Source organism: Varanus komodoensis, unplaced genomic scaffold (genome assembly GCF_004798865.1).
Source record: "Varanus komodoensis strain SLA01 unplaced genomic scaffold, ASM479886v1 scaffold5, whole genome shotgun sequence".
Classification (NCBI taxonomy): domain Eukaryota; kingdom Metazoa; phylum Chordata; class Lepidosauria; order Squamata; family Varanidae; genus Varanus; species Varanus komodoensis.
This window is the reverse complement of record NW_025336087.1, coordinates 29,418,568-29,490,656: the sequence shown is the minus strand read 5'-3', so window position 1 is coordinate 29,490,656 and position 72,089 is coordinate 29,418,568. Positions and strand designations below refer to the sequence as shown.

At 41.6% G+C, this 72,089-nt stretch overlaps 1 long non-coding RNA gene across 1 annotated transcript; it reads left to right on the top strand.

The window, feature by feature from the left end:
• The first annotated feature begins 30,727 nt into the window (after positions 1–30,727).
• On the top strand, positions 30,728–56,364 carry LOC123031611. Its single transcript, XR_006416335.1, has 4 exons — positions 30,728–31,055; positions 32,272–32,335; positions 43,151–43,222; positions 54,667–56,364. It is a non-coding gene; the product is annotated as an uncharacterized LOC123031611 (long non-coding RNA).
• The last annotated feature ends 15,725 nt before the right edge of the window (positions 56,365–72,089 follow it).

Sequence of the window (72,089 nt, the reverse complement as noted above, 5' to 3'; positions counted from 1 at the left end):
ATTTCATTCTGTTGTTCACTGCCCAGTGTTCTACTGAGATCACCCTGTATCTTATCTCTGTCTTCCAGGGTATTTGCTATTCCACCAGGCTGTGTGCCATCTGCAAATGTAATTATCTTTCCTTGCACTTCCTCATCTAAATCATTAATTTAAAAAAGCTGAAGAGTACTGGTCCCAGGACCAAACTCTGCATCACCCCACCTGTCTGAGAATGCACCATTGATGAGCATTCCTTAAGTCCAATTTTGCAACCAATAGTGGATCCACCTAATGGCTGAGCTATCTAGCCCACTTTTTGCTAGTCTGGTAATCAGGTTGTCATGGTACTTTGTCAAAGGCTTTGCTAAGTCTAGATAGATTATGTCCACAGCATTCCCACAATCCATTTGGGAGGTTACCCAGTCATAAAATGAAATGAAAGATAGAAGTGGTGGGGAAAAACCCATGAGGTTTACAAGTGGAAGATGTCAGGTAACAGTGATTGCACGTATGCTGGTGGTATACAATCAAAAGGACACTTACTATTTATTCAGGCATATGGGAACTACATGCTTCATGCAGGTGGCCCCAGAAGAGACTACAAAGATGGAGTTTGTACAGGATGCTTCTATGGCCTATCCATTACATACAGGGTTTGAGGGATCTGCAGTTTGCTAGAGGTATGTAAGAATAAAACAATAGGGTTGGATGGACTAAGATGACACACACAAAAAGAACAGGACAGGCAAACATGAGCAACATGGTTTCCTTATTAGATCAGGATCCCACCTTAAGTCTAAAGCTGTTCTTATACTGTCAGGCTTTTGGCAGTCATACCGTAGCAAAGCTTTCACAGACAAAAATGTTTAGGTCCTGGTGAAACTCTGTGCAATGTGGTCTGGCAATGACACAAGAAAAGTTTCATCTGGAGCGGCTTTAATGAGTAACAGACTTTACAGATGGTTCATAAGATTGAAATATAGATCCGTATCTACAACTATGTTTTTGAAGGAACAGAAAACAATAACAATAACCCAACAACAAATGCATCTACTTAAATTAGCTATAACGAAGAAGATAGCTGCAACCTCTCATAACTGATTTGAAAGCTTATATTCAATGTGTTCTTCTGTGCCACTATTTAGCAATTTGGCTCCTTTTGGCCATGAATGCCTTTTCTTTGTGGCTTATCTCTGTGTGTCAGGCAGGGATAAAAGACTCAGTGGCTGCTTTGCAAGATGATCTACAATGGTATTAAATTAGAGTTATTGGGTCCAGGTCCATTGGTCTACAATAGGTTTAAATAAGATATTAAAGGAGACCATAAGAAGGAAAACAATCTGCCTTGGTCATACGTTACTTTCAATGTGAAACATCTAATGGGAGCATGAACTGATTTTTACTGGTCTTCTCCAACCGGGTGCTCCCTGGATGCGTAGGACTACAGTTTCCATGATCCCAGCCGGCACAATCAGTATTAAAGCTTTCATTGGCTTTAAAGAAAACATAGTCTTTCTGAAAACATCCTTGCTCTGAAGAATGAAGGGAAATAGTTTACAGTTACTGCATATATGTGTGTTCATGCTCTGCATGCCCTTGCAGCCAAGCAGGAAAAAGGCAGGGAGAGTATTACATCCCGCACATCTGGTTTATTCTTTCTTTCCAGCTGTACTAACTTGGATGTCAGTGCATTCTTGTGTTATTTCTTTTGATGTTCAACTTAGAAAATATGCCAGAGAGCACTTTCTGTATCCTTGTCCCTGAACTGAGTAGAACAAGGATAATGGCATTGGTGCCTACACATGTATGGATTGTAATGGTTTCTCAAACATGCAATTATTCAGTTATATCAAAGTGTGTCTTCTGCTGATGGAAACACTTCTGTTAGTAGAACTGGGAGGGGAACAATTCCTCCTTGTAGTTCAGTGGCTCCCACATGCCCTCAAAATATGCTCTAGGGCAGGGGTCTCAAACTCAACTTACCTGGGGGCTGCTGGAAGTAGAGTCTGGGGGAGGCTGGGCCGCATCAAGTATTCCACCACCGCGGTGGTGGTGGGCCGCTCATCCCGCCGCTGGCCCGGGTGCCGCCGGCGCTTTGAAGGCCGCAGGGCCCCTCCCCCGTGCCCTGCCCGTCCCGGCAATTGGCCCGCGGGCCGCGAGTTTGAGACCCCTGCTCTAGAGCCTCATGAAACCTGCTGGAGCAGATTTTGGGGTGGTGTGGATGCTTGTAAGAGGATGAGAATGGGACAATTCCATTATACACCCAGATGTCCACTACTGCTAATTGGGGTTAACCCTCTGGATTAAGATCCAGCATGACATGTATTGGTTGTGAATATTCTGATAATGGTGGGACCTAATTTTTTTTATGAGGAAAACAAAAGGACAGTTCTGTGGAATGTCAAGAGAGTATGTCATATACACATACCCTCAAATATCTGTTTGTCCTTCCTTACCTCTTCAGGCTTTGTCCTTCTTTTTCGAAAGCATATGTATCCGTTTTGGAATTAGTTGTGATTACATGTCAGTGACAATTACTAGCAGGCAAAAAAATTGTCCCCTTTATGTCCCCTTCAGATCATTGTCCCAAGACGTTTTACTGCCTGAGGTGGAGCAACAAACGGTGCCCAATCAAGTTCAGATGCCTAGTAGACAAGGACAAATTACTTGCATACCCGAGGCAGAACATCCTACCACAGAAAGATACCAATAATAAAACAATTAAAAATGAACAATTTGCGGGCCTTTCCTTCTGTTCCCAACTACTGCCTTCCCTGCCACCTCCTTCTTTTCTGGTGAAAAACTAGCCCTACCATTAGGCAGAGTGAGGCTGCCATATCATTCATTGGATGGCATGAAAGTGCAGGACATTTTTGGCTCTTTAATTTATTACTATATTTTTACTGCCAGGAAGGAGAAGGAGAAGCTTGTTGGATTTTCTGTCTCAGGTGCCAAAATAATTTTGGTAATATGTATTTTGACCTGGGGAAATGGTGCCACTTGCTCTTCTTCCTCCTCCTCCTTAGCTGGCTGTGCCTAATACACAACAGCTGTGCAGGGCTTCATTCTCTAAGATTCACATATACTGTCTACTCCATGCCCTGCCACTTTTAGCTGTCACCCACTCCTCTGCAATCCATCCGACAGCAACTTATTCCACAGAAACTGTTTCTTACAATCAAACTGCATCAATTGAGCATAAATTGAGATAATAGCGTAAATTGGCAGCACCCTTTAGTAAGCAGTCTTCATTTTCTGAAGTATTTTTACAATAAGAGCAATAACCCTTGGAAACATTACAAATCATCAGAGACACATCATTTAGGCCAGCCAATGCACATGAAGCAGCAAAAATAACCCTTCAGACTGAAATGCCCAGTTCTGGTTTTTGCAACTTTACCAGCAGCACAGCAGTTATTCTTAGATTTTTCTCTCCATTTTTATTGTGCTTTTAGAAAAGTAGGGGTTTTTTTGGCAAAACAAATTGGGGTTGGGGACAGTATTGTAGGTTTGTTGGTAAAGTCTAAATTGACACAGTCCTCAGTTTTGCCCTGCTTCAATAAAATAAGGAAAATGTGGCATCGGCCCCTGTTGATGCTTTCCTTATTTAAACAGAACATGTTCCATTGGTAGAAGTAGAATTGTAAGGTTCTGATATGGCACCATGATAGTTGAACAAGCGGTTAATTATTTCCCAGGAGACTTTTGGCCAGCCAGGATCCAAAGACCCACAGTTTACCACAGGTCTTTTTTCTCCAAAGGTCTACTACAGCCTCTTGCAAACTCTGAAAAGGTCTTTTGAAGACTGAAGAACCCTCTAGAGGGGCATTTGCTGCAGCCCAAGGAAAGCCCCCCCACCCCCCATTGGCAACCATGCTTATGAGTGATGGTACTGACTCAAAGTCTTGTGGCAAAAGTTTTTATGGGCCAAGCCCACACTGTTAGTACAGTGCATCTGTTGGGTTTTTTTAAGGTTCCACAGAATTGTCTCTGATGGTTTTGCGGCAAAAGACTAATATGGCTACTTCTCTAGAACTTGCCAAATCACCCTCTTTAATGCTAAACTGAAGGAACACCTTTCCCTGTATGTCTCTACCCAGTCCTTAAGAACTTCCATGGAGGTCCTTCTCCCAGAACCATCCCCTAAAGAAGTAAGGGGGTCACAGTCAGGAGAAGAGCCTTCTCCATGGTCTGGAATGTGCTCTCCAAGGAGGTGCACCTGGCACAGTCATTGTTCTCTCTCCAGCACCAAAAAAAGACCTATTTATTTGCCAGATATTTTAATAGATAGATGTATTTTAATGTGAACAGTTTTATGCCATGTTAATCAACAGGAGTTGTCAATGCTGTTGTATCTGGGTTTTAACTAGTTTTATTATTTGTTGTGCTTTTATTCATTTGTACATTTTTATTCTGTAAACTGCCCAGAGAAACCTGTGCTCTGTGGGACAGTATACGAATGTAACAAAAATCAGGTGTTCTGGGGTTGTGACTTTGCAACCAAAATAGATCCAGAGCAAAGGAAGAAGGGGGTTGCATGCTCTGAAGACCCCCGAGATTTGCAAAAATATATAACTGTAAACATTAACAAAATAGGGAGCAGTGTGAGGTCCTAGTCTTAGTGGGTGGTCTTTCATTCAGTATATTGTTCTTGCAGTAGGTATCCCAGTGCTTCCGGCCTAGTGCACTGGAACTCCTAGTAGCCAGCTGATGTACTGCAAAGCTTGACTGGCCAGAAGCCTGATGTTGATTCCTTTCCAGAATTCCCATGTCTGCTGAAAAGTGGGTGGGAACCACCCTATAGTGCCAGTTAAAGAAAGCTTGTCTGCAGCTGTATTTTACTGCAGGAGGGGAAGGATAAAATGGCACCTCTTACTCTGTTGCAGAACTCAGCCACAGTGACAGCTGAATGCTGTCACTTAACACTGGAAATGGGAGGGCATCTTCCACCACACCTGAGAACAGTAGAGTAACCAAGGGAGTCCAGGGAAGGCTGCTAAACATGCATAGCTCTGTCTTCCAGCACCTTGCTGCTGTTCTCCTGGCATTAGTAACCTGAGGCTGCACCTACACTCTAATGGTAGGGTCAAACCTACTTCAGAAGGTGAGGCTACCGTGAGTGACTGAGGGTAGGAAAATAAGTTTTTTGAAGCTGAAATAGATGGAGACAAATGAGCAGAGAGACAGAGTAGAGAAACAGAAATTGGAGACAACCATGGAAGAATGCACAAATAGTTCTCTGAGTGTCTGCCCCCTGTTTGGGTCCACTGGTATCTGCTTGTAAATTTGTAAACAAAGAAAACAGAAGATAGGCAATGTAAGCCTCCAGGGCTGTCTCATCCAAAGGAAATGAAAAGCTCTAGTTCATCAGAAGGTCCAGATTCTTTGCCAGACTTAAATTTTATTTCTACTTGTTTTAATTTTTATATACAACCCTATTTCCATTGGTTCTGGACTGTTCACAAGAAATTAAAAACAAATATTTTAATTTGGATTAAAAACAAGCACATTAAATAAAATGTGGAAGGCTTGTTGGAAGAAATATGTCTTTAACTCTCTCTCAAAGATAACATCCTGGGATATCCAATGCATCTCTCCTGGCAGGTCATTCCTCAGTGCAGGGGCAACCACTGAGAAGGTCCTCTGGGTAGTTGACAATAATCTTGCAGAAGCAAACTTCAGAATATTCTCTGAAGACCTTAGCTGGCAAGGCAGAGTATATGGGCAAAGTGCTCCTAAAGTATTTTGGACCCAGGCCATGAATGGCTTTAAAGGTAATTATCAACACCTTGTACTGCGACCAGAAACATATTGAAGCCAGCGCAAAGCATTCATCATGCTATGTGGTCTCTCCTTCATGTCCCAGACACCAGCCTGGCTGCCAAATTCTATACTAGTTGCAGTTTCTGGCCTAGGCACAAGGATAACCCTATTGCAGAAATTAAGCCTAGAAGTTACCAGCACATGTCCTACTGTTTTCAGGTCATTCTCCTCCAGGAAGGGATGCAAATGGTGAATCAGCCAAAGCTGATAGCAGACCCTATTGATCATGGCTGATATCTGAAGGGCCAAAGAGATGAAACTGGATTCACATCCCATAGCTTCTATATTGAAGAACATAAAATTTTTTGGCTTTAGTTGGCATATTTGATCACAGTATTCAACTTAAACTTGGAAGTGCAGTGACAAGATTAAGAAACAAGCTGATGGCATCTGCTCTGGAAGAAAGATGCCAGGGGAATTCCCTGTGAGAGGAAATAGCAAAGCATCTTCTGGCAGCTTAAAGAATAATAACTTTATGCTGGCATAAGCTTTCGTGGACACTGTCTGTCTCATCAGATGCATGAAGGGTTATCCTTGAATTGGGAGGTTTATTTACACGTGTTTGTGTGTGTGTGTGTGTTGCGGGGGATAGTGTTCCTATGATGGAATGATGGTTGTGTCATTGCTATTTATAGAGTTCTCTTTATAGACAACTCTCAGTCCCAAGCAGCTAAGTCCATTCTTGAAAAAAAGAGTCTCCTTTGTAGAAGGTTAAAGTCTTTGCTGGAAAAGGTTGAGTTTTATCTGGTTATCTTTTCATGTTATCAGCACGAATGAGCTAGAATATATTCAAGACAAGCTTTTTTTGCACAGTTCCCAGCTCTTAGCTTTGATGCCCTTTTAAAGTGCTATCCTGGTGCAAACTGATCCATGGTGCAATGTTCCAGTTTTTCTTAATAATGTTTAATGCTGTGAAATGAACAAACCAGTCCATGAAATGAACAAACCAGAACAAACCATAAGGGGACTGGTATCTGCTGTCCTTATGAGCTATAGCAGTTGCAAACAAGAAGTGGAAGAAGAAACCCCTGTTAAAGAGGAGATTCTACTGCTGTGGTTTTTAGTATGGTAGCAACACATCCTGATTTTGCTAGTCCATCTGTACTAAGCTTGATCAGAATCAATCCCCTCAACTGGTTCACATGATCACTGCAGCCCACCATGACTTTTTTTAAGCCAGGGAGGGTTGAAGCACACGCCAGTAGCCATTTTGAATGGTCAACCACCAGCAGAGTGTTGCCATAGTAGTTACCCTCTATGTAGTAGTTACCCTCTACATAGTAGTTAAGTAGATATAACTACTTATCTTTAAGTAGTTATAGTAAATCTATAACTACTTAAAGATAAATAGTTATATCTTCCAAACCTGAGCTACAGGAGTTGCCTGAGAGTTAAACAACCCTCAAATAACCCCTGCTGTCTGGGTTCAGATGCTTCAGCAAACCATGGCTACATTCTGCTGGAGAATGACTGTTCAGAATGGCCCGACATGCACTGTGACCCACTGTGGCTTAAATAAGCCATGGTGTGATGCAGCAATTGCACAAACACAGTTATTGCAAGTAGAAGATTGCTTACAAACTTATTTGTGTGGAAACACCCTAAGGCAATGGGTTTCATCCAGTGGGGTCATTTTGCTAGCACAAATGACAATGTCAGTGGACACCAAATTCCAAATTATGCTCAGTATGCACTTCTAGCTAAAGTTCCACTAATGAAGTAGTTTACTAGCACTTGGGAACCCCTTTGCCCAAAGGGAAAAAGCAGCAGAGTTCTGCTGGCCCAGTAACTTCTTCGTCCAACAGTATGTAGGATTTAGGCCAAAAGACATGTTCTTGCAAGTGAGGTTAATATCCAATGAGTATTTATTTATTTATTTATTTATTTATTTATTTATTTATTTATTTATTAAAACATTTCTATGCCGCCCCTTGCCGTAGCCTCGGGGCGGCTCACAACATAATAAAATACACAATAAATTAAAACAATAACAATTAAAATATATACATTGGAATAAAATAAGCCGCCCTGGCCAAATAAAATTCAATGATATTAACATTTAAAATGCTGCTTAAATAAAAAGGTCTTCCCTCTATTTGTTTCTAAAATTGTAACTATGTTGGTTTGCTGCTAGAAGGTCCCTTCCCTTTTGTACTTTCAGTACTCTGGATATACCTGGATTTCATATGTAGACATAACCTTTCAATAGTGTGTACATGGATAACATCTGGTAAGTCTAGTCCTTATACCATTCTTCTGTCACCTGCATGATCATGCTGGTTGTAGTAGTCCAACACAACTCAAGGGTAGCAGGTTGGGGAAGTCTAATCAAAACATTGTGGTTGACATCCAAGTATTATCTAGGATCCTTACTGCACTACTTGAACCAATATATGTTGAATTTCTCAGACACATGCCATTATACCCACATCTGGATGTCTGAAGTGTTGGATGTGGGACAGCTGGCTCTTAGTGTTTTTTTAAAGGAGGAATGTATTGTGTGCTTGTGGTTTCTTACTTGTTTATGAGCTCTTTGGAGGACTTCATACGCTTCTGATTTTTCTCCTAGGTTATTTTAGAACAGGGAAAACGGTGCTGTTTCACCTCATGTATTTGAGCTATTCCACCACAGCATGGCTCCACCTAGAGGTTATGTAGTGGAAAGCAGTATGAGCTCTGTGTAGAGCTTGGGTCTCAGTGTTGTGATGAAACTAAAATTGGATACAGAGATTAACAGCCTCATGGAGAAAAGCCCTTCATTCCGCAGCATACAGTATTGTTTGATCTGACTCTTTGATCATAATCATATGAGTCTTTCACTACCTACTGTTGGCTATATAAATTCAAGCCCTGACTGGAAGACTTAAATCTAGTGCATTCAATCTACTCTTAATCAAGTTTCCATTACTGTATATTTGGATGTTACTGAGATAATAAAAGTCTCTCAGCACTAACGTAGTATTTTCTGAGCTGGCTACGCAAGGCTGGTTGAATGCCATAAGCATATTCAGCACACAGGAGTCTTTTCTCCCATTAAACAAAGAGAGCTGAGAATAAGAAAAAGGTGTGAATAGATGAAACCTTGAACTTTGTAGTTCATGTATTACACTTCTCCAGTTGCAGTGTGTATGAACAGATTCTCACCACCGTCTTTTTCAAAGTTCAGTGGCTTTGTGGCAAATTTTAAATGAGACTGCTGTGAGGACATGAGGCCAGGTAAAAAGCACTGTGTAACGAATACCAAAGACTCCAGCTTGCTAAGATCCCATTCTACAGAGTGTGTTTCTCCTAGTAGGTAATTGGCTTGGCTTCTTCTGGAAGTGCAGCACGAGATTTGCAATATTTACATTGTTAACTTAATTTCTAGTATGTAAGCTCTAGCTGGTTTCACCAATTTCTAGTATGTAAGCTCTAGCTGGTTTCACCAATATTAGGTTAGGTACACTACACTAGGAATTTTATTCCTATTCCTACACTAGGAATTTTAATAGGCCTTGTAATGCCTGAATCACAGGCATGTCACACAGTGCTCACCCCAAGCCAGTCCATTTCTGCAAGTATAACCCAGATTTCTTTAGGCTAGTTATATCATGCCTTTTTGATATGTTGCATTGTTCCATGTGTGTGTCAATGTTACTGTCTGGGGCCAGAAGGAGCAGCTTCCGTGGACTGGGGAGGGGGAGACAAAGTCTCCTATTAGGGCTTTGAAAAAAACAGCAACAGGTCCCACAGCATGTATATATAATATCAATATTGTATGCCAAGCACAGAAGAACATACTCCCAGGCCATGAGGCACATAGGGTAAACTTGAGTTCAGGAAGACTAAACTAATGACCTGGGCTAGACAGTGAGATAAGGAATGAATGATGAATGCTGGAATTCTGGTGGAGGAAAGGCCATGCAAAGCCTGAAGAGATTTCCCTTAAAGAGAAATCTAGTCCCTAGTGAGCACAATAAGTCACCAGGAGATGAGAACACTTGGAAATTACCTCATCAACAACCTCCAGTAAACACAAAGAACACACCTGTTTACTCAAAGAAAGCAAACATAGTTGTAGCAAACAGCAATAAAGGAACAAGGTCATCGAGTGCAATTGAGCACCCATCCAGTAATCTGCGTTAGTCTAGAGAACAATAGAGACCTTCCTGCTCTCCTAGAAGCAAGTACAAGGAAAATAGTGTAAGAGCCAGGGACTTCGTGAGTAGAAGCAGGCAAGCTCTGAGCACAGCCCTGGCAAGCAGCCTGGAACCTGGCCTGCTGGTGCCTCTCCTGCCTCCAAAAGGGACCACTGCAGTCCACTGCACAGGACACCTGACAGACAGCTGGTAGCCTTGGACGCCCTCTTTTCCTGTGAGTCTCTTTCCATCTGTAAGGCTATTAGGCAGAAGGTTCTTTATATCCTTAGAAATATAGAATAAAACTGGGATGCAATAGGAGTATTTGCTGCCTATTGGGTTAAGCATTTGTACCTGCTCTTAGTTTCTTCTGCATAACCTTTCTTTTTGCTTTCTAAACCTAGTGTATGTACAGAGGGACAGAGGCTGCATCTGCTTTAGAGAATTGCTTTTGCCTGGATGAAAATGGGCGTACTCATACTCATTCTGCAAGCTTCATTGCATGGGAGATGGGAGGACTGCCCTCTCCCTCTCCCCACAGCTTCCCCTCAACTCTTTCTATCACCTTCTCAATGATTTTTGTGGATGGCATGCAGAGCTGTTGTTTTTTCCACTTCTAATAATATCATGTGTTTGTGCATTTGCAGCTCTCCATACATGACCACCCCAAAAGATAATTTCTTCTGCATACATCACCTTTCCAACTCTTACTTTTCTCACAGTTGCATTCATGTGCAACATAAGATCATACATTCAGCACAGCGGAAACTGCACTGCAGTCTTTTGCATGTGTCCATCTCCAGTGTTATCTGCCCTGGATGCTAATGTTTTGAGACCTGTGATGAAATACCTAGCCATTCTGGCCTATTGTGATTCTAGAATTCTTACAGTGATCCTCAGAACTTCAAGGTTCTAACTATTTTCAGCTGCTTCCGTTACCTAGTTAGATTTGAAAGTGTAACCTTGATAGTAATTTACCTCTCTGAATTAAAACAGAATTCTAGCTTGGAGTTACACTCTGTGTGCACTTATGTAGGAGCTTGTCACATTGAACTTAATGAGTAAGGCTGCAATCCTAGATGCATACAAAGAATACAGAGTGTGGTTTGCATAGATCAGAATGCACAGTTGAAAGCTCAACTGATACACAAATGTCTTGTGAAGTAGGTTAATGATGTGCTTCATGCTTTACAAATAGAACACAGGGTCCTCTAAACACAGAGACTTCAGAGCATTTATAAATTACTGTCCGCAAATATGTGCATTTTTTGTCCTGTGAGCCTGAGATCCAGTTCTTTCTAGTATGGAGCACTCCCTCTGCTTCCCAAGAATCAATGAAAACACTTGTTTGTGTTACTCTATTTTTAGCCTTAATACAACTCAAACAAGAGATGACTATCACAGCACTATTTTTCTTTCAGAAATTATTACAATTTGATATCTCTGAGGGAATCTTTCTAACCTGTTTTTTAGCTCCAAGATTCATGGTGAACCTAGCAAGAATTAAAAGCCTTATGCTTACCTTGTATCTTATTAGGTTGCTCTCTCTCTCTCTCTCTCTCTCTCTCTCTCTCTCTCTCTCTCTCTGTGTGTGTGTGTGTGTGTGTGTGTGTGTGTGTGTGTGGTTTTTTCCCCACTAGCATGTAGCAGAATAAGTACAAAAGGTTATTTTGTATTAAATTCCTTTACACTAGTCCTGCCTCCCATACTGGGGACCTACTTCAATCAGTATGGTTTTTGTGCTGGCCTTTGGATCATGAAGATCCTGCTTTTTCTGCACATAAAGTTGGAGTGGCTCTTCATAGGGAGGTTGGTGCTAGAAGTAACCTTCCCTTTCCCAGCTCTTATGCCGTGTCCTCCGTTGCTGCACACCGTTGTTCACAGCAGAGCAGTCCTGGGGCCTCATCTTGCTACACCCAAAAGCCCACGGCTACCCACTCTCCTCTTGTCGTAGGTAGTCTGCGTGCTGCAGGTTTAGGAAAGCGCACGTGAGCTGCTGGCATTTTAAGCCAGCTGTGGGCTCTGGCAGCAGGACCCACCCACGTGCCTTACCCTCTGCACCACTGGACCAAGAGCTACTAGCCTGATCTTTTTTCTGCTGCAGCCCCACCTCAGAAAAGGCCAGAGAGCGGTAATGCAACTCATCAGCCTAGCCAAGCCAAGTATTCTGGGGAGTAAGAAGAGGCACAGGTGGCTTTCAGCTTGGTTCCTCAGGCTGAGCAACTCCTGTGGTGGCCACTGATGAACCTCTCTAAAGTGCATCACCAAAGCAGAGGACAAAAATTGGCAGTGATCTGCATAATGCTTGTGTATTCTAATTTTAGGTACAGATGCAATTTGGAAAGTATTTTAATTTAAATAAAAGTACAGTACATCAAGGAGCCCTATAATGGTATTTAGGGCAGTATACTGCACAATTTCCACTGTATTGAAAACATGATCTTGTGTCACACACAAATGCAATTGCAGGAGAAGTAAAAGGAGTTTGAAGGTGATGTGTACAGGAAATGGCTCTTTAACTTGCTCTCTCTCTCTCTCCTTCTTTCTGATCCATTAAACTGCCACATGCTTCAAGATGAATTTGTCAGGAGTAAGCACTGCTGAGCACAATGCTATTTACTTCTGACTACAAGAGCTGAGCATTTTCAGTTAATTGTTCCATACAGTTGCTGAAGTCATTCCTCCTTCCCCAGAACAATACCTTATGCTTAGCACACATTGAAACACTGTATATTCCATGAAAACACTCTTGTTACAAGATTTCAGCCAGGTCTGAAATCCTGGCTATATGACAGAAATCACTTGAAAAGGTTGATTTGGGGTATCTATCATGTGGCAGCCAATGAGTCAGGCATTGTGATGCCAGTAAAAAAATGTGCAGTATAAATCCACAGTAAGTGACCTGTGCACCTGCCAGTTGAGACCGCTGGCCAAGTGCTAACTCTTGTTGGGCAATAGATCTTATGGTTTATTATCTTTAAACTGTACATGCACTCGACAGTCCTTCCAAAGAACATCTTCAAATAGAGGATGGTACTCTGGCAACCCTTCAAATAGTTGTCCTGTGCAAAAAAGGCTCCTTGGCCATCCTTCAGGTTATACTTTTTCCCTTCAGTCATACCTAGATGGTGAGTTTGTTGAGATACTGTGGCTGGGCAGGGAAGGGATGAGTCTCTCCTTCAAGGAACCAAGATTCAAGGTGGATGCCAGGAAGTACTTCATGATGGTTAGGACCCCTAGAGTATCGAATGGGCTTCCACCGGAGGTTTGAAGCCCCATTGGTGACGGTGTTTTAAGAGTAGGCTGGACATGCACATGGTAGGCATGTCATGAGTGAAGCTGGCTGGAGTCAGGGGTCAGACTAGTTGGCCTGGGAGACCCCTTCTGACTTGCTCTGTTTCTGTTTCTATGTTTCCTTCCCATGCCCTGAGATCGAACTCCCAGACTATCCCCACTACACTTACAGAGAGCAAGCAAAGGTGACAAAGCTGCATGCTATGCAGTAATGTGTAGTTTGGTTCTAAGAGTAACTTATACAGACTCTGTATCTTGCCTTGCTTCCCCTGCCTTGCATTCTCTTCCCTTGCATTGCCACTTTTCAAAACCTAACAATCCGCCTGTTTATCTGCTTCTGGCTCCTCTGAAGTTTGTTTACTATTCTGCACATTGATGTTGGCCCGCACTGGACTATGCATTTTCTCTGGCACTTCCAAGTGACTGTTTGCAGGTCTGGCCTTGCAAGGACCTGGCAGAGTGGCCATGTGGATACTTCAAGGTGTGGATGAGGCAAGTTCTCATCTTGCTGTGCCTGGATGTTATAATGTACTGAGCATAGTGGTAGCACAGGAGGGAAAATTGTGTTGCTGAAGTTTGAGGAACCCTATTACTATTATTATTTATTACAGGCATTTATATCTTGTCCTATCACCAAGCGCTCAGGACGGCTTACAAAATATAAAAGTACAACATAAAAAATAAAAATACAATATAAAATATAAAAGTACAATATAAAACATCAGTTATTAAAACAATATAAAACACATCACAACTTAAGAAAAAGGAGGAAAAAATAGAAATGTAAGGACCACCTATGTGGTCCTATGTGGTCCTTACATTGTGTTCATATAATTCTTCAGATTTAATACCCACAGTGTTAGCTATATTACACAATTTTTATAATATAAAGTTTTCATGTAATTTGTGTCAAAATTATAACACAAAGGGTATGCTCCTATCACCCCTGTAGCAGATTCTCATAACCCCCCCCCCCCACCTGGAGGTTTATAATCAACCAATGAAAGTGTGAGGTGGAAGCAGTCTCTGCCATGCCTCAAACCCTTCCTTCTACCTAGATGACTGGTTTTGGCCAGCTGAATTAGCACTGGGGATGGAAGGAGGCTGGGTGCAAACAGAACTGGTGTGGCCCTTGCCTCCTTCCTACTGCTCCCAGGAGAGCCAAATGAGGCCTAACTTTGACCTTGGTGGGAGGCAGCTGGCACATTCTTTTCCACACTGGTTGCAAGGGGGACATGGAAGGTCTTTGGCTTCAGAGTTCCAGTTCTGAGGGCTTAGGAACTTGGAGCTGGGACTCTGAAGACTCCACTAGCCTCCCATATGATGCCCAGATGCCATAGGATTGCACCCAAAGAATGTAAAATAAAAACTACAAAACTGAACCATCATCTTCATATTTGCTCTGTATTGAGTGCTGGCTCATTCATGGAGCATAAGCTGTCATTTGTGCCAAAGCATTTCAGCAGACACTCATCTCCTCATGAAGGTCCTGTGTTTTCCTAGAGAGGATTCATTTTAGAATAAATTTAAAATGGTTCCAATTATTTTTTGAGATGACTGCAGTTGAGTGAATTTGATATGTTACTGTGGGAATGGGAGGGGAGGCAGGTAGCACCCACATCACCACTCTTATTAAATCTCTCACTAGCACCGTTGTACTGCCTGTGACCATTATTAGCTTATGTTAGAATCCTTAACAAGTCCTTTCTGGACAGCTGTATGCTGTTTACTTGGTGGAGCTGTGGTGATGCATATCAAGCTAAAATGTTTGTTTTTAAGGTTCAAGCGCCTTGCTCACTGGTGCTTGGTGAAATTTCATCCAGACAAAGCAGATTTATTGATGCTGCAGGATAAATGGGTGACAGCTTTGTGTTTAACACCTTGTCTAAATGAGTGCATGAGTGATCTGACAGTGACATGGGTGTCTTTACTACCATGTGGGAAAGGAAGTGAGGGATCTCACAAAGAACAGTTGAACTGCAGGGTGGGATTTGAAAATGCAGCTTAAGAATGGTCTCAAGAGAGAAATAGTTTCTCATTTGAAAGGTCAAAAAATGCAATATTACAAGAATCTGTTTGTTCTGAAGAATTTGTCAAGGCTGATTCCATGATCAGTCACATTTTTAGTCCTTTGCCGTAACCATTCAATCATATCTTTGGAATATTCCAAAGTCTTTCAAAATGTAAGCGTTTTGCATGTATGAAAAAAAAAATCCTGCTAAAGAAAAGTGACTGTGAGCTATTGAAAGGGTCATATCAGCAATGGGTGTAATCAGACACTGCCCTGCTGAAATGTCAGTTGAGTCTTTGGGTTTAAACGGTATTAAATGTATAATGCTGTTTGCCTTTCCAAGCCAGGCGATCTCCACGTTCCAGAGGCTGCATTCCCTTAAGGATAAATGCAACCGGGGTTGTGTGCAGTGGGTGGGGCTGGAGTCCAAAGTAGACTTGACCAGTGCATGCCTTTTCTTTCTTTCACACACATTGCCCCCATCTATCCAGTCTTAGTCATGCACAAACATCACACCCACTCAACTTTTTACCCATCCTCTCTCTCTCAGACACATATACAAGTCCATCTCCTCTGCAGATGGGTTAAAATGGGGAGGGATATCATTTATTCCAGTGCAGAGTTTTTTTACTCAAAGCCATTTGCAGGTACTGGATTGGAAATTTGACAAAGGGGGACAGGAGTTTTAACCTTTGTTCGCCCTGTACTTTGATCCTGATCCCCCATGCCTGTACCTTGCACTGGCAAAAACATTGTACATTTCATGTATGTTTTCCTTAATCCAAATTGCAAGTCCATGACCTCCAAGGAGGACTGTGGGACAATGCCCACATCGGCTTACCCCCATGCCAGGGCCTTGATCTGGACTGGGTATGCTGGTTGTGGAGGAAGAAAAGTCCTTCCTTCTGAAGCCAGTATGGAAATGGAAGAGGTGGGGTGGAGGACAGTCCTCTTGGACCAGAGGGGATTAATCCAATGGTCCAGAATTTACCCAGCCCTGTTCTAAGCTACATAACAATGGCAGATGTGTAGATTGCTTATGATACTGACACTGGACTAGTCCTAAAAAACTGAATGGAAATAGATATTGTTGCTCTTGCTGCTCCTTGCTTTCTCCTTTCTTCTTGTTAACATGCCCAAAACAATATGCCATTGTCAATCTGTAATCCTTCAGATGGATTAACTACTATTCTCATAATCCCTCACCATTGGCCAGGCCTGGTGGGGCTGATGGGAACTGGAGTGTAGTGACATGTGGAGGGGTACTGGTTCCTCAGCTCTGATATACTGCTCACCATGCTTAAACAAGTATATTGCAGCAATTTACAAAACCAGATATTAAAATGCATCTCAAGAAATCCAAACACTCACCAATTAAAACACTTAAACCCCCCAAACTCCAGTTTCAAATGGAAACTGTGCTTATCCTTTGAAAAATGGCTACATGTAAGCCAACCTCTGAGGCCATTCTGGAGGCTTCCTGGAAGAAAGGCAGTGAAAGCTACAAAGAATCAGAGACTCAGTGGTGTACCAGGGACCAAAGCCCAGAGCCCTGTAGCTGGTGTGTGGGTGTGTAAATGACCACATGATGTACGGCAGGTACAGAAGCAAGTTTTTTTGTTTTCTGTAGTCATGGTGATGTTCTGCTTTAAGAAACTTTCAAGGCACAGAGTACTTCTTAAAATCAGGTATGGCAAGCAGTTTTGCTGTTCTATATTAGGAATGTAAAAGCAGTTTTAAAGCATGGGATGGTAGCTGGGTGGGGGGGGGTGCTAGGAAAATTTTAATAGTATGTTTCATAATTGGAATAAAACACATGGCCATCTAAAGCCCTCACCTACAATAATAACATGAAGTCTAGGGTTTAAACTTCATTGCATTGTGGTAAAGAGGCACCACTGACCATCTTTCTCCCTGAGATCAGGAAGGAGAAGTAGAAAAAGCAGGCACCATGAGCTGCAAAAGGAACATGTAAGATAAGCATCGATATACAACCATGGAGAAAGATTTCTTTGGACTCTTCCTAGTTTATAGGAGACACTTGTGGAGTCAAACACACCTACAGGAGCAAACTTGCAGCAAGCTATCTCTGTGGTCAATCCCAGCAGAGCGCATTTTAATCAGGGTCCTCAGGACCCTGCGGAAAGGGGAGTTTTCAAACTCCTTTGTTACATCAGACAGTAGATTTTTTATCTGGAAAACTGCCCATGTTCTCTAATATTGGCTTTTCTCCAAGTTGGTGTCTTCCAGATGTGTTGGAATATAATTTTCAACATGTTGTTGAAGGGCTGTGGCCTTGAGGTGTGGGAAAGGTCCTGCCCTAGCTCAGAATGTCAGTCCTGGTACCCTCAATAATGTCTGGAGGACACCAGGCTGGAAAAAGCTGGGTCAAGATACTGTACCTGAAAAGATGTGCATCTTTTCAGGTGCAAATGAAGGCAACAGTAAGGAATTGTGTCAAAGGCAGGTGAAAGTACTTGCACAATAAGCTGCTTGGCTTTCCTGGGTACGTCCACGTCCATGTCCATTTTGACTATTAATTTCCATGTCTGTTATAGCAGCTGAAGCTTTTTGATCTGGGTCTCTCCAGATGTGTGCTTTCCATTTCCTTCTCTTGGACAATGCAACGGTTTATTAGCAACCATTTCTTGCTATTGTATTTTAACTGTGTGATGGTTACATTACGTTATTGTTTGGATGTTATGGGGCTGGCTGCATGGATCCCTCGGAGAGGCTGCAGCAAATATCAGCAGCTGTATCTGAGGTGAGGTTCAAATAGGCCATAAAATTAACACAATGAAACGCAACAGCTGCTGATTGTGTTGGAGGCTGTAACCATTTAAATATATGTGAAAGGGGGAAGGGGGTATTAATGTAATGGCTGCTGCTCTCATCCTCACCAAGGCACCTGCACAAACTGAGCATCCTTGTTCAGAGTTTCTGCTTTCTAGTTCCTCTAGAGAAAAGGAATTTGGAAAGGATTCTCATGGAGAGAGAAAATCAAGCCTGTGAAACTACCCTCCCCCTGAGCTTCTAATGCATAATTCTTTTGCCTGGGTTGATGAATCAGTTCAGAAGGAAAAAATGGTGCACAGAAGTTGCTTGTCTGGGAAATATCTTGTCCTCCCACACACTCATGGTGCTTGTGTGCAGTGCTCAAGCAGGAGAAGACTGTTCACATGGTTCTTCCAGAAGATGGAAGCTTGATCTGGGAATACTACATCACCCTATAGCAGAACCAAGAGCATGACCAATAAGCAGAACTCAGGATGAGACATTGCTGAGAGGAGTAAGCTTGATTCTCAGTGGTTGGAATTAGCAAAGGCAGGTGTACGATTTTAGCCTTCGCACCGGTGGTGGCCTCAAGTTCATCTCTTTAGCTTTCCCTGTGTTCATGAACAGTTGATATTCACCATTACTGTGAAAAACAGACTGCTGCACTTGGAGCTGGAACTGTAACATGGACAAAATGTGTCCTCAGTTGCAGAACTGGGACCCTTGACTTCATGGTCTAGGGGCTTTTCTACACAAGACTGTGCTAATATGCTGTATCTAAGCCTAAGCACTCCAGGAAGAATGTTTCCAATGTTGCGAATGACATAACCTCTAGGTGGCACTCTGGAATAGGGGAATCATGCAAATACTCATGTGAAAAAGCATTTTTTCCACTTTAACAAATACTGCCTTTTCCCTGCTTTAGAAACAAACAACAAAAACCTTGCTGAAAGTATGTAGTATGTAGTTTTATCTGCACAGCACATCTAGGGCTCATGACGGTGTACAAGCTGTCCTCCTGACCCAGAATCTTTTTATGAATTATAATGATATTCTGCACTACCTTTAAGGACAAGCCCCTGCAAGCTTTCAGACGTTCCAGTATACTTCCTCAGTCACCTCATCTCATAACCCTACCCTTAAAACGGGAGTCTAATGAGCCCATCTGATGGGAGAATGAAAAACACATGTTGTACAACATCAGTGTGATACTGTGATAGGGTTTCAGCTTCTTATTAAGTTACACTGAAATAATCCTGAGCTTCTGTAAAGTCTAGACTTGGAAAGGGACATAGACATTCTAGAGCTCTAAAGCTTTTGCTAGAAGTGGTATTGCAAGTTCTGGAGAAAAATCAAACCAACAAAGCAGCCCTCCCACTTTTCTGAAGCCATGGAAGCTGCTGTTTGTGTCTGGCCTTTTGCCGTCCCCTTGATAAAAGCATAATGGAAATAACACTTTCTGTTTTAGAATCTGTCTAACAAAGTTTAAAATTGCCATCTAATTAAGTTCTTCAGCAGCTGCTTGCTTTTATAGTTTCCATGGAAAACATTCATGAACCATTCAAGGGAAAATGAAATATTCCCTCCCTCACAAGAGCCCTGGTAAATATGCAGTCCCTTACTTTAATACATATTTATATTGGTTAATAAAGAGGAGAAGTTACAGATTTCATAGAAGCCTATGAAATTAGTGGAATATAAGCTGTATCCACCTGTCTTATACATCAATAAATGAACAAGAATGTATATAGGTTGGACTGTTTTGAAGAGGACGAAGATGAGCTAATCTATATAAGGACCTTCCCCGGAGTATCCTAAATAGTTTAGTTTGCCTATATTTCTTTCCTAAATTGGAGAGGAATTATTTTAGAGCAGAGAAAATATTTGTGAAAGCAGAATAAGGTGCTTTTCCAGGGTATGTATTCATGCCATTCTGCTATACCACAGTGCCACTGAGTGGCAATGTAGCAGTAAAGCAGAAGAGGAATTCTGTGTAATGCTCAGATCTTAATTCTGTGACAAAATTCTAAAAACCTTGCTGAAATTTTTGTCTCAAAATAGAAGTGAAACTGGAGGCATGATGTCATCTAAAAAAGTGTAAAAACTGTGAATAGGAATTTCAAGTGCACACTTAATGCCTCATGTAAAAAAACTCAAAAGTTGTGCCCTAGACTTTACAGTTTTCATGACTGAAAACTGGGTTTTAAAATGATGATGTGCTGTTTTAAAATGAGTTATTAAAATATGATCCTTGTAAATGTTTTGATTTTTAGAATAACAAAAAAAGAAAGTTTATTAAGCATTTCCCAAGAGCTCAAGCAATGTTTGAGTAGTCTGCAAGCAGGGATGACAGGGAACCGCTCGGCCAAATGGAATCCAGAGACATCACACCTGTTAGACAATACTAAGCTCCTTTACACTTTTTTTCTTCATACACCTTGCATTATAGCTTTGTAAATATCGTTATAGGCTTTACAGGTAAATACCCTGTTTCATACAGGGCTTCAGTAAGTATACTCAGTAACAAACTATGTGGTAGAACTCTGGCTTGTCAGGGAAGAGAAACAAATTACAGTTCACACACAACAATAAAGAGGGAAATGACAGAATAGCTGTGCAATGTCTTTGAGCTGTCCATGTGGAAATATCCCAGGTTTCTCGCCTGTACCTCCTCTGTCCTCTTTTTTATATGCCAAGATCCATGTCTAAGCCTTCCTTACCCAAACAAAGTTTACTCATAAGAATTGTGTTTTAGATGAGAAAAATGAGAATGATAGCTTTGGCAAAGATGGTTCATGCTAAGCTGTTGAACCGTTTAGTATCCCTGAGCATTTTTATTGATCAAATTGCAGTTATAAAAAGTCCTGTTTTGTCAGAGGTGTCAACTATTCCTGCTATAAGTTTTCAACAGAACTTTGGCATACCCAAGGAAGCTATTTTAGTAAATAAAAAGTGCAAATGTAACTCACATTTTCCCAGTAGATGATTCCTAAGTTGGATAGTCCTCTTTACCTCCTACACTGCTATGATTCAGATGCAGTTTTGAAATTGTTTACAGGTTTTTGAGCCTACCTTTTACAGATTACTTTGTCATTCTTTGAAAGATAGTGATGCTCAGCTTTACTGCTTTAGCACATATAAAATGTGTTAATTTTCCTCATTTTCTTGCTTACTCGTCTTCTTAACATAGGTTTTTTGTTTGTTTGATTGTTTAGGATTGGAGTAATAAACAATGAGATGTGTAGTGCTCCCCAAAGGTCAATTGTAATTGTCTCAAACTTTTCTTGAAAAGTTTATGCCGCTTTGCTGAGCCAACAACTGTAGCAATAACGATAAACATTCTGCTGGTTAAGGGTGCTTTCAAGAAAAGTAGAAGATGAGCCAGCCACATTACTATAGTGTTATATTTCTGATGACTCTTGCTCATATGCTGAGTAATTACAAATAAGTCTATATCAAGTTCTACAGTGGACCACAAAGGCAGGGGTCAGAAGGGAAGACATAGTGAATGGTTTGACTGTAGACCATGGCGGCCGGTGTTCCAATGCCTGCAACACTCCTTACCCACTTCAGAGTTTAGTCTGGACTTTAAAGGACCTCTCCATGGTGCTGAACCTATTCAGCATCGTGAAAAGGTCCTTTAGCGTAGTGAGAAAAATCTCTAGTAGATAAGGAGCCCTGCTGACATTGGCGCCACCAGTGTCCACTATAGGTATAGGTATGCGAATTGCCTTGAATGGTACAATTATATACTCATTTTCCTGAAGTGGACACCATTGAAATCCATAGACCTATATAAGGGTAAATCACTGTCAAAGATCAGGCTTCAATACCAATTGTGTCTCTTGGCCCCACTGCACAGGGACACACCACACAATGGGCTGGTTCTAATGTCACAACAAGCCATGCTAAAAATAAGTCATGGTAGGTTGATTGCTGTATCATCAACCCACTTACTCTCACCAAATGACCAGGTGTTCTGTAGCTTGTGAAGCCCTGTTTCCTGCTTAGTCCCCTGCTCACTCTTGGCACGTATCACATCAGACCTTGTGGAGCAGCCACTGCAGTTTATTCCAGTACTCCACTAATGAGTGCAAATGGAGTAAAGGGGATGTTTAAAAATATGTTTCCACCATCAGGAAAATTTCTGCATATTTAATAGATTCCCAGCAATCTACCTTCAGGGAGATTTGTGCAATTTTAACTCTTTTTTAACTTTCAGGAAGAATTGCACAAACTTGCAAAGCACAGTGGTTACTGTAAGGTGGTTTCTGAAAACCATGCTTCAACTGCTTTGTTAGGTTTGCACAACACAAGAAAACTTCCAATCTCTATTTTAGGAGAATTTGTTTGGTGGTGGTGAATAATGTCTAAATAGGCACAGTGCATTCATGGTGAGATGGACATTAACCCCAGTCCTTCTGAAACTCAAACTCAATATTAACTGAGACAACTCTAAAGAAGTCATTGGAGTTTTATTCACTATATCAGTCCTATTAAGATGAAACATTCATTCCAGTCAGACCAGTCAATATTGGTATTTGATTTATGGCCTAGTAGTCAAATGCTAGTCATGCTAATGAAAAGTGAGTCCTACTTAATTCAATGGGGCTTACTCCCAGGTATATATAGATTGCACCCCAGGAATCATTAGTTGATGTAACAAAATTCCAACATGAGGCTTTCCTTTTCTTCTCAGTGAAATCTTTTTTTTTTCATCGAAGATTAAATAAATCTAATTTGACAGCATGATCTTGAATGGATTTAAAAGTAGGTTCCCCTGATAATCTAGGGAGTCCACTTCCTTCCAAGTGCATGTAGATCCTGCCAACCTTTCAAATCAAGTTAATATCACCCTATGTTTTCCTTGTAGGACTAAATGAGAAATGCAGCAACTCAGGCTTGAGGGCTCCACATCCTTCCTTTGGTCTCACCCCCTTTCCAACAGCCATCAATCATTTGGTGGCTTCTAGTAGTTTCTCCTCCCATTATAAAAGGTTTGCATATTTCTCCTAAAGCTGCCAGTGAGAGATTTAAGTTAAAATATGCTGATATTTGTAGTATGCTTGCTCTGTTCTTTTTTGTCTTCACCCCGCCCCCCAACCCACTGGCCCCAAAATCTAATCTGACACAGATTTCAGCCTTTTGGTTAAATGAGGTTCTGCACCCTGCACTAAATAAATGATGGGGAATTATTTGTTCCATTATTATTCTATTATTCAATACACTGAATTAGAAAGTTCCTGTTTAAGAACTGGCATCTTTTAATATAAAGCTATACACTGTTTGTTTAATGCATGTAGAATTGTACCAGTTATGTTTTCATGGTCAAAGTACAAGAAATTGCTGGGGGTCTTATGTATCTTCAAGCATTTTTGCCAATAAGTGTCATGCAGAGAATATATAACAGTGTTGCTCTGTGTATTTGTGTGTGTGTGTGTGTGTGTGTGTGTGTGTGTGTGTGTGGAGGGGGTGTTTTACATAACACACTCATTTAAAGCTGAAGAAGCTATTCCCTTGCTTGGAATATAGTATCAATAAACATGGCACAACAGAGAAACAGATATATAGAACTGAACTTAAAACATCTACAAAAGCCGAGAGAGAGAGAACGCGAGCGAGCGAGCAATGCAAAAGGAGCACAGCAGACTAGACGAATTATGCACTTCACTGGCTTTCAGCTTGAAGGACCTCAGCTCTGGTTCATGCTATAAAGCAGTGCTTTTTTCCTCCAGTGAAATAAGTCCATATGAATCAGAATGAACACAATCACTTCTTGCTGAGCGGAGCAGATCCTAATTTGCTGGCACGCAGAAAATTCCTGGAATGTTTTTGGCAACTAAACTGTATAAGTAAAACACTTATCAACTTTGAGAGAGTAAGCCAAAGAAAGTGCTCATCACTTAGTTATGTGGCTCTTCGTGGGTTTTAAAGTGTTGATTTGCAATGCTAGCAACTTAAGGGATTACAATAATGAAATGTTGTTGCTGTTGAGCAATAGAAGAAAGAACTATAAAATCCAAAGGTGCATTCTTCAGGCCAGACTAAACAGTATGACCAAAACTTAAGGTTTCTAACTTCACATTTTTCTTGTAATGCTTTTGCTAGAGCCTGGTTTGTGAAGGAACTTGCCAGGGATAATTGAAAGAAGGAAGGAAGCTTGGTTCTTAATCCTTCCCCTGTTCATTATCCCCTGCAAATCATCCCCACCCCCCAACACACATGATACAAGAGAATTATTTCTTTTTCTCCACCTAGAAACTGAAATGAATCCACTAGAGGAAATCAAGGCAGAATTGGTGGGCATTTGTTTATTTAACAACCTGCCTTCCCATCAAAATTGGCATCATGTGCCTATTAGGGTAGATTTAATTTTAAATAAAAATCACTATTTAAATCACTAGCCATTAAGACTTGATGTAAATCATTGCTTTCTACATAATCTGCATGTGTGCCTGTCTTACCCTTAGAGGAACTTCATTAAAATATTCCTAAACTGGGTCTCTTTTAAGGTCTGCTGCCCTTATAGGTTTTCTCCTCCAGGGAAAGAATAATATGATAAACCTCAGGCTATACACAAAAAGATCCAAAGACTTGGGGAGTATTCTGCTCAAAAGATTTCACTTTCATTTTTACTAATTGTTCCTCTCTCCTCACATTTAGCTTCTTGTGCCTATCTATTCCACTCCCAAAATTATCTCCTATTCATTGAATTTTTTGAAACTTAGCACTTAAGAGGTAAGGAGTTGATTCTCCATACACAAATTTGCAAAGAAACAATGGGATTAAGGTTTTTTCCTCAACTCTATGTTTATAACATTTCTGCAGTGAAGAAGAGGCAAGTGATCTCTGCAAACACAAATTCAAAGAGTTGACAATTGAAAAACCAAGCATCTAGATAGAAAAATTGTCCAATAATCTTACAGAAACCTCTGGAAGAGCATGACATTGTGAATGGATTAATGGAATACATTTACCAAAATATTTGAACATTGCATGACTATACAGCATATATAATGCTACATAACTAAAAACTAATCCTTATTTCATGATGAATAACCTTTGGACTATAATGTATCTTAAACAGACTGTTTAGATAGATTTTTCCTCAAAAAGCATTTTATTAAAAAATCCAATTTAAATAAAAATTGATTTACATTTAAAATCATTTTTATTATTGTTAAAAAATCATTTATATTTATCCACTTTTGTGCCAATTATAACCTGCAAATATCCCCTGTCCCTATATTCTGGCTATCAATAGCAGACATGCATTTGAGAATATGTGCTTGTCAGCACAATACTTATTTTTGTTCTTTCTCCTTGTTTTTCTGCTACTTAATCTCTAGGTGGCAGTCTGGCATAATGGAATAGCCCAAATGCACAAGAGGAAATTGTGCTTTCTTTTGCTTTCATAATTTAATGCCACATTTTACTTGCTTTAAAAAATTGCCAAAAGTGTTGATTAGACACAGAACAAAAACAGAAGGTGATGACATTGTCTAAGGAATCCATACACAACTATGAGTAGGGAATGATGAGCACATGATAAATGCTTAATGTAGAAAATTCCATTGCCACATTCACTATAATCCCCCTTGCCAATCTTCTTTCTTCAACCCCCTTTCCTAATGACTATAGAGTAAGGAGAACTCTGGGAGAACAGGTCCCACTAGTTGTTCTATCTTTGCTAAAATCCTGAATAAAGAAGAAGAGTGCAATGAGGTGGCAATCTTGATCCACTCCAAAAAGAATCAGCACCATCACAGTTTAGCTATATGTACCACAACGAATTGTGGCAAGTTCTTAAAGAGATGGGAGTACCAGACCATCTTATTTGTCTCCTGAGAAACCTATATGCGGGTCAAGAAGCAACAGTGAGAACTGGACACGGAACCACTGATTCGTTCAAAATTCAGAAAGGAGTTTGGCAAGGCTGTAAGCCTTGCCTATTTAACTTATATGCAGAGCACATCATGAGAAAGGTGGGGCTGGATGAATCACAAGTTGGAGTTAAGATTGCAGGGAGAAATATCAACAACCTCAGATATGCAGATGATACCACTCTCATGGCAGAAAGTGAAGAGGAACTAAAGAGCCTCTTAATGCGGGTGGAGGAGGAGAGCACAAAAGTTGGCTTGAAACTCAACATTAAGAAAACTGAGATCATGGCATCCAATCCTATCACTCCCTGGAAAATAGTTGGGGAAGAAATGGAGGTAGTGACAGATTTTATTTTCCTGGGCTCCAAGATCACCGCAGATGGGGACTGCAACCAAGAAATTAAAAGACACTTGCTCCTTGGGAGGAAAGCTATGGCAAATCTAGACAGCATAGTAAAAAGCAGAGACATCACCCTGCCAACAAAAGTGCGTATAGTCAACGCTATGGTTTTCCCAGTTACAATGTATGGCTGTGAAAGCTGGACCATAAGGAAGGCTGAGTGCCGAAGAATTGAGACCTTTGAATTGTGGTGCCGGAGAAGACTCCCGCAAGTCCCTTGGACTGCAAGGAGATCAAACCAGTCGGTCCTAGAGGAGATCAATCCTGACTGCTCTTTAAAAGGCCAGATACTGAAGATGAAACTCAAATACAGTGGAACCTCGGCTCACGAATGCCTTGGTTCACAACCAAATTGGGTCAGGAACAAAAATTTAATGAAAATTTTGACATGGGTCATGAACTCTGCATTGGGTGGTGACAAAGACTGCAGCCATCTCTCCCCCTCTCCCCAAGTGGGGAGATGGCTGTGATCACAGTTGTGTTCGTGCAGGGAAGACATGCATGATCACGGGTGCACTTCTGCAGGAAAGATGGGCACAATCTCGGCCATCTCCCCCACCCCCCAACCAGCATGATAGCGGACATCTCCCCCCCCCCGAGTGGGGAGATGGCCGCAATCATGCTGGGGGTGGGGGGGGGGGAGATGGCCGAGATCGTGCCCATCTCTCCCTCCCCCAGCGTGCCCCGTTTGCGCCCGTCTCTCCCCTAGAGCGCCCTCGATCATGCCCCTCCCCCCCACGTGCCGGGATGACAGGCACATGCAGGGATGATGGGCATGTGCAGGGATGACAGGTGTGATCTTGTTCGTGCTGGGGGGTGGGGTGGGGAGATGGCCGCTTTTGTGCTCGGGGTGGGGAGGGGGAGATGCCGTGATCTTTGTTGTTCTGTCACTTTACTTCACATTTTTCTGATTAAAAAAAATGGTTACAGAACGGATTAACCTTATATACATTGAACTTTATGGGGAAATTTAACTTGGCTCACAACTAATTTGGGTCACAACCAGAGTCCTGGAACAGATAAAGTTTGTGAGCCAAGGTACCACTGTACTTTGGCCACCTAATGAGAAGGAAGGACTCCCTGGAGAAGAGCCTAATGCTGGGATCAATAGATGGCAAAAGAAGAAGGGGATGGCAGAGGATGAGGTGGCTGGATGGAGTCACTGAAGCAGTCGGTGTGAGCTTAAGTGGACTCCGGGGGATGGTGGAGGACAGGAAGGCCTGGAGGAATGTTGTCCATGGGGTTGTGATGGGTCGGACACGACTTTGCGACTAGCAACAACAATAACATGCACGTGTCTGTAGCTCAAGTCCTATTGCATGCCCCAATTGCATGCTTGGAACAATTGCATGAATGGGTATGACAGGATGTGGGATTGGGCCGGATGATAATTTGATAGCCTTTAGTCTAATAGCTTTCAATCAAATTCCATCATTTCCCAACATTAGATCAAATTCTATTATCTTACCTTTTGCAAGTGCCTTTCCCCACTCAGAACAACACCCTCTTCTCTGACAAGCACATTTAATTTGTGGTATCATTGGTTCCACAGGCACAGATGAATTAGAGATACTCAGGTGCACTCTAAAATTTGACACTCTGTCTTGACTTTTCTATTAGATTCTTAAGAAAAAATTGGTTACAAATTATGTTCTTAGTCTTATTTAAAAACAGAAAAAGTGGATTTCTCAAAATGTCAGAGACAGGCCCACAGTTCAGTGGTAGATCTGTATTGCATGTAGAAGAGCCCAGCTTCAGTTCCTGACATTTCCAGGTCAATGGATCAGATATCCAGTGATGGGGAAGACCTTCCTTCTGTGTGAGGCAGAGTTCACAATAATGGACTAGATGAACTAACAGTCTGTTGAATATAAGCCAATTTTCTCTTTTCCCAAAATTAAACTTACTCAGCTGACAGCCTTGCTTTATTTATTCAAGGTGTAATCCTAGGGGTGTTTGGGGGAAAAAAAGTCCTACAATTCTCAACATGGCTGGTGAGGGGATGTCGGAAGTTGTAGGATTTTCAAAAGCACCTAATGAAACAAATTTCTCTGGGAGTTTTACAATTTAAAACATGATAATAAGGATATACATACATTTTTGTTAGGTTATTATAACAGCCTTTTTATCCTGTTATGATTTTGAAGTGACATTAGTAGGTACATCCATTCCCATGTCTATCTGTACCATCTTTTCCTCCGTAATTATCCTGTTAACCAACAGATGTTTACTTTGCTTAGCCACAACATGCTTGAGGTATAAAATGGTATGTTAGGGTGCTTCCTTGTGAGCAAAGCTGAGAAAGAATTGCAAATTAAACAATTGCAAGCAATTGTCTAACTATCTCCCTGCCCATTCTCTGGTCTGCTGCTTCCCTTCTAGTTAATTAGTAACTCTGGTGTTTGCTAGTAAGACTTCTGGCCTCTTGTCAAGTGGCAGATGCAGGCCCTTTTAGCCAGCAGATCTGCTTGTGAGGAAGCACCAAAGCTTGCATATGATTAGGCAAGATGGAACACTTCCTGATGCCTAGGCTATGTTCTTGTCCAAGAAAACTTATGCCACAATGTATCTGTCTTGGAGATGCCGCAAGAAAAGACTTGAGTCTAGGATCTGAATGCCATATCTCCTGCAATATTTATAACCTCCGGCTTTCAAGTGTTTTTCAAGCAGTTATTATGAAGGTTAAAATAGGAAGCGCAGGCAGGAAAGCCCTCCTCCGTATGATGCTCACATTTGAAAAGATCTGAATAGCTTTCTGCAGTTCCCACAGCTTTCCTCACAATTCCTCTTCAACACACTTTACTTTTACTGACCCAGTAGTGTGTGTATGTATGGATGCAGATGCGTGCATTAGTCATGTGTTTATCACGCTGTTTCTGTGCACCTTACTGCTCACAGATGCACCGGTGCTGGTGTTTGTCTTTCAGAACTGAAGACAGTTTGAGAGAACCTCAATTCAATTTAGCCTGTGCTAAGCAGGATTTAGTATTAGATGCAGGAGGTATGTACAGACTAACACATTTACTCTTTGGAAAGGATTCAACCCATCTTTGACCAGAGGCTATAATGAGATCAAAAGTATGCATGTATTCATGGGCGTGCACATGTGTTGGAGGCACCTCTTTCCAGTCAAGCAGCAGTGAATTCACAGGGCCTGCCCTAAACTTTGGCAGAATGAGGAGACCTTGGGAGTACGAATGCGGGGTGCTGTGGGCCCCTATATTGCTCGTGTATCGTTACTCGCGGAATGAAGCTCGTGAGATAGCCCGCCTCACACAGGTGGTTAAAGAAGTTGGCCAGCTTCAGGTACTATGCATCTTCTGTTCCCCCGCAGGCAGCAAAATGTTTGGAGCAGGACTGTCCCCAGCTTTTGCTAGGTTTGCCTAGGTGTGAACAGCTCACCGCCCCCTTCGAAATGGGTGTTTTCCGTCTGGGTGTCTCCTGGCTACTGTACCTTCTGAACGCCGTGGTCATGTTTCGCAGCAGTGCTGCTTTTCTGAGTGTATTTAAGGGGTGTGTGCGCGTGTGTGTGTGTGTGCACGCGTGCACCCGAAGGGCTCTGTCTGTTTTTTTTAGGCTGTGCAAGCCTCACTCCGCTTGTCTCTCTTCTCCCGCGTTTGTGTGTCAGTGTGCGCGGTATCTCCTCTCTTCGCCTTGTGCACCATTTTCTTTCCTCTTCCTGACAAGCAGAGAAACAGGCAAAGCGGCGCGGCGGATACAGGCACTGCCTCCCGCCTCGTCTCCTCAGATGCCCTTTGCCGCCGCCGCCGCTGCAGGTTTATTATTACAGTATGTGGCTGCTCTCCACAACCTCCTTCCCCCACACCCCGCTCCACTCAAGGTTGGCGCCGCGCCGCGGCTGTGCAGATCCTTGGCTGTGCTTCATACCTGGCATCCCTCCCACCAGCTCTGCTCTTTATTATTTGTCTGGAAAGCAGCAGCAGCAGCAGCAGCAGCAGCAGCAGCAGCAGCAACGGGTAAGGGCGGCGGAGGCGGGGGGAAGAGGCACTTGACCGACGGCTGAGCTCACCAATGGGTGCCCTCCACTTGCCCAGACTTGGGCTCGGACAGAAAGGCGATGTAGCGCCTCGGGCGCAGAGCAATGATGAGGGAGGGAAGCGGGAGGGGGTGAGACCGAAGCAGTGCGAGCCCTCTGCTTCCCCTCCCCCTCCCCGTCCCCGCCATTCCTGCTGCTGGATTTCCAGCATTCCCCAGTCCGTGCCCAGTCATTGGCCGGGTAGTTCTCCGGCTGCTGGACAGGAGAGAGAGCGCGCGCCGGGGTGGGGTGGGGTGGGGGGACGGGGCGGTTACTTTGAGCTACAGATTGTTGCAGACTAAGCAGTCTGGCTCTGCAGCAGCAAAAGGGAAGGGGGAGGGCGTGTGTGTGCGCGCGCGAGGAGGGGAGAGGGGAGAGCTTGGCACCAAGCCAGGTACCATCAGAATTAGCTCATTGTTCAATATAACTAGCACAGGCAACCAAAGCCTGGAGAGAGAGGGGGAGAGAGAGAGATTCTCCACTTGCTGCCACCACCACCCCTTCTCTGTATCCCCCCACCCCTTTTTGAGGCTGCACTCTTGAAAGAGTTGCAGCTATTCCTCCCCACACCCCCTCAACCAGCCCACTCTCCCCCTTCTCTCTCTCTCTCTCCCCCTCTCTCTCCCCCACCTCTATAAATTCTCTTCTGTAGCATGCTGCCCTTTTAAAATCCACATTTGTGTTCCAGATCATGTAGCAAAGACAGAAAGTGAGAAGGGAGCAGGGGCTTTTGTCTGTAAGTATATACATTTTACCCCCAATGCACAGCCTTTTAAGAAGATTTCTTCCCTGCTCTTTGTTTCCTTTCCTTTTCAGGGTTTTCCCCTCCCTTTCTTTTTCTTCTCTTTACTTGGACTCTGCCGTAGCAGAGACGCTGGGATTTTTCCTCCCTTTCATTCTTCTCGCTTGCTTCATGTTTCCAAAGAAGGCTGTGTGAAGGAGAAAGTGCAGGAGAAATATGCAGACTTAACTCTTTGTCTTTCTGTGCAAAGGGAGGATTTTGAAGCTTGGAATATTAATGGTTGCCTTGCCTTGTGTGTATTTTTAGAAACATTCTTCCTGCAACAGTCTTGTACAAATTTACATGTGCAGTAATTAAGTCAAGAATGGATTTTATTTTTTAAATTATGCATTTTTGCACATTTCAAGATCTATATTTGGATGAAATGCGGTTTGCACTGTGAGATTAAAAATTATACATTTTTTTTAAAGTACAACCTTTCATGCGTTAGCTAAAATTAATTTTAGTTCTGCAATGTTTTGCTTAATAAAACTGCATAGGTTAAATGGAAGCTTCAGACTGTAAATTTTTTAAGGGGGAGGAAATTAAAGCTTTGAGGAAATTGAAGCTGTGCTTTGAAAACAGCAAATGAGGTGGTTCTTTTTGCAAGAAATTTAATTGAACTTTGAGGCAAAATTTTGTTAAAGTTAATGCTCATTTCTTAGAGAAGAGGTGTGAGCTTGTATTTTGTGCTTGAGAGAGCTAGAGGTTATGTAATGCAGTGCCATTTCCAAAAATATCCACTCTCTGGGCTATTACGTTGTGAAAGTGTGACTGTAATACTGCTGTCTTCAATGAGGAGGAAAAAAACAGCTGGTAGTATGTCTGAGAACAATGGACAAGCTATGCAGTTGGCACAGAATGCACTATTTTTGCCTTGTCTGATTTTCAAAGTGGGTTAAGCATTAGGTATAGTGCACTTCAAAGAGCTAAGAATAGCATGGACATTTTGCAGATCTAGGTACTGGGGATTCCTTTGTCCTATATTTAAGATTATAGACCATTGAAGTGCAAAGAAAGATGACAGATAAAGCTCATGTGAGTAGATGGGTTCACAAATATTCACCATATAAAGAATTTGCTTGATTTAACTATTTGGCAAATTGCCCTTCATATTTTGTGACATGGTTTGATTTTTTTCTTTTCTTTTTTAATTTTTAATCCTTTGCAGAGTATTTTCTTCGTGCTGCCAGAGAAAACAGTGCAGTCCTAAGTCTTAATAGAATCTGAGAATGGTAAGAATTAAGTGTTTTAGCAAATTAATTCCAATAAAAAAAATAATTTGACATGCTTATTTCAACACATATTCATGAGCATTATCTTTAAAATGCATCCTTAGGGATTTGCGGGCTCTGCCATACAAGAAATAATGCACTTGAAAAGTCCTTGTGATTTAGATTTTCCATTTTCAGGCATTTTGGTATTTCAGAAACACCAAAAACTCTGTTCCTGACTTAAGGTTCACTTAGAACAAGAGGAATTCTTTATAAACATGCAAAGATTAAAACAAAAAACTAGGGCAATATATCCTTTACTATACTTCCTAAAAGTCACTCTAGTTGGCTGAAAAGATATTTATTATTGTATATCAAATGTTTTTGCTGCATATGATTGAATTAATGGCTTAATCTTTGTAAACTTTTATTTTACCCCATGAAGCAAATGACCTCTTCATGGTGTCTGCAGTCACCAAGTAGAAGCTTAGCAATTAGAAAGTGATGTTAGTGTTTTTCTCCTCTTGAGTATCGTTTATGTGATTAGTATTTTATATATTTCTTTCTCACAGAATAATAGCTTCTAACTACCATCTCAGATGGCAGGATTCTAAGCAGGAAATGGGGTGGGGTTTTGTGTGGTCCAGCAATTAATACTATATTTACTAACCAATGGAATGGAAGTAGGCTATTAAGTAGTGAAAGGAAATTGGAGTATGGTTTGATGGGCTATTGCAAAAACTGGAAGTCATAAAAAGTGACTCTTTTGCTGTATTCTAATGAGATTTTGCCCCACAAACTCATTCATTGTTACAGGAAGAAACAGTTAAATTACAGCAGCCTGTCTGGTCAAGTAGAGTTACACTGTATTTATATTGTTACAAAATTTGATCTAAAAAGCAATTAGAATAAATTTTGGGAAGAGTTGTGATAGGTTTTTTACATATGGGAAAACAACAACAACACTGCAAAGTTATGCATACTTAATTCTTTTGTTAGCTACTTTTTATATATTATATTTGAATGTATTTTTATTGTGATTTGTGTATTTAGCTGTATTTTGGAAATGAATCTGTGTTCACTTTGTTGTAAACTTCACAAGTTCAGAAGAGCAAAATATAAATAATAAATAACTTGCTTCCCATTGAACATATAGGCCTTGATTCTGACTAAATATGTATTGGCTTTCACTATGAAACAGATGTATTGCGAACTAAAAAAACATGGTACTTTCTCTAAATCATAATAAACAGATTTGAACAATCAGATAAGGTACCGTGGCATATTTAGGTCATGGTGGGCTACAGTACCTACTGACATGTGCAGGTACCATTTTGAATATTCAAGGAGCAGCTGCTGCATGTGCATGTGAGCCCCGGCTCCAGGGGTTGTGCAAAGGTTAAACAACCCTTGAATAGCCCATGGCCTGTTCTAGAGTTAACTCTTGCACAGCCCCTGCAAGTTTGAATGATAGGACAATTCACAGCTTGAATATTAAAAAAGCACATGTATCACAGTCCACTTTGTGGTTTCACCAAGCCACAGCAGGCTGGTGTGATTGTATGAACTCTAGGGCTGAATTCAGATACATCCATACTTTGTATTGCACCTATGAAAATTAACTTATATCCCTTTGATTTCAGTGGGCCCACTCTAACTATCTGAACTGGGATTCAACCTAATGAATAGTATTTTCCAGAAAGTTTTGTAAATACTTTTTCCATGATATATGAAGTTTTTCATGTTTATTAAAGAAATAATTGTGATAAAGAACTGGAAACAGATGATCAAGAAGTCTGTGAATACTGTTTACTTTAAAAACTATTCAGTGTATACCGTTGGCAATTATTCATTTCATCATATGCTTTCTGATTTAACTAAAACAAAAAAGAACAACTTACATTCTATAGTAAGGAAGATTAACTCTCAAGTAGCAAAGAATCAGTTATAAATGTCAGTTGAACCACATATGTAACCACAGCTGTGCATCTGTCATCTTAACTGAGGACACAGAAGAGTTATCTTGTGTACTGTCTGATGCTAGACGGCGTTCTCAAAGCTGTAATTTGTCATGCAATGTTCCCTCTAAAATCAACCAGTCAATCTTACTTCCTTGTCCTAAGCATATTACTTGGAAGTAAAGCCTTCTGAATATACTAGAATTTGATTTCAGTCAAGGTGCAGTGCAACCCTATGCATTTCTCCTAAGATCCATTGAGATCAATGGTAGTTACTTCCAGGTAAGTGTATGTAAGATTTCAGCATAAATCTGTTTAGGATTGCAGATTACATAATCACAAATGGGTTCTATGCTACTATTAAATATCTTAAACACAAGCCTTTGTTCATACAATCTGTTATTCTATATCACAGACACACCCATTTATCACTGCATACAAATGTTCAGTGAGATTCCAAGGCCTTGCAGCTCCCGAGTCTCTTCCAGTTGTAGCACTGCATAGCACCTGATAAACTAACCTGGTGCCCTCCAGGTGTACTGCAACTCCCATAACTGACTGTAGGCCTGCACATCTTCAGGGTACCAGGTTGGGGAAGACTGTATAAGCCATTCCTGAAGTGTGTGATACTCTGGGAGCAACCTCCAATACAGAGGGCTGAAATCTGATTTGAAGCCGTGTGTGTGTGTGGTGGGGAAAGTCATATGCAGGTGGAAGTGACTGCATACCTAAGGAGCTTATTATATCCTTGTCCTACTTTTTCAAGTCAAGTTCATAAAATATTCTGATTCTACTTGGCAGAGGCATTAGTATCTTTAACCAACGTCAGGCTTTATTGAGGGACTTGATCCTGAAATGTTGGGCTGACTGTATTATATTTGCCTTGGAACAGGTATTTCTATGCTACTCTGTGCCCTAGACCTCACCTTTGATCTGAATCTTGCCCTCGAATGTCATACTGGCTCTGTCCCAGCCCTTAGGTCCTGGCTTTAACCCTCTTCTCCAATTACTCAGCTCTACTTTGCCCTGTACTTTGGCTGTACTCCCTGGCTTTATACCCTCAGACACAGGCATTTGTCTGGCTAGTAGTCTTTGATTATACCTTGTGCCCTAACTCTGCTTCTCAAAAAATTTTGTGCAGCCTGGTCATTCTCATGGTTCTTGGGCCTTCATAGGACTGCTCTCAAAGGGGCCTACTATTGTGGGGATAGGGATGGGGATCTATGTCATCTAGCATCCCTCTGTCTTCACAGTGTTGCCTGCCTTATTTTGAAGTTAAATGTGTAGTCAGTGTAAATTTAAGTGCTGAGGCATACCACTGTCTGTTGAGAAGGTTTAGTGTTCCTTATAGGCTGGGGAACAAGATGATGAGAATTGCTAATTTACTCCATTTCCTGGATGTCACATGACTTCTGTGTGCCATCTCTACTGAACCTTTTTGTTTTGTGAGGCATACTGTGGAAATGGCAGGGTAAAGCCAGGTGAGGAAATCTGCCTAGAGCAAGGAGGAAGCATTCAAAACCTTGCAGAATATGGCATATTCTTTTGAGGCTGCTTCTTGTTTTCTGTTTTGGGGTCTGTGTGAGTGTGGGGTGGGGATTCTGCTCATAGACCAAAATAGGATCCTTAACCCTTGATCAGTTTGGATGGTAGAGGAAACCAAACCCAATTCAGTCCTTCAGTATTATCAGTGCATGTTTGATGGGTATTCCTGTTTGCTCTGTTTTTGCCTTTGCACAAGGGTTATTGTTTTAGAGCCATTATAAAAGAACCAAACCAACAGCATCCTTTTGGTTATTCATTTTATTCTTCTTCATGGATCACAGAACACTACACATTACATTCAGTACCATACTTACAGATGATAATTTGTTGGAATTAACATCTATGAAATCTGAAAGGGCTATATTAGTCTTATTTATTTATTAGATTTATATCTCACCTTTTTAAAGAACTCAGAGCAGCTTACATCATTCTCCTCCTGTTCTCTGTCTTATCCCCACAATGACAACCTTGCAGGGTAGGTTGGACTGACAGTCAGTGACTGACCTAAAGTCACCCAGTTGGCTCCATAGTTGAGCAGGGTGTAGAACCATCCCATGCTGTTAACCACTACACCACACTGGCTCTCTTTATGAACACATGAAGTGGCCTTATACTCTGTTATTGGAACATCCAGCCTGATACTGGCTGTTTTGACTGGCAGGAAGTCTCTAAAACTTTTTTTGCCACTCTCAGCTAATCTTAACTCTGTACTAGTGATTACTATTTGCTAAGCTATCACATGAGCTGCCCCTTCCTTTAAGCTCAATATTTGTGTAGATACATAGAATGAGCCGTTTCATTTACCAATTTCAGGTATTCTAGAATTGGGGTAGCTTTGCCCCTCAAGTCCCCCCTCCACTCTTGTATTATCTGCTATTGCTTGGATGAGCTATTTTTATGTTTTAAATAGACGTCAAAACGCTGTGGAATATGCACTCAAATCTTCTTGTTGCAGAGTAAAAATGCTACCATGTCATAATCACTTTAGCTATAACAAGTATATCAAGAAGTTTTGTATGGTATCTTAGCTCTGCTTACAGAGTCAATGTACATTGACAGTGGCTGCTGTTGTGGATATGGAGTACTTTAGGTAAGGGCACAGAAACTGATGTACCATAGCCTAACCCGCATGGTGTATCTTGTGAAGAAAATCACCAATGGAAATTGCTATGTCCTGCAAACCTGCACACATATACTTTGAAAATAGTAACAGTCAAATTATTGGGAAAATTTAGATTGCAGTCTAAAATATTTTGAGGGGCTCACTAATAAAGAAGTTAATTGCCTCTAGAAGCCAGCATGTTCAGTCATTCCAGAAGAAAGTGGCATGGTAGGAAGGCTTGTTGAATGAATCTAATTGATGTCTATAGCATGAGGAGGGGATGTAGGAGCAAGGAAGATGTTATAATTAATGGAGGTGGGACGAACTCTGTCCCACTGAAGTGTTTCGTGATCAAGTCATCAGAACAAGGGAACAAAGAAAAGTTATAGAAGAATACCAATGCAAAATGCAGACCCAGATAAGATAGAACTATGGAAACAAGAGTGGAATTAAGCATAGGTGCTTTAGCAATGGCATTCATTAATGTCTCTCCTTCAAAAATTACTAGGTACACACTGCTGGACATTGATTACTTTTATACAAAGTAGTTAAGCTGAGCCAAAGCGTACACTGGCCTAGGTCCACTGGGGAAAACTACTGCCATTTGCCAATCCACTTGCTTTATGTTTATTCTGAAATTGTGGAGACTTCAGCTTTTGGTTGCCTTGGTCTCCAGTGACTCTGCCTCTCTCCAGTTGTGTTAAACAATGTTTCTGTATGGAAGGATGATCCTGATAAGAGGAGGTACTGTGTGTTGGGAAATCTGATCTGAATAGAAGCTGGAGATGGGTTTTGGATGGGGATATGGTCCCCATGAAAATTCCACATCAGCAGCTTGGGGATTTTCCTGGATTTGATATTATCCAGGGAGGCACAGATGGTATTGGTTGCTAGGAGAGCCTTAAAATATCATTGGCTGATTTGCCAACTGCACCCTAGAAAGCAGACCTTATTACTGTCATTAGTATTCTGACTATATTCAGACTAGGCTACTGTAATACACCGTACTTGGAGTTGTTTTTAAAGAAGGTTTGAAAATGTTAGTGTGTAAAAAATGCTATTGTAGGGACCACACAGTCCATGCATGTACAACCAATTTTATTGCCAATACATTTCTGAAACCAGTTTAAAGTTCTTGTGATAATCTTTAAAACCCTAAAACAATTGGATAATTTGACCAGGTGATTTGAAGAAATGCCTGGATTTGTATGAACCTGCATGGACCCTAAGATTGGTCATGGGGGCTCTGTTTTGCATATCCATTAGTAAAACCTATCAGGTTGACAGGCACAAGAGACAGCTTTTTTTGTAACTGCTCCATCTTTTTTAGAATAACCTTCCATGAATCAGACACCTGGTTCTCTCCTGATTGCTTCTAAATGGGCCATAAAGACCTGGAAGTTTCAATCAGGTTTTAAGTGATACTGACCCATATTCCATATTTTATATTTTATAGTGGTAACCTGACACATGCTTGTGTTTGGGGTGACATTTCAATGCTACATTAAAAATGACTTTATTTTATCTTTAAGAATCTTTTAAAATTGTGTACAGCGTTTTAAATATAATCCACATAATTTATGTATATTAATCGATTTATGTGGATTAAATACACGAAGTGGTCCTGATACTTTAAGGTATTAGGGAACAGGGCTCTTTTCAGCATGATACAAGCTCAAATAAAGATTTACTTATGTGCCTATGATTTGGACCTCAGGAAACAATACCAAATGTCAAATGATAGCACTTGCTACAGGAAATCTCTCATGAGGGGTGTTTGTTCTTGCTACCAGCTGGGCTATTGCACACCCTTTCATCTTACTCAGTGTCAGAACATGCCTTTGTAGTCCCCTATCTCACTGAGCATCTAGTTCTGAAACTCTAGTGAAAGGCTATAAGGGCCTCTGTAGGCTGACGGCTAATTCTATTTATACATTTAGTATGTCATGGCAATCCACTGGGGCATTGGAACAAAAGCAGTTTCTGCCATGCGGAGAAGGCATAGCATCAGTCTTATTGTTTAGAGAATTATATAAATATAAGGAATATATTTGTTCTTGTACTTTAATTAAACAAGATTTGTATCACTATTTTCCATGTGTGTGACACTCCCCTCCCCCCAAATGCTGGCATCTCTTATTGCCTAGCAAGTTATCTATATAGAAAAGTTAAGGAGATTTTTATATCTGGTAATGACAGCCTTGGCCAACCTGATGCTCTCTGGTTATGTTGGATTCTCATCACCTGTGAGCGTTGTCCAGTCTGGGTTGGGTGATGAAAGCTGAAATCTAAAACAGCCAGAGAGTGCCAGGTTGAGGAAGCCTGGACTATGGGACAGAAAGGAACTAAACATTTTAATCCTCAACTAATTTATCATCTTACCCATTGTTCTTGAAAGACTAAGGGCCAAACAGGATGACTCATGGCATGCATTTAATATTTTATGTACATTTTTTAAAAGTTGAAGACCAGCTGCACATTCTCTCAATGGCTGTACTCCAAGGTAAAGTCATCCTGAAGCTGCTTTTTGCCCCATGGAGGAAGCCTTAACTGACACAAAGAATTATGCCTTCTAGGCATGAACAACAGCTTTATAGTAGGGAGTTTTCATCTGGAACATGGTGTGGTGGGAAAGTACCTCTCATCAAAGATTACGGAACAATACAACAAAATACAAAAATACAATTCAGTTTAGTCATTAGGAATAAATATATAAATACATGTCAGAACTAAATAGAAACAAGAACATAAAATGCACTCATTGATTTCACACATCAAGGCTGCCCCTGAGATGGAGTGAAACTTGGAGGGAAGAGGGAAGCAGAGATTTTTTTAAAGGCATGTCTGCACTAATCGTTTGACATTGGTTGGTTCAGTGGTGGATGGTGCCCAAAATCTGACTGGGTTTGTGTGCTCTACCCTCAAGGTTCTTCCACTGTTCCATTCGTAGCTTCTGTTTCCCATTTTTTACACCACCCATTCCTTTTTCAATTCCTGTGTTGTTAAACCCATCCTCCTCTGAGTTTGGTTGCATTAAAACCATTGTGTTGAGCAGACTTGTAAGCCAAATCCAGCCTCGCTGGAATTCTAGTCCAGTCACATCCCTCCTGGATCATGCTGATTTTCCAGCTTTTGCACATTTCCCCCTTACCCCATTCAGAAAGACTGAGATGTTTCTTTCATAAGATTCCGATTCTGTCAGTAAGAGCTTTAAGCTAAAATAGGATGGTATTCCCCCCCCCCACATTAGAATGTAGCCCCCAGGAACCGCTCAAGGATCCAGTTTGGCCCTTGGGCTGACAGAAGTTTGAGAACCCTGCATTTAAATGACCTTTAACCACAAAGAAGTTGTATGTAGTGGCTTAGAATGGCAAGTGAAAGATAGAGGGGCTGCCTTAAAGTGAATCATGTAAGCATTTCAATTTCTATGATTTCATTGTTACGCCTTGCCTCAAAATTTATTTTATGTACATGTTTGAAATAAATACTTGTATGTGTTACATCAGATATCAGTCCACTGCAGCCATGGCAGGATGTCATATACGCCATGCTTCTACTTACCTATAGCCCAGCATATGAATTACACTAAATTGCTCATCATGTATTTACACTGGATGAATGGTCTTTGAGAAACATTTTCAGTCTGTTAAAATGTTGGCTAAGAGTTCCTTGTTCTTCTATTTGCATTTTTATTTGACCTCTTACCATGCTTATATTCTCCTTATTAGAATTTGGCTGAGATGAAGGAAAACACAGGGACCCCTCTGTATTTATTTTTAGGCTTTTTGTACCACTTATCATGTGAGAAAAGTTCCCAGAGTGGCGTACAAAGATCAGATACAAGACAGTCTGTAAGAGAGAAAACAAAAGACAAATAAATTGTGAGGGAAAGGAAGAAAAACAACTAACCACTTGTTCTTAGTTACAAGTTGATACCACCCTATGCAGTTCAATCCCATGCATGTTTATGAGGAAGTAAGGCCCAATATGTTCAGTGGGGCTTATTCCCAGGCATGTGTGTTTTAGGATTGAAGCCTTAGATTTGGCTCTTCAGAATTTCCACTTCTTTTTCCATTACATCATGAAAGGAAGAGTTTTTGCACTCTCTGTTATACCACATAGAGTAGTGGAAAGTCTGCCACAATAGCTTTGGTGATGTGAGATGACATAGAAGGAGGAAGAATACTATTGGTTAAGACTATAGAAGCAGGCATATATGCACAACTAATGCACAATCCCCATACGTACACAATTGAACTTTGTGAGAAATTATGCCAGAAACAGTGGGTGGAACCACATGCAATTATTAACATTTTAAGCCTACCCAGAAATAAGCAAGACAAGGCTTCTGTGTATCTCCTCAGAAGTAACCAGATATTAATTACTCAGCAGCACTTTCATACAGCATCCTAGATATCAAGACACTACAGGTGTATCCACAAGTAACCGAGTCTCCTGCTTGAAAAAACACTTTTCAGTTTTATGGCAGCATCTGTCCTGACTCTAACTCAGAATCTTTGCAACAACTTGATTTTTTGCAGGTTATGTGAAGTTACTTAGATGTTAATAGAGCATTAGAGATAACAGCAAAAGGACCTTGAATTAGAATACAGAAATGTGGGCAGTGGGGGTGGGGCAGCACATTTGGCTCCTGCTGAGATTTTTATGTATAGGAAGGGATAGAAAAGTTATGCCTTCTGTACAGGTCACTGTTACTGCCTCAATTATGTGCTTAATAATTTTTAATATTCAAAATACCCTTTTTGTCCCAGCATTTCAACTGGTGATCACAAGACTAACAAATCCATGATTTGATCAGCCAAATATGACAGAATTCTAAGATCTTCATAGTGATGGAAAGCTTACTAGCTTGATTCATTGAGTTATTATTATAATATTATAATTATTATCTTATTATATCAAGATAATAGATATTTCATGAAATAAGATGCTACATCCTTCACCCATGTGAGGTTGCTCATAGCATGGAGGATAGCAAAGCAAGGACAATACTGATACTGCTCCAGGTTATGTTTATATGGCAAATTCAGAACATGCATCAAACAGTGCAATTGCTTTTCTCAAACTATTCAGAAAATTACAAGGGGAATGACTGAGCTGGTGTTTTCTTCAATATACTGCAGTACACACAGACTGGGCTTCCCTATGGTTCTGCCCCATGTATCAGCTCAGAAGCAAGAATGATGACTTTGTGGAGTCATGAATGGGCTCATGACACTTGACAGTTTTTCTAGTGGACCATGATAGTGTAGCTTTGATAGGCTGCTCAGTACAACTGTTTGCATACTAGAACAGTCTTGTAGTTGACAGCAGCCCCCACTGATGCCAAATTCTTCAACCAGAAACAAGTGCCTAAATTGCTTATATTATTCATAATGTTCTAAAATAGCAGTCAAAAGTTATTCAAAATTGTGTTTCTGTAGAAGTAGAAATGGTATTAGAAATGATCAAAATAGTGCATAACTAAGACACACAAGAACACTACTGTAGCTTAGGTTATGTCCTAGGTACATAAGCTGCCTTTCTATTGGTACCAAATCAGTCTAGCTCAGTTTTGTGTACACTGGGGTAGGCAGAAGGTAGATGTCCTGATTTCTTGGACTTCAACTCCCAGAAGCTCCAGCTAGCATGGGCAATGGACAATAATGTTGGAAGTGGAAGACCAAAGTATCTGGAGGTCTACTTCCCGTCCACCCTAGTTAACCAGCAGCATCATACCAGGGTTTCAGACCAGGAATTTTTCCAGGCCTGCCTTGCAAATGCAGGGAATGAGTGTGAGACCAAAGCACGTGCCATTTTCCCAACATTAGATTAATGCAGCAGTAGAGGAGAATGAAGAATTGGAAAATGATGAGCAGCAGGTAGTGAAGAGGCATTGGGATTAGTCTCCATGAGGAGAGAGACGAAATGTGAGAAGTGGAAAAAGATAAGGAGAGTTATCTTATGGTCTCTGCAGATGTAGCCTTTTCATAGTTAAAGGAACTAGAAAGTGGCTTTCTAAAAACTTGTTAACTGCTCAGAAAACCTCTGCTGTTGGGCAGTATAAAAATGAAACAAAGTAATTAATGTACCTTGGGAGTTACAGGATTCTGGTGGATCAAGTGGGTGACAACATGGACCTGTTTACACTTTGATTCTAATTCTACACTAGGTTCTGAAAATGATTTTAATCTTACTATATATGTTTTATTACTTTTAATATTTATATAGATTTATCATCCAAGACTCACAACCAGCCAGAAACACATTCCAATCAGCCATGGGCATGGAGGATTTCTCAAGGTATAGTAATAAAATACTTTTAACATTTATCTTACAGGAGTTTTTAAATATAGTACTATTTGGAATCATTTTATTATTGCCCAGATAATGAAGACAGAAAAAATAAAAATTAAGTTGCAATTTTAAAACGTTAACTCTCTGTGTGTGTCTGTGTGTACAGTAAGTGTTAAGGACTAACTACATACTGCATAAAACATGTAAACAAAGTTCCTAAAATATTTTATTTTAATTGAGGAATGATTCAAAGAGTGGAAGAATAAAATTGTACCTCTGTTACTTATATCTGCATCATCTAAGATAGGTGGAGGCAACCCAGTGCCCTCCAGATGTCTTGGAGTACAACTTTTAACCATTACTAGTGCTGGCTGGGGCTAATGAGTGTTGTAACTGAAAACATTTGGATGGTCGTAGGTTGCATCCCTAAACTGATACATAGTTAGGCTACCTTTGGGATTATATCTCACCTGCATTTAAAGCCTTCAGCTTAGTTCTAAATTGTCATCATAGCATTAGAATGACTACAGAAATGTTGGTGCTCCTAGCAAGTTTAAACATGGGGCAGGGTTCAATATTTCTGTCATTTCTGTTGAACTAAGTGAGGCCCACTACTTGTTTAACAGGAACTAATGCTTCAGATAGTAATTCTGGAAAGGAGGTTTGTGTGTGTGTTTGTTTAGTTTTTCTATGCTGTCCAGAGTTGAAATGCTCATTTCTGGAATGGGACACTACAGTTGAGCTTCCTTCTGAAAGTTTCACTGACCTGCCTTCCTGTAGAAACAAACACTTTCATTAATGCCTGATTGCTGTGGGATCTACTAGTTTCCTGTTATTAAGCTAATGGTGGGTTCTGCTGGTATGTAGAGGCCACATTGGATGCTACCCCTTATTTCCATTTTGCTATGTCCAAAATGCAATATCATATTAGTATAGAGTTAAATTACTTCCCCCACCCCAAAACCACAGAACATAATTGCTGTTATTCCCTTATTCCTGTTTCTTAATGACTCAAACATTTGGCAGCAAAATGGACAAGCGAGCAACATAGTAGACTAAATGCGATAGAGTTTCAGTTATATTCCTAGAGATAACTTATAACGGTTCCTATGAACACATCTGTTCAGTTCATAGCACATTTCCTGTACCTTACTGAGGGAAATTTCTGACCTGGATTCATAAGAAACATTAGGGGGGGTTTCTTCAATATTTGCAAGTCAAGTACTGTTGGTTTTCCAATAATAAACCAAGTCCTGGCTTGTTGCATTCACGGGCATTTACATTGGATCCAGATGTTGTCTCCAACTTGTGATTCTTCCATGATCAATTGCAACTTATTCCATATTTTTCCCTAATGCTAAATTCCTGTTAACGTGAAGAAGACAGAATAGTTGCACATTACCTTCAAATTGCTAAAAGCCTTGTATCACCCCCTGACTATTGCAAGCCTCACACTGAATGGTGCCAGTAGTTCTGATGGTCTTATGAATCAGGCTCAAGATGGAAATTATTATAGTACTTAATTATAGCAAGTGCCGATGTACCCTAATTAAGTACTATATTTATTGTATATAATTATTGTATAATTATAGTATAATAATAATAATATGGCCACATCACTGAAGTCTATAACAGTTAATAGTTAAACACTGCAAACCTTTGGTGTTCTCGCAGCACAGCCTGGGGACGCTCTGGGTTACTTTGAGCTATGAAAGAACAGTGGCCCAAAAAAGACAGGACAACTGCATGTTCAGATGTAGGAGTTCTAAGTCCACATCACAAAACCAAATTAATTTGGATCAGCAGAATTTGTTATGAAGGTGAAGTGTCATGTATTTCTGTATATCAATCTTACTATGACAATGTTTGCATATTTCCCAATATTTTTTAGTTTATGAAGAGAACATTCTCTATGTCTGGAAGAAACAATTACTGTGTCCTAGGTTCTAATTAAATGAGAGCGTAAACTGCTTTTGGAGGGTGTATGACTGGATGCAAGCAAAATCACATCACACTTCAGGGCATGGTGATAGACACCGTTTCCAGGGTGGATGCATCAGGGTGTTTTAGAAGTTCTCTTTCCAACATCTGCACATCATAGTGGTGTCCTGAATATCATGGGACATTTTCTTGCCCTTAACTTGCAGTATGTGTATGAATGGAAGATGGGAATTGTGAGCCATGTACCCCTCTGGCTATAGCTGGAGGGAAAGGTCACCAGTTTCCTGTGGAGTGCCTTAGAGCTGTTTCCTTCTCAGTCTCCCCCTTTATGTGAGGCTGTTTTGCCCCATTTCTGGGTAGTCCCTTACCAGCATACCTTATGCCAGGTGAAGCTATTTATTTGGGGTATTACAGTGGGAGTGCCTTGCTCCCAAGCCAGTTAACAGAGCAGTGAACCAGCTGGCTACTATCTGGCCATTTCCTCCATGATTTTTTCTCTCTTTGGCCCCCGCCTTCTGTTTCCTCCCCATGTGATGGTCCTGCTTGTATCTGCAAGGTGGAAGTGCCCCTGAGCTATAAAGCTGAACAGAGCACAGTAGTAACAGCTCAGGAAGAACAAGTTGTTAACTTGCTTCCACAATGAAGATTAATGGTTTGAGTTTACAAAAAATTTGATGGACCAGGCTTGCAGTCTCAAATTTTGTGCCTCAATTTAAAGGGGTAAGTGACAAGCATGCCAGTGTAGTTTCAGTCACCACCTGCCAACCCTTGTTCCCCTGCCCCCCAGGGCCAAAATGCCATTAAGGAAGCCACCTTTGAAAATTAGGAACTCCAGAACCAGTTTTCTGGACTGTAGCTCTTCAGTGTATTTAAAATGCAGACCCTTCTCACAGAAATGGGAAGAAACCTGGTGTGTGTTCCTATGCATACTTACATAGATGTAGGTCCCACCATGTCTCATGGGACTTACTCCATATTGAGTAGTTTTAAGTTGCCCTATGCACTTTTTAAAAGACTCAAATCAATTCAGGCTGCCTTTCTGAGTATTACGCATGTAAGGTTGTGAATAAACTGGGAACTTTTATAATCCCATTCTTATAGCAGACAGAAAAAGCAGAACATCACAGAAGACTGCTGAAAAGAGCTCACTTTTTCAGTTTTATGAACTTTTCTTGCTAATCTAAAACAGCTTTATATAATGGGCAATAAAAAGGAACATATTTTTGAATTCAGAATTCCAGACAAAAAGGCCCTTTCTCTTTCTCACAGACTAGGCAAATGTAAATGGTTTCACGGAGCATTGAAATGTATTTGCAGATCCTAGAATAGTCACATGGGATTTTTATCTTATGATTATATGGCAGAATTTCAGGGTTGAGATTGTTTTTACAGCTGAAAAAGAACTGCATAACACAATACATTTGGAATCCTGCCCAGAGCTTTGGTTTGTCTGTGTTGCTTGCATGTGTAAGCTTTCAGTTTTGTTCCTATATCCTCTAAGATGATAGAGGTGCATAGTGCAACCCTATGCACTGCAAATGTTTTTCATTACAGTACTTATAATCCCTGATCATTGTCTGTGCTGTCTGGAGCTGATGGGAACTGTAGTCCAACACATCTGGAGGGCACCAGCTTGCTTATTCCTGTACTAAGAGCAAAGAAACCATAGCAGGTGGGCGTAGGGGAAGTGAGAACAAAAAAAATCCATTAAGGAAATCCTTGCCTTGCTGAAAAGGAATGCCCTAGCATTCTCTAAATATAACAAATGCAGATTTTTAATTCTCAAGCTCTCAGTCCAAAATTGTCATAAACTGTAAACCAAAGTCAGCTTAAATGTATGCATTCTTTTTGGTTTGCAGTTTGTGGGCTCTCATTCCAAGAATGTAATATGGAATTATATTAGGAAACAGTCTTTGGAGAGCCCTAAAGAATGAGAAACTGTTCAAAGGTGCCAGGTGCCTACTGTTTTCACCAAGCAGATACCATGCTCATATTCCTTTCCCTTTCTAGGCATTCTTCTACTTTCAGAGCCTGCCCTGAAGGGAGAAAAATGTCTGGAATAAGGAGCACAACCTTTTTGCGGGGGAGATAGTGATAGGGAGTTGCCTATGTTTGTGCAACACCAAAGTGGCATTTGGTTAGTGCTGTGATGACAACATAGAAAATCTCCTGGGCTCTGCACCAGTGGATGACCTTCCTGTGCAGCATTATGTGATGGGATTGGGCTGGCCCTGTTTTCAAGTGTGTGTGTATTGCTGCGAAGATAAATTGATCGTGTATGATGGTTAGATTTTAGCTTGAAGCTAGCATCATCTCAGGTAACTTAGTAGTAAAGACATGGAGTAGCTGAATTCCTAACACAGATCAAAATGGTGACTATGAAAGGTCTTCTTTAAATATGGTTGTGGAAGGGTTATTTTGCTTTGATATAGAACATAGAAAAAACACTCTGTAACCAGTGTAATTTTTGCCCCTAGTCAGGAGACAGAAGTTATTTCTTAAATCAAGTTGTTGTAGTTTTTGAATTTAAAAAAATAGGGAAATAAGTTTGGATGAGGACAAAGAATTTGAAACTTAATCTACACAAGATGGAGGTACTCCATCCTTCCTCACAAGTACACAGTTTGCAGATTCTCTGGACTCCCAACGTTTTTTCAGGATGTCCGGGTGACATCAGTGAGTAGGACTTTCTTTTATAAACTGGTCTGCCCACTGTTCTGACCAGGGAAGGCTAACCTAGTCCTTGTTACTCATGCATTGGTTAGAGAACATGAGCACAGCCATGCTGGATTGGGGCAAGGGTCCATCTAGTCCAGCTTACTGTGGGAAACCTAGTTACATCCAGGTTGGACTTCTGGAGTACTCTCTGGTGGGGCTGCCTTTATAGACTATTCAGAAACTTTAATTGATTCATAATGCTTGTAGCAAATAATGATCATATGTGCACCTGGAAAGCCCTTCTTGGTAGAAGCACTGCAGTTATGGAATGTCCTTTTCTGGATTATATTTGAAATCCTTTCAATTCTACTTTTTATAATTGGGTTTATTGGACTTTTTTCCTTCTGGCTCTCATATATGTTTTTATGATGATGAGTTTTAACCCTTTATGTTCAATTGCTGCCTTATTCTTTTATTGCACACTAATACTGTAAGGGTGCAGTCTTAGGGCCATCTAGATACCATTTAGGTAGCAATACCAAAGACTGGATCTCAGAAACATATACTGTGGTTAGAGCTGGGACTCTGCCCTCTGAATACCCTCTCTCTAGCCTTGCTGTTGGCATGGTTCTTTCTTTCCAAGGATGGAAGAACAGTCTCTGAGTTGGCATTGGGTGGGCATTCCAGGGCAAGGAAGGGAAGAATGAGATTGTACTGGCATATGATGTATGCCCTCTAACATTTAAGATTAATGAGTCTTACGCATTTATATGCTGTCACTGAAAGGCAAAACCAGATGTTTAAACAACTTGGCTACCGTCATGCATACAGTTGCTAATGTGCACTGAGTCCCACCTCTGTGCTGGATTTCACCGATTATGATTAGCACTTCATAAGCTGTTAAAGAAAATGTGCCTTCTAAATTTAATAAACAGTAAATTTACATACCAAATAGCAAATTTAAATCTAAAAGTAAACATGAGTAGCATAAGTTTAAAGTTAGGCTCCTACTTCCTCAGTATAGGGACTCCGCACTAAATCTTAGGAGTCCTGAAATACTGGCAATGTGGGAAAGAAGGTATTAGTAGTAAAGCAGTGTTTCTCCCAGCATGGTATTCTACTATTCCCTACCACTGTGGAGAGAATAAATGTGCTTTTCAGTAAATTCTTATGGGAACAGGGTTCATTACTGAGTGCCAGAAGCCTAAGAAGTAAGCTATTTGAGAAGGCCCAGAAGTAGGAAGCAAAAAGGTAGACTTCACTAACAAGGCAGTCTTTTGCAGCTAAAATGAGTTTTCTGTGCATTGAATTAGAAGTGCCAATAAAGATGAATCCATGATTAAAAACCCAAATTAATTAATTGACAGGCACTTTTGTCAACATTAATCTTCTGTGCCTTTGGATGATGGTGGAAACCTGTCTTCTTCATGCTATATTTGGCAAGCTATCTCATGTAGTTGCACAAGTTATATTTGCAAAATGACCCTCACCTAGTTTGTAAAATCGCATTAACAGATTTTACATAGATTGTATTTTGCACACTTGGAGGTTAGTGGACAAAGCATGTAATTTGGAGCCTAACAGCCTTAATACTTGCACAACCCAGGTATTTTGGTACCCAACTATATCCAGTCATTTTAAGCAGGGCAGGGGTTTAATGGATAGTCTTCTTAGATGTATGGGGTTATAGGCTTAGAGCAAGATTAAGGAAAGGAAGTGTTTTCGTCTCCTGGTTACTTTGTGTGAGGAATAATTCTACTGTTCTTGGATTTTCTAACCAATGAAAATGGATATATTGTTTGCAACAAACTCAAAGGAGTTTGGTGAAGATAAAAACTGCTCTTTTACTGGTGGAGAAGCTTGTGCAAAATTGGAGATTGTATAAGATGTTCTCCAACAGGTATGGTTTTACCCTTCAGTGTTGCAGAGAGAGGAATAACTGTGGCAGCTTCTTCCTGACAAGTGACTAGGAAAATTGCAGAAAATCCCTTCAGGATAGGAGTTGGAAACCCTGCTGACTGAAGCTCCCTCACCCACATGCTCATATATTGATGTGAGATCCTTGCAAAAAGGGTATGCTACAAATGCATTAATAATCCATTCCAAGAAACGATGTGATACTCTATCACCTCTTTACATTAGCCAGAGAGCATCTGCTGAGGTTATGGATGCTCTTGTTCTCAGGAATGGTATGTGCTGTGTTAATATGGTGACAGCCAAGGTGGAATCTTTGTTTTCAGGGCAGGGAATTGCAGCCTACCCAACTCAGAACTCTGAAGGTATGCAATATGATTGTAATAGCAGACGTTCAATGCATTAATCAGAATTTGGTTGATTACTGGCACATTGGGTAACACTGTCCTAATCAATATTCTTTCATATATAAGTGCAGTTTAAAATGGTCTGCTTCTCTGGTAAGTTAAGAATGAATTTTAGAGTTTAGGATTCAGTTTGTTTTGGTAAACTCAGTTCTAAGTGCTGATTCATACCATCATTTTGCTTATGATTAGATAAATGCACCCACAGACCGCAGTTACAATTTTGCTTACCAGTCTGCATCGCCTCCAGTTCTTCTTTGTGGTCTCTGTGCCTTCATGGAGCCTGTTGTTGGGAAAATTCTACAGCTAAGCATTACTTTGGGTGGGAGCTCTTCCCCTTCCTGTTCCCTGCATCCTTGGGAAGGGGCTCCTGCCCATTCCCTCAGTTCCTTTTCAATTGTCTCCATGCCTAGACTGGGAAGATTCCCTTTTTCCTCTCTGCCACTTTATACTCCTTGACTCCTTACTTAGCCACCAGCTCTCCGTAAACTTTGTTTTCATTCTTCACTTGTAAAATTCATTTTAAAAAACCCCTTTCCTGCTCACTTTCTAACTGGTCTTTTTCATTCTTCTACCAGTCCTTTCTCCATTCTCTGCTCTCTGCCTTCCCCATCTACCACAATGGCATCAAAGGCACACTTTAGAAAATGTGTCTGTTGCTCCAGTAAATTCCCCCCCATGGACAGACAGTCCTTCTGACTTCTGTTTGAGCGAGAGACGCATCATTGAATCATGGCCAGGCCCTCACAAAACAGGCCTGGAAATATAGAACTGATTAACTGCGGCCAGGACCCTGGAAGTTGTGGATTCCAAATTCTTGACATGACCAGGAAAGCCACCAAGCATGGGAAAAAAAGATGGCCATTGCCACAAAATAGAAGTGTGGGTGGCATGAAAGCCCCATCTATCGTTGATGCCTAGGGCCTGATTGATCCCAAGAGAGCTCTCAGACCCAAAAGATGGTTCAATCCCAAGAGGAAGACCCCATCTACCATTGACCCCAAGGACCTGCTCAGTACCCAAGAGAGTGCTCAGGCCCGAAATACAGTTCAGTCCTGAAAGGGAGCCCCCATCTGTCATCAACTCCAAGGACCTGAGAGTGCCCAGACCCGAAAGAGGGAGCCCCTTTCTACTGTTGGCATCAAACGACCATTTGATCCCAAAAGCACTCAAACCTATGAGACTATTGGTTACCAAGACAGAGGCCCCTTCAGCCTTCAACACCAAGGGCCATTGGGTAGCGAGATAGCATTCAATATCAAGAAAGTGCAACTGTCAACCATTGACACTGAGAGCTATTCGGTCCTGAGAGTGCTCATTATGGAGAGACTTGTTTGATACCAAGACAAAGAGAGCCCATGTTGACCATTGACACCAAGGGCTCTTTGATGCCAGATCATTTGGTACCAAGAATGAGAGCATTCAATCCCAAGAGGGAACTCCTGCCTACCATTAACACTGAGGCCGGGTTGCATCACCAGCCCCCACTGATTCTGTAGGGGTTCCAGGGCATCCTGCAAGGAAGACTGAGATTTTCAATCTCCAGAGTACATCCAGGTGTACCAACCTTGACAGAGATCCAGTGACCACCAGGGACATCCATTCTGCCAGTGCTTCTGCAAGGATATGATTCCAATCAGGCAACACCAGTAATATCTTTGATGTCACCAAACTCAAGACTGAGAATGCTCTCTTCATTGTTGGATCCCAGGGACTGTGTATTCAACTTGGATCCAGATGTATTGCCAGTACTGTCCACCTCCTCATCTGATGCAGCCATCGCCATGCAGGACCTATTGCTTCCAATCAGAGAAGATGGGCATATTCTCCAAGCAGATCCTGTGAATGGTGAAGTCTCTTGGTCTTGAAACACATCAGCCTGGAAGACAGAGTCAAAGTTCCCCTTTTCAACCCCATTCACATGAAGGACTTGGCACCACTGTTGATACCGTTCCTGCCCATGCTACTGCAGGTGATCTGACAGATGTGGAAGGCCCTTACAGCTGCACATGCCACCTCAGTGTAGTTCTAGAGCAGAGGAAAGAGACATTGTATTCCTCTTCCAGCACCTGTGGCCCAAATCAGTTATCACTGAGTCTGCACATGGCCTCTTGCAATTGGAACACTTGTTGTCAGCAGACTGGGAGGGCTGATACCTGGACAGTATGGTGAGAGAGCTCTATGTGGCTTCACCACTTGGCCTCTGAATCTCTTACTACAAAGCCATCATGACCAGCTATCAGCTGTTCCTATGGGACAAAATTGGGGCCGTGTGTGACCAGCTCCTTGATGACCACAGGCAACTGTCTTGGGTCATTGACTTGGAAGATGCTTACTTCCGCATTATCATAGACCACAGTTGTTGACACTTTCTATGTTTCCAGATTGGAGATGAGACATTTCAATTCTCTGTACTCCCCTTTGGGTATTTAACTGCCCCCAGGGCCTTCTCTAAATTTATGGCAGTGGTCTGCTCACACATGGGCCTCCAAGGAGTACAAGTCTTCCTGTACCTTGATGACTTGCTCTGAGTAGTTCTATCTAAAGTGGAACTGCTACACTTTATCCATAGCACCTGCTCGCTCCTATGAACTTGGACTCTGTATTAACCATGAGAAATCAATTCTTTCCCTCTTTTAGTCCACCCTCTTCATAGGACCCTGCCTCTCATTGTCAATGAAAGCTATCCTTCCAGCATCCATGCTGAGCAAGATAGCCACCAAGCTCAGCACCAGAGTGGCCGTTATGGTCCACATAATACAAAAGTTGCATGGGCTCATAGCTGTGAAAGTGGCAATGGCCCTGTTTGTGAGTCTCCTGAGAAAAATAGTTTGTCCACATGTTCCACAAATCAGACAGCCTGCAAAAAGCATGCCTTGATGTCTTCCCACCCACCAGGAACAGCTGCCATGAGTGGACTAAACCTCACAATTTGCCAGCAGGTGTTAGCTTCTCACCCCCTGGCCTGTCAGTCATGGTCAGCACAGGGGCATTGCTGTTAGGACAAGGAGCACACTGTGGTGACCTGAGAAGCTGGTGTCCTGGAATTGACAAGAGTCCAGGAAGTACAACATGCAGGCAGACACTCTCAACTGCATGGACATTGATGTGCATGAGTGGCAACTGTGCACCAAACTGCATCTTTGTGCTTTGCTCAACTTCCACAGCAATACCATGGGACTTTCCTCAGTCTGCCTCACAGCTGAGGCCTTTTATCCTAAGACCGGGGCAAAATCCTCCACTCAAACATCAAACCGCTAAGCCTCATGTCATGGCGGTACACCATAAACCCACAGTTGATAACTTTGCCACAAGGTGTCAGGATCTTCCTTGATACAGCCCTGAAACCATCAGTGAGAAAGTCTTACCTAGTCATATGGCAGGCATTCACCACCTTTGTGCAACAAGAGGCCTTTGATCCACAGAATATCACAATTGAGCACGTTCTCTGATTTCTAAACATGCTGTTCCAAAAAGAGGCCAAAGTCCTTCTCTATCCACTCAGTCTTAACTGCCTGGGTCACAAGCTCCATCTCGGTTTCCCAGGAGCTGGCTTGGGCCATCTAAGAGCCCACTCCACATAAGTGATGGTGACATCCACAGTCCTCCTCAGGGGAATTCCTTTGCAGAGCAGCTGCATGGTCCCCATCCTCAATGTTCATCAAGCCCTGCAGGTTAAATATCTGGGCTAGAACAAACTGTTCCTTTGGCAGAGCAGTCCTCTTGGTGACCCTCTGGTGATGACACAGTCCCACAGTCCTCTTTAGGGTAAGCTTGCTAGTCACCCCTCTGTGTGATGCACAGAGACCTCAAAGAAGAATCTCAGGTTGCTTACCTAACTGTTGTTCTTCAAGTGGTCATCTGTGCATTCAAACAACCCACCCACTGGTCCCACTTGGTGTTGAGCCAGAGACAGGTAGCCCCACACTGCAGGAGGCACAGGGGCTGAACTGGGGTGGTACAGCAGTTCTCCCTCAATACTGGGACCTATAGGCAGTCTCCATGAAACCGAGGAAATGGATGGGAGCCCCTTCCCATGGATGCAGGGAACAAGAAGCGTGGGGCTCCCTCCCAAACTAATGCTTATCTGTAGAATGTTCCTGCTGACAGGCTTCACACAGGTACGGAGCCCACAGATGACCACTCAAAGAACAACAGTTTTGGGTAAGCAGTGTGACTATATACTGCACCTTCATGTGTTCATGGAACTCTTGAATTTGCTGTCGGTCTAGGTCAGTCTGGTCAAGAAAATTGCTCCTGTCCATGTATGGAGTAGACATCAACATCAGTACTTTGAAGCCTCATAACTTCCTGGCATGTGTGCAGTCCCTTCCAACATGTTCAGAGGGTGTCAATGACTGCAACAATTTTAAGAAGTATTTCCTCTGTAGACCTATTCATTTGCATTAAACTATGTTTAATATTTAAACTATATTTGCAAGACTTTAATGGGCAAGCGCATGCAAGGAAAAAGGTAGATTTTTGTAACAATGCAACTAACTTTTCCTTCCTCTTTCCTGCTGTTATGTACAGGACAATCTTCCCATCCCAAAGGAAGTCAATCGCAAAAAGAACAAGAAATCTGAAGCTCTGTTCCTGACACCAGCAAATGACTATGGACACCATTTCACCAAAATCAATTACCTCTCCTCTTTTTAATCATAACTCCTCATTTGTATTAAATATGGTGTATGGGTGTTGATGAGGTCATCATGGTGTCATATATCGGGAATTGTTTCTGTGTAAATCATAAGAAGAAAACTACGGGACTCTGAGCCTTGCTTTAGAGAATTACAGTGGGGGAAAATATGTACCATAAAACCAGTTTTTAATCATTCTGACTCAAGTAAAAGCTCTCAGAATTTCACACTGTGAATCCAAGTTTACAAACATTACAGGTGAGCCTTCAGGCCTGGTTCTGCCACAGCAATGTCTTCCACTACTCAAACTCAACTGACCACATGCAACTGGTATACTGCTGCCTCTTCATTTCCATGATTCTGAACTGCTTTTTGCAGAGGCTGAGAGTCCCCCTTTTATTTCATTTTAGATGTAACAAAGCCTAGTAGTTTATTTTCATCGATTGTCTGTATATCTCTATATTTTATCCATGTACTCTTTTGATGTATAGAAGTAGTATGAAACTCATGGTTTCCTTGTGGTAAGTGACTGAGATGCTGCCACGGGATTTGAGACACTGATGAATGGTGCTATTTTGGACTTTGAACATACTCCTTGGCAAGGTAGCTCTGATGGAGTTATTTTTAATTTCCATGTTCTAAGAAGGTATTGGTACTTTGTTCTCGTTCTTTAGACTGGACTGACTTGTTTCCTTGTGTCTTCAGTGTGGCTTTCTTATTCAGTGTTGTAGGGTGAGTAATTACTAATAAAGCAAGTAAGGAACTGATTCCCACCTGGGTGTGCTCGCAAACTTTCAATGGTAGTGGGAGCAATCACAAAACTGTAATTTACTATATTTTCCTTTCCAACATTCTGCTTACATAATTTGGATAAAGTATAGCAATAATTTTCTTACGGTTTTTGGGGAACTTCTTCTGTGTTTACTTTTCTGATCCATTAGGAAGGCATATTATTTTTAAAGGGAGGTTAGCATGTTTTGAATGTCCTTTAAAATTGATTAAATTGGCTATACATATTTAAAAAGCATAATTAATTGTTCTTTTGAATGTGTTTAAAGACAAGCTCTTAAAATGTAATGAATATAATTCCACAGTATTTCCAATATGTGGATTTTACATTTTTGTTCTTGCTCCCAGGGAATTAGAAAACAAAATACAATACAAAACAAAAAATACCATCTACTCATGGAATGTTGTTGTGTTAGACACAGTCTGGAAGCCCACCTTAATTTTTATATAACTCTTGTCCTTCAGCTCTTCCTCTTACTGGGCAGTCTTTGTCCCAAACTACTTAGCTTTTGACTGTTAAATACCAATGCATGCACTGCACTTCTTAGTTATCTTTCCCTTCCCACCCCCAGTTCTTGTGCACTTTCTTTCTTGTAGATTAGATAAGTTGATTGTGCTGTACATACATATAGCAAGAAACAGTATTCAGCAGTTGTGGCATTTATGTATAGTTGCAGTTGTGTACTGCTGAAAATGCAGGCTTTTGTAACAGTGTGATCTTTAATAATGCACTACAAGTACCCAATGTATTTTAGCTCTTTTAGTAGGATTTGTTCAATAAATATGCAAGCTCTAAGAGTAACCATGTCTTTCTTTGCCTACATGGAATACTTTACATTGGCTAATTACAAACATTAGAAAACAGCAACAATAAAAGCAGAATGCAATAACAGCCAGATGTGTTGAAAAAATTGCAGGGCAGAATTCCTAACTGTTAAAGCAGCCTCCCCCAACTTTGTACCCTCCAGATGTTGGGAATTTGCTAGGACTTCAGCTAATCATGACTTCCTTGTCCCATTTATTGTGATGGGTCTACTCTAAGATGTTATTAGATCCTGCTCCAATGCATTCCCTTGAAGCACAGTGACTGTTGCTGGGGTAGGTGGGGAAATGGAATGAAATATTCTGGAGTAACCATGGCTGGTTGGATGCCTGAACAGGAGTATTTTGCTGCAGGTTCTGCTCACCAAGCAGATTAATCAACAATCAAAAACACGCATAAGATTATGTACAGTAGAATGAAAACCACAGTAAAATTAATTGGAGATTCTGTACTCCCCATCCAAAGTTTTCAATGTTATGTACATGATACATAATTTAAACTTGAGTGCTTGGAACATAAGCCTATTTAGGCACTGCTTGGATGTCCTGCTGTAGTCGAATTATTTATGCCACCAATATGAACTTGCAGCCTTCCAGTGAAGTCCCTCCCTAATGCCCTTCCTGGGTTCCCACTCAGTTATGTTCTCAGTATTTATCCAAGTTTTTGTATTTTAGAACTCAGCCACTGAAACATCTTTCTTACAAGGATTCAGTTTAGAGTTGTTAGATCTCAGGCCAGTGGGACAAGTCCAGTGGGAACCCATCCGGGCTCCCAATGTGGCCCTCAGGTTTATCACATGATGTTCCTTTCCCATGGCCACCCACTTCCCTCAACTGCTTGGCAATTGCCCAGCATTTGCACTGCACTCCTCTGCAATTCTACAAGTCTGAAATGTCTCACCAAAGGCTTGGTTACTGCCATTAACCGGTATCAGCTAAAATATGCTTCCATTTTGGCTCCACCCACTGCTGGAATTCACAGCCAAGAGCTTTCCTAAAATTCAGTTCAGCCTTCTGGCTGAAATGCATCAACACTCCTGAACTGGTGGATCTTTTTCAGGGCCAAACTGCATGCAACATGAGAGATACATTACCAGAGCTCCCAATGTTTTTCTTTAAAATCAACCATGGTGAGCTCTTAATTGAATTGGAGGAGAAGCTATGGGCACTATTTTCACAGACTAGATTGCCCTCAGAGCTAACACACCTGCAACAGAAAAGACACGAACACCACTATGAGTGGTGAATGTCTGATAACAGCTAAGACATGCAGAGATGGGAGTAGTAGGGAACTGAAAGCACCATGTTATTCATTGAATTTTTAAAGTTGGTTGAAGAGGAACAGAAGTGTGTGTACCTTGTCACCCAAATCTCAAGTTCATGAATTTGAATTCCATAGCAGCCTTCCCCAGCCTGGTGGCCTTCAGAGGCATTTAGACTGCAATTCCCAGAATTCCCATACAGCAAGGCCATTGACTGGGAATTATGGGTGTTGCAATCCAAATGTATCTAGAAGGTACAAGGTTGGGAAAGGCTACCCTATATTCTTCCTCTGGCAGAAACAACCCTTTCATACACTTAAGGTGCAAATCTGCAGCTCTCTAAATTTGCATAAGATTACATATTTAAGTTAAAATGGCAATGTTGTGGAGAGGATATCACACTGTCATAAGTTACATGCAGACCAGAAAACATGAAATGGGTAAAATGTTGATGGGGAATTCTTCGGATGCTCTTAAGCACAATGAACCCTTTGTGTAATTTGGATCTAATGCTGCCCCCACTGACAACTGAGGACATCAGTTGCTAGTACAGTGGAGTTTGTTAGCAAGTTCTCACAGCAGTCCAGTTTTATTTCCCTCTGAGTCATTTTGGCTCCCTCACAGTTCTCCTCTTCCTGTTTGCTCAGAGGCAATGCTTCTGTCTATGACTCACTGCCTCCATTTGTAAAGTCTGCTTACTCTGTCGAAATCTACCGATACCCTCAGTAGCCATGAACATTTCCTGCACAGTCCTAATTTCCCCTTTCAGAACCACCTGGATCCTTTGGAATTTTTAGTACACATCTTCAGCCATAAGTGTTTATAAAGAAGCATCTGGGAGAAGAAAAGACTCTGAGAAACTTCAGAACATGCTAGGTCTTTCTGCCTGAATACCATTCCTCTATGTAAACAGCAGTTATCTCAAACTGCATGTTACTGTAGGAGCAGCAAAAAATTTCCATTGGATTCTGGAATGTTAATTTAGCCACAGCAGGAAATTATTACACGCCCTGCAACCCTGTTAGTATGTAAGATTTTAGCCAGCAAAGTAAGAAGTCATTTTAGGTGAATTCTTGTTGACCTGTGTGTTGAAATATCGTGACCAACAATTTGGAAGAGACCTTTTCACTGGGACATCAAAGTAGCTCATGAATCAACATGGTAAAAACATCAGCTTTCTCTATAAACCTCATGTCCCCCACCCAAGCAGTGTGGCAGGTTATCCAGGAAAGCTGAGCAAATATATGAAGAGACCCACTCATTTCTGAATGTGCCTTTTCTGCTTTGACTTTAATATCCTAGTTTGCAGCTATACCCACAGTTACAAGTAGGCTTGATGAAGATGGAATAGGCACTACAGAACCATTTAACCCTTACTTTTGTCCCACCTCTGATCAAGCAGGGGACTTGAAGATGTTTGAAGTGCTACAAAAACCTATTTACTGGATACAGTTAATAGAAGGAACAAACTGCAAACCCTAGGCATTGAGGCCTGTCATAACACTGACTCTCAGGGGAAAATCCTACTGTTTATGTACAGCTTACATAAATTTAATCCAAATCAGTGGGAGTTATTGGATAATTGTTGGATCTCAGACCTAGCCTTATTCTATAATTAGTTCCTGCTACAGGTAGGCTGAAATTGTTTCAATGCAGCCATCTGCAAGACTATTTCTTATCAGCTTGTGTTAATGAATTCTCTTTCTAAAATACAACCCAAATTACATTCCTCACCCAGCTGTATGCACAGATAAATGGATCAAGGGAATAATTGGACTCCCAAACTAGTGGCAGTGTGAATCACCCCTTTTCTTTTGCTATCCATTGATCTTCCACTCTTGCTGTCCTTGTATGCACCAGAGATTCTGCATTGGAGGGCATGGTCACATAAGATTTCCAGCCACCCAAGGTTGTGAAATGCTCCATCAAGTGGCAGGGGGAAGTAACAGCCACAGTTCTGACCAAGTGGCTTGGCATCCCTTGTGCACTGTGTTCCGAGGCGAGGCGAGGCGAGGCGAGGCGAGGCGAGGCGAGGCGAGGCGAGGCGAGGCGAGGCGAGGCGAGGCGAGGCGAGGCGAAGAGAAGAGAAGAGAAGAGAAGAGAAGAGAAGAGAAGAGAAGAGAAGAGAAGCACTTGCTGATGTAGAGGCCACATTTATCGAATGGACACAATTGCTACAGTTCTGCCCGCATTGCTCTGGTAGTGTAGAGGACTCCTGTTGAAGTCCATAAGGGCAGCTTCAAACGTGCATGCTTTCTGGGAAAGAATGAGCTCCATGGCAGCTTAAATAGATGCACCCCACCTGACAGCTGTGCCAAAGGAGGGCCCTGCTAAGCTGCTGCTGTAAAGGCTGTGGATGCAATTCAGCATATACCCTGGTCTACTTAAAGACCACTGAACATGATGTCCTCGACTCAGCGGAATGTGCATGCAGCAGCTGGGGCTAACATATTTGAAATATATTGACTGGTACATAAAACAAATAAATGTATATTATCATAGCCCAACAGCTATCTGCATTAAAGAGGTCCAAATCAAGAGGTTCAGCAAGGAGAGGGCAGCCCCAGGTGGTGAAGTGGGTTGGGGAACGGTATGTGCAACTCCCATTTACAGCTGCCATTCATCCTACAGCAAGAAATATCTCACATATGGGTCCACTATTAGGGACAGTACATGCAGAATGTACCAGATATTTTCATATGATTGCACATACAGTTTAGACTACAATGCCATACACAATTCCTCAGAGTAAACTAGACTGAACACAGTGGGACTAAGATCTAATTGACCATGCATAGGATTGCTCTGCTATGTGACTGAAGATGCAGAATAGAGCAGCATTTGGCTCAACTGTTCAGGCTGCCAAAATTTCTAACTTCTGCTTCAGAGACCTCATGATTAATTCCTGGCATGATGCCCTCAGAGTCAACCTTTACTGCTAAATATAGTTGTATCTAAAGTCTTCTTCTCTTGGCAAGCTAATTTTAAGACATCATATGCATACAATCTTCTTGTATTTATTTATATTGGCTATTCATTCTAACCCATCTCTCCACAAAATGGTGCATAAGGCATCTAATAGCAGTTACATTAAAATAAAAGACAAGCATGAAAACAGAAAGAAAGAGTGTTTTCTTTCTCCATTAAGGAAGGAAGGGAGGATTGGGTTAAGACGAGTTTAACGTTTTTATTCCAACTCATTACAGCTTGGATGCAAGCAAAGAAGAAATGTACAAGAAGCCATATTAACAAATATTGATTGTAAGAATTGCCAAGAATTTCACCCCTCCCTTTCCTTTGGCACCAAGCTTCTGCAAGCAGCTGTTGAATGTAATTAACCTTGTGTTCATAGATTTCGCAGACTAAATGTATAATCATTTGGCTAGATGGGGACGTCAATGTCCTATTATGGCCTGTCTCACTAATGGGCAGTGCTGCTGGTTGCTTTGGTGAATGTTGAAGAAATCAGATCCTTGTTTGGAATTGCTGGTGATAAGACCATTGAAGCAATGCTTAGGCAGTCAGTCTGTGGGAAATCGAGGACTGATTTCTCTCAGGAAAAATGTACACCCTTTTTTGTTGACAAATTGTGAGGAAATGTCTTGCAGATCTCTTGAATAATCCTACACATGTTTACTCTGAACTAAGTCCGACTGCATTTAGAGGTGGCATAACTCTGATTACCCAAGGCTAGGATCATACACAACATGGCCAGCACCTTCAGGGCTTGCTTCTGAGCATCTTAAAATCATCTGATAGGTCACTGTTACAGACAGAATAATGAATTAGACCAGGCTCACCATTGATTTTAGGTGAGTTGACACTGTTGGAATGTTGAGGGCATGTTGAAAGTACCCTCATAAAAAGGCTGATGTGAGGTGGAACCGTCATAAAGTGGTTGCCATGGTGCTCATTCATAAAATGGCTTCTGTGGTGGACATTTCTGGAAAAAACACTCATTTCTGGGAAGGTAAACGGGTGACATTTATGAGAAATAACTTGCCCCAGAATCTAATTACAAGGCAGAGATGGGGGTGGGGGGGGGTCTGAGTTCCAAAACATGAAAGCTTTCTTGTGAACTCAAATGAAGATAGCACTGGAAGGCAGCACTTTGCTTTTCAGCATTTAACTTTCTCAGAGAAAAACAAAATTATTATTTAAAAAATCTTAAGAAATAAACAAAACATTGGGAAGGACAGGAAACCTGGGGTGTGCCAAGAGAGTTACCGGTGGGCACATTGGTATCATGGGCCCCATACTGAAGCTTTCAGAACTGGAAGGCCTTTAGGTCTGATCCTGCAATGCAGCTCCTATGTTCTTATGCCAGTGTGTTATCCATTGTGAGGTGCAATGATTCATCCACAATGCCTGTGTTATCTAAAGAGGATTCCTTCCATGTCAGAGGAAAAATTTGTCTAATGTTTCAACATGGTTTGGCTGCACCTCGTTAAGGCTATTACCTATTTCATTATTTGTCTCTTATGTAACAATAAATACTGTAAAAGCTAGAATAAACATTGTCTGCCCTCTGACCATTTTTCCAAGAAACAGTTCAAGAACTTTCCAAAAAAGCAACAGCAATGTAGGACGTTTTCCAATTTGGCACTGTGAGCATGAAAGCCATGTCAAAGGATTGGTCCTATTTGTTCTAAGGTCAGAAATGCACACTGTACATGGGCACATTACGATTGCTCCAACATAACTTATATAAGTCATGTTTTGTCACAGATGAAATACTGTAACCATACATTTCATAGCATTTCAGATAAACACATTTACCATCTTCCTGTTGTCAAAAAGAGTTTCTTCCCACTGATTATAAATGTAACATTTAAAATGTTTCAAGTATTATTATAAACTCTATTTATATAACACTTTTAGGGTGCCACCTCACAACTCCCAAATCCCATTAGCCAGCCTTGCTGGTTGGGGCATGTGGGAAATTGTAGGACTTTCCCCCTCTAAACATGTGTGCAGGATTGAACCCCTGCATATGCAATGGAGCTCTACAGGGTTCACTGCTTATTCTCACCACAGCCCTGTGGGGTTGGTATTGGGCAGGCCTGGCCGCCAGAGGAGGCATGCATGGTCAGGTCCACACCCAGAAGGAGCCACTGGCAAGAGCCCTGAGAACATGCCGTTTCTGCTCACGGTTACACCCTGCTTGCTCAGCTTCCCCTTGCTGTGACCCAGACAATGCTAGGGCTACTTGCCCCTGGTTCTCTGCAGGTCAAGTGAGCCTGAAGTAGCCATGATGAGAAAGAGGATGAAGAACAGTAGCAGCTGGTCCACTGAATCTGACTTCAAGAAACTGGAGCCAGTACTAGGCTTAGCTATCTGGGGCTGGAGAAGGGTGGTGAACTTCATACAGATCCCTTTGCCTCTCCAGCAATCTCTCTGGGGCTATGTCTGCTGCAGGGTAGGTATAACCGTGAATGGTGCCCCCAAGGCAGGACTTTGGGGTGGTTAAGAGGATGGGACTGGGATTTAGGAGATCTGGGTTCTAGTCCCCACTCAGCCATGGCGCTAACTAGGTAACTTTGGGCCAGTCACAGACTCTCAGTCCAATCTACATCACAGGTTTGCTGTTGTGAGGATAACATTCAGAGCAGGAAGAAAATTTTGTAAGCCATCTTGAGTTTCTTGGAAGGGAAAAAATAGGATATAAATAGAATAAATAAATAAAAATGAATAAACAGTATGACCAGGGCCTGGCTTACTACATTTTGAAACTTAAGTCATACATTTATTTGTCTAAAAATATCTATGTTTCCTTTTCAGAATGAAGTCTTCTCAAAGTGGTGTATGATCAAACCGTTACAGCCATAAAATAGAATGGATGCTACCAGTGGACTGAATTCTTCCTGCACCTGCAGCTCTTCATGAAACTTCCCAATTCTGTTCCAGAGTGTTGAGGGATCCTGCAGAGCAGTTTTGGGAGGCATAAGGGGGCTACAGAGGGAAGAGGGGAAAGGTGGTTCAGCCACATAACACTGAATTTAGTCCAACAACACAGTAAAGCACCCAACGATAAACCTAAAACAAATAAAAATTATCCACAACTCAAACAAATATCACCAGCTAAAACTGTAGGGTCTAAAGATGCTTTTCTTTCTTATCACCCAGAATAGTTGTAAACTTTTAAAGTCCAAATTACCTACCTGAATCACTGTGTACAGCATCAGTTTCAATGAAGCATTCCTCATCCAGCTAGAGCTATATGCCTGAAGATGCAAATGTTTCCTTGTGTGTATGTACTTGTGGTTGATGGTGTGGACAATATCCAATCAACACTGCAAGCAGTACAAGATATTCAAAAAATATTTATTTATCATTCCATTTATATGTCACCTGCCACCAAAGGTCTCAAGGCAGCATACAGTAAAAATATAGATACAGTAATATACCACTCTGTTTCACAAAATATTATTTTAGGAATCGGAGCTCCAGCTGATATACAATGAACATGTCACAAAAATAGAGAAATAGTACAATAATTGAAAAAGACTAATACTAAATTCAGTTTGGGGTTGTTTTATGGTTAGATGTGATTTTTTTCACTGTAGAAGACTCCTCAAAAAAGACATGTCTCTTGTTAAATGTTAGGCTTGGATAAAGACAGTTTGCCTGATTTGAAACTCTGTGCTGTTCAATGCGGGGTGGGGGAGTAGCATTCAAGAAGGAGATAATAATAAAGTTCAGATAGCTGAGAGAATCCAATGGGCTATAGCCTGGGTATATAGCTATAAACCAAATGCTGTTGTTAAAGATTATTTCACTTTGCAGATATATTTATGCTTAAGGTAGTTATTAGGGTTTCACAGAGGAGAATTAGTCTCTTGGGTGACAATTTATTGCAAGTTTCTGGTGTTGCTATTTAACAGCTTATTAAGTCATTATATGTATATCCTGCCTTTTTTCCTCGTGCAAGGAACTCAAGGGGCTCACAGAATCCTTCTCCCCCTTGTTAACACACATGCACACATGCAAATATGCATGCACATGTGTGTGCACACACACATCCACTTATGGTTCAGAGGCTCTCCTTGAGGGTGTGGCTGCAGGACCTGTCATACTGAGCTCCTATACGCTACACCGTTGCTTATCTCCTTAGATAGCCCCGAGAAGGAACCATACTGAAAATAAATCAGTATGGGGGTATGTGCACTACAAGTTGTTGACTTCTCATATTGTATTAGCATGTTGGGATAGAGTAACCTGCCTTTCTTTACGAACATTCTGCATTCCTAGTTGTGATCTGCAGTGTAGGGCAGGTGATCACTATTTGGGTTAGCCCTAGACATTTCATGTGTGGCAAGATGGTGGTCTCCTATTCCTAAAAGAGAATCTCACTTACCATCAATGCAGCTGACACAGGGCTCCTGCCTGCAGATGACGTAGTTCTCATGTACACTGCAGATACTTCAAACAGGCACTTCCAGAGAGAGAGAGAGAGAGAGAGAGAGAGAGAGAGAGAGAGAGAGAGAGAGAGAGAGAGAGAGAGAGAGAGAGAATGAAAACAGTGTTGTGCAACATGCCCCAAGTTCTACGAAAGCTACACTTCCCCTTTCCCTCCTCCTTGAAGAGTTTCCCATATGATGGGCATGCATTGGGAAATCAGTATATCGTCTCTGTTAAAGCCTGCCTTGGACAAGACAGGGCAAATCTGAATGCTTATATTTGCAGCGCACCAACATGTTTGTAAATGGGAGTCTGCATTAAGTAACAGCAGCAGACTCAGCTACCACGGCCGAATAGGTTTGCAGAAGCAGCTTTTTCCTTGAGTTTCTTTGTCTTCCTGCATTTGTCTAAGACTTGTTTTTGAAGGTGTTATGAGTGCACCCAGTTAATGTTTTCCTTAATGGTTTGTTCTCTTTCTTTCTGTTCCTCTAGTTCACTGTGCAAAGTGCCCATACTTGCTGTTCTGCCACATTTCTGGTAGAGGAGTCACAGTGCAATCTGGTACATGTCTACTCAAAACGAAGTCCTGTTCAGTTCAGTGGGCCTGGTTCCTTGGCTGGTATAGCACTAGGCATAGTATAGTGAAAATATTAGGATAGTACAGCCTGCAGTTAGGTTCATACCTGCTTATCATTTGATATTTCATCATCCAGGGACTCACAGCTGAACATGCGAAGCACAGCCGTCATGTTCAGTCTGTGAGGCAACCAATCTCAAACAAATTTAATGTTCCTGAGATGACTTGAAATGCTATGAAAGCGTTGTCTACTGTAACAGGTCTGGACAGGTTGTTTCACATATGCACAACTTTCTTCAATCTTGCTGGGAAGTGCAAGACCCAAGTCCAAAATTCTGTGCACATCGTGGTCAATAATATGTCTATGGGAAGCCTGCAAATAAGATATGAATGTAACTGTACCCCCTTGCTTGTGCTCTCCATTAACCAGCATATAGAGGCATAGTATGCCAGATCCTGAAGGCAATATATAGCCATTCTGACTAGTACCCATCAGCAGCTATATCCTCCATCAATTTATCCAATCTCTTTTTGGAGTCACCCAAATAAGTGGTCAGTTACATCCCAAGACAGCAAATTCCATCATTAAAGGATGCACTGTGTTGTCCCTCCTGAAGGTGCTTCATTCAGCTTCATGGAGTGACCTTACTCTAAGGAAGTTTCATCCTGGACGCTGTCAGACAAATACAACTTGCCCACACATCTTGGAGCATCTCAGAGTAATAAATATTTATGGGCAATGCATATTAAAAATAACCCTGCAAGGAAGGAGCAGATGATGAAAAGAAAATACAGCATGAAGAATAGAAAACAGAACCACAGACATGATGCATGATCCCAACCATCACAGGGCAAAGATGCACATGGCGGACTCCATGCAGCATTAGCCATGTTTGCAGTTGCTGGGATCAGGGCCTGAGTGACCCTGCAAATGCCTGCAGAACCAGAAGCACCCTTGCAGGCTTTTGCAGGGAACAATTGAAGAACAGTTATGCATTGGATCTGGAGGTCCTGAAGATCAGCATAAAAGGCTTTCTGGCACTGCTGTTCTTTGCCACAGTAATGGAAGTTGTTCTGGTGATTCCTTGTGCTCTGTCCCCTGCAGCTTTATACCCTGCTCCAGTTGTTCCTGCCTTGCTCCTGTTTGATCCTGCTTGCCCTAGTCTGCTCCTGCCCTGCTCTTGTGTGTTCTTGCTTACTCCAGTTGCTCCTGCCTCCACCAGACTCCCCTTGCCTGGACCACCTTTATATGACTGCTTCTCTGATATCAGACAGCTGGACTCTTTCTGGACTGTGCACTCTCTTTCTTGCCTGTATAATATTGGACTGCTTGATGCCTTGATCCTGACCCTGGACTGCCGACCTTGCCACCCGCCTCTAGCACTGCTAAGCTGCAGGACCTGGCTTCACACCAGCACTCTGCTCCCAGTGCTCTGCCTATCCCAGCTGCTGCCCATGTCCCAGCCCTTACAGAAATCAGTATATGAAGCTGCCTAGAGAAATCTCCACAGTTCATAGGGGGTATTATCCAATGCAGAAATGGACAGGATAGTTCTGCTGTAGATGAAATTATTTGTGAGTGCCTGGGATTATGAGAACTTCTCAGTTCATTCTGTGGTTCAAGACATTCTGCCTTCACCTAAAGAAGGGGTGTTCAAGTGTGTTGTTCCCAAGAGGTACATGTGATGCTGGCTGCCCTTACATGTGTGCCTGCAGAGTTAGAAATTCAATCTCAGGTTCAAACTCCCAGCTTGCGTGGAAATGTTCACATACCTTACCCCCCTGAAGTTTGAACTCCAAAAGCTAAAAAGGAGATGGATTTGGTTGTGGCTTAGGCAGATCAAGGACATAGTACAGGGGGGAAATTTATTCCTGCCCTGGAGCTCTTGTGAATAATTTCTTTCCCATTGGTTACACTACAGGGGAAGGGAGGAAGGCCATCCACCTCCTACATTTCCACCTTGCCAGCATGAGCCTGGTAGGGTATGGATCTGGTAGTTTGTCAAGAATATGTGTATATGTGTGATCAGCATACAAGACCATTTTGTTGCCATGTTGTTTGGATGGCCTCATGGCCTTGGTTGTTAACATGGAATTACCCCCTCCTTGCCAGATCCCCATTCACACAGGGCTTCAACCCAGATAGGACCAGTGGGTAGACAGGGCTTGAAGTATGAAGGGAAGGATAGGGGAGGCCCTCCATTTAAAGCCAAATCATAACTTATCAGTGCCCCTCTAATAACAGTGACTATAGGAGCATCATAAATGCTCATACAGTTTACCAACCCTTGTAATTCAAGCACTGACTAAGGACACAGACCTGGCTCTTCTCCCTTGATGAGTCCATTAGCAGATGAACATTTGCCCTTTTAACAAACGACATTTATGTATGTATGTATGTATGTATGTATGTATTTAGGGAAATGATTCATTATATGTAACTTCTGAGTCACTCTTTTTCAGCTTACATAATTCTCATACTACTCATCTGTATGGTCAAAAATACATATCTGGACTTGTGATATAAACATTTCCTTTGGTTACGAGGGAAGTCTTTGATTTTCCATTCATTTCTTTAAAATCCCAGCTGGGAATGTGACACCTCTGCACATTCCCAGATGACTATGGTCTTGTGCAAGAATATTTGAATTCAAGATCTGCCAAGGCAGTTCTTCCCCCAAACCTCAGAATTACCATTTCTGTGTCTATTCAGCCAGTTCAGTTTGGGCTGCAAAAATGCAAAATTGCTTACTGTACAGATTGTCTTGAAGGAAAAGAAATGAGTGTGTAAAGTAATCCCTTCATGAAGGAACCACAGATTAGCATAAACAATTTCTCAGTAAGGTCCAACATTACAGCTGGGACAGACAGGGAATGCATGCTCAGGAATGTATGCTTTGAACTTTGGCTCAAGACAGCTGCTGTCGATCCTGTGCATAGCAGAACGTGACTTTTAATTTGGGCTTGGTTTAGAGAAAGCATTTCCTGAAGATAATACTTCACCACAGCGTGGACACACATAGTATCTGTTGGTATACTGTGGACAAGTGCAACATGATCTCTAAAGCACATTTACTCGGAAGTCAGAGTCACTTGAGTTCAGTAGGCCTTGCTGCCTAGTAATGTGCACAGGCCTGCAGTAATGAACTCAAGCGCCCCAAAGCACATTGGCTGCAGCAACACACTCCAAGTGCCCAGTGAGCTCCAAGTGGTGGAAGGGGGGGCGGGGATTCTCAACAATGCCCCTTGCAGTCCCTGTGTCTTCTCACAGATTTGCCCCCTTGGTCGAGGCAATTTGGAATAGTGTGCAAATTACAACAGACTAGAGGAGAAGGGGAATCAGCAAAAGTTGCCTTCCTACAACCCACCCTTCCTATTTGATCCTTGGTTCACTCCTGTTTGTGGAAGGGGATCTCTGATTCACATCTATATATCCAAATTCAAACCCTGATCCTTTCAAGGAGCTACTGCATTTACCCTCAATAACCCTGGAAGGTTGGTTAAGTAGAGAGATAGCCACACATAAGGCTACCTCATAGTTTCATTAACTCATGTGTATTGTTGGATTCTGGGTTGTTGTGATATATGAACTCACACATGCTAACAAACGATGGTTGGTTAACCACAAACTACCCAGAAAGAGAACCCATGCTTTGTTGTTGGGTGGTAAATTCTGGGTTGTTTAAACCATGAGTTGTCGTGACATGTAAAATCAGCACTGTGGGCTGTTCATGGGTTGTCTTGCTAGCTGACAGAGGCATCTGACTGGAGTGGAAACTCCCCCACACACCACTTTCTATATGTTAGTTCATAACATATATATGGAAAATGCTGCTTGCATAATGGCCCACAGAATAGAATGAATAAAGTGAAAATTTAACTGTCAGGGCAATTCTTAATGTATTCATTGGTGAGGCCCTAACTGAAATGGGTGGAACTTGCTTTGGCAAGCAGATCATTGCAGCCATGCTCTTCCTCTGGCGATGCTTCAATAAATTGTTCAAAATCTCATTTATCACAACAGATAAGTCTTCTCAGGCACTGTATTATACATTCAGCTAAATGGACTGCCAGAGGGCACATAAACCAGTCATTATGGAAATGCCGCAATGATTTGGAAAGAGTGCTTCTAAACAGGTAGACATCTTTCCAATTTAAACAGAAACATAAAATTTGTTTTTGCTTGAACAAACAGTTAACAATTCTTGGCTCAAAATGGTGATGTTAAAGCACAGATCTATATTGCCCACAGAATAGTTGCACTACACTTAATTTTTATTAACAACCACCAATAAATAATGGTTGAGCTGGCTCCTATCATAATTCCTCCCAATCTTGCTGGAATTACTCTGAATACCAGCTTGCTTCAACAGATAAGAACTTGTTCACACACGTCAGCAAGGATGCTTTTATCTGGGAATAGCTAGATAGCTCAAGACCTTCACTTACTAAATAGAAGTATCCCAAGCAAACAAACTTGTGCTGGGATCCTTGAAATGTGTGATTGTATTATAAATGCAATGCAATGACTGGGCATTCTGCATATTAACCAGATAAAGCAGGACATTCCAAGGAATTGCCCCAGACATTATGTACTGGAATGCTCACTGTAGGGCTACCCTGCAAAGGAGCCCTTGGTCTTTCCAGGGACTAACCAAAAAACCCCAACCAAACAGGTTCTCATTCCATGCACTGCAGCAATAAGTTGTTGCATCCAAAGGAGAAGTCATATATTGTACAACTTACAAATGTAGTAGGATTCTAAATTTCTCAGTCTATGTGATTTACCATAATACTGTACAGGCTTCTAGAATGAAATTAGCTAAATATGACTTTAAAATGAATTGATCTCAATGGCTTCTCTGTAAAAACAAAACAAAACAAAAACAACAACAAACACACACACACACACACACACACCTTTCTAGGTTCTATGGGCTGTAAATTGCCAAATTTGCCATACTATTTAAAGGTTAAGAATCCTTTGAATTTTGATTACATTGCTACTCTCACATTTTATTTTACAGATATTATTTACATTTATATACCAGTACAAACAGATTCCAGAGTGATGAACAATAAAAAATAAAAAGAATAAAACACCATATTTAAAAAAACCTAATACAGATTACCAATGAAATTATCTTTACTTTGAAATAAATAATTTTTTCAGGAGATGCCAAACACAACCGAATGTTGGTGCCTGCCCGATCTCCAGAGACAGGCTGTTCCACAGACAGGGCACCTCACAGTGAAGGCTCTTTTCTGGGTGCTTTTCAGTCAGGCCATAGGAATCGCCAAGAGCCTGCCCTTGAATGACCTCAGCTTGGGCAGCTTGATAAGGGAGAAGGCACTTTCTCAAGTATCTGGGCTCCAAATTGTTTAGGGATTTATACTCTAGCACCAAAATCTCAAATCTAAGCCTCCAGCAACAATGACTGGTCTAGGAGTCCTCGCAGACTATATGCTTGATCTTTCAAAGGAAGTGCAACTCTGCCCAGAACAGGCAGCATGCTTAACTGCTGGACTCAGGAACCACTTATCCACAGGGCTTCTATCTTGCCAAGTTCCAGCTTCAGTTTATAGGCTCTGCTCCAGCCCATCACTGATTTAGGCCTTGCACAGCCTCACTTGAATCAAAGGAGACCGAGCTCTGTGCCATCAGCATACTGAAGGAATGTGGCTCCAAGTACTCCAATGGTCCCTCCTGGCAGGTTCATATAGATGTACAACTGCATGATGGTACACTGTGGAATCCCAAAGCTCCATCAGCAAGAGGCCAGGGAGGTCAGAGTTCCTCTGAAATTAACCCTGCACATACACCCAAGAACCACTGTGGCACAGTCCTCCAGTGCCCAGCGCATTGAGTTGATCGAGAAGAATACCATGATTGGTGGTATCAAAAGTCCATGAAAGAGCAAGCAGAATTGACAGGATCAAACTTCCCCTGTCCCTCTCCCAATAAACACCATCCATCACAGGTTAATATAGTTCAACCAGGTCAAAATGTAGCTTGGATTGGGCTGGTGAGAAACTGAAACAACTCCATGGTTGTCATGGAGGCCATGAAAACCCAAGCTGGACCTCCACAGAAAGCTTTAGCATGGAAAGTAAAGTCATGCAGAACCTGAGTTCCTCCAGCACCACATTTGAAACCACCCCTGCCAGCTTGCTTAGGAAGGCCACTGACCAGCAGGGCGGGAAGTACATCAGCAGCAGCACCCCCAGTCTGTCTCGGTGGCCTCGGTGCACCTCTTCAAGGCTGGGTTAGAGGAGTAGAAGGAAAACATCAGATCAGCATCAGTGGCCCTTTCTGTTCTGATGCCCAGACACCCTCCTTCTGTCATATCTCCTTCTGTCCAAAGTCATTGTAAAGCTATCAGCTTCATAGGTCCCTAAGACAGAGAGTCTGAGTTTGCTGAGTACATCCTTACCACACCAAAGCCACATATAGTCTCAGCACCC